Here is a 72,089-nt window from a genome sequence, read left to right as displayed (position 1 = left end):
CCAAAGGGTTAGGTCTACATATAGGAAGAGGATTTATCACTTGGAATCCCTAGAACTCATTGCAATTCTGTACGAGTGCGATGTTGAGAGATTGTTCAATTTCACCTCCGTAACATGTATAGGATTAGGCATGGTTGACCTTTGATTTGGGACCATGTATTAAGGGATCTCCATGACTCATTAATGCATTAGTTAGGAAGCATAATAGAGGGTTTTTGGACTTGAAACGATTGTCCTAGGTGGATCAATATCCGAGCACTCCATTTATATCGATTTCCTTACCTTTTCTTTACTTGTGCTCTCTCTTGTCTCTTTTACTTTTGTTTGCATTACATCTTACCACACAAATCACTATTTATATTTCGCTTAGTTAAGAAACAACTTAAGTATATTTACTCCCTATTCCTGTTGATACAATACCCACGCACCTGGGATTTTATTACTTCGACAAACCCGTGCACTTGCGGGACATGCGCAAGGGGCGTTGCAGATTCCCCAGCTGGCCGGGATATCAATAGTGCATCATACTTGGGAGTTTGAGTGAATTCCGTGTCGTAAAGCCCAATCCGAAAGGGGAAGTCAGTGAGACTCATCCGCTGCATTGTGTCATACACTTGGAACTAAATTAAATTGGCACGATGGAATGAATCCTCCCCCAGGGATAATTCTAAAGTGGCCAACACCTCAAGTGCCAACTGTTCGTAAGTGTTGTCGGTAATCAGGAAAAGCTACCACCATGCTCTAGCACTCAACAATTGCAAAAGTTTTGCTTCTAGACCAACCTCACAAAGGACATTGACAAGATCCCCTTGCTTATATCCCGCAAGTGCACGGGCTTGTCGAAGTAATAATCCCGGGTGAGCGGGGTCGAATCCACAGGGAGTAGGGAGTGAAAATACTTAATTTGATTCTTAGGTATGTGGAAGATCAATTGTGACAGGTGTGAAATTGATTCAATTCTCAACAATAAAATCAACAAGTGAAAGAGCAAAAGTAAGAAGAGGGTAAGGCAATCGATAAAGATGGGGTACTCGGATAATGCTTCACCTAGGATAATCGCTTCAAGTGCAAGAACTCTCTATTATGCTTCCTAATCAATGCAATGGTGAGTCATGGAAATCCTTACATACATAGTCCCAAATCTAAGGTCAACTATGCCTAACTCTATACATGTCCCGGAGGAGAAATCGAACATTCTCAATACCTCGCACTCGCATAGAGTTGCAATGAACTCTAGGGATTCCAAGTGATAAATCTCTTCCTAAATATAGACCTAACCCTTTGGTCCAGGCGGAAGGTCCCTAGCCACAATTAAGCCCTAGATACTAAGATCCTCTCAACGCTTCACTCCATTGCACGCGCAACTAGGCCCCAGCGGAGGTTCATCCCTTAGACCACTCACTCTATTATGGCCGCAAAGAACTCAATTAACGGAGGTAGAATCTATCACGCCGGAGGGGAAAGGGGACGCTCCTGTATCTCTCGACTCACCCTCTCAACCCTCTCCAACCTAGCTTTGTCTAACGCTCGTGGTGTGTCACTCACTCACAAGGTTACCAACAAGAACTCTCAACCCTAGTGTCACTCTAGGGGAAATGTTCATACAATCAAGCATTCAAGGTTGGAACTCACAGTAAACATCAATTTATTGAAAGCATAATAAAGAAGTTCAATGAAACGAATACATCCTAGGGTTCACAATCATCCAAGTACCCACTAGGGGTTTAGCTCTCCATGGAGCTTAATACAATCAAAGAAATTGAATGTAAAAGCAATGAATCCATAAAGAAACCCCCTCGATGGTCGTGTCGATGGTCTTGTGGAGAGTCCTCTAGTCGTCGTCCAAAGATTCCTTCGTCCGGTACAGGATACGCCTCGATCGAAGCTCTCCTACCAACCTTCTTCCTAATGGAATCAGGATGTCAGAGCTATAGAACTTCTCCAAAACCTTGGCCAATACCCCTCAAAACCCTAGCCGAAGTCCTCTCACAAGTTGGGGAAAAGATGGAGAAAAGAATACCAAAATCGGGGCTGAAATCGGCTTTGAATAGGGCTGGAATCGGGCGACTGTACGGGCGTGTATGATGTCACACGCCCCTGTGGAATTTCCACACATGCGTGGATAATTTCCACACGCCCGTGTGGATTCTCTGTTTCTCTGATTTCTCGGCCGGGCTGCTACAGTGGTTTGCTACAGTAACATGCTACAGTACTGTCCCGGAAATACTCCCGAATTCCATACTTTCATTGGGGTAACGTAAACAGGCACACATTTACGTCGTGAATCACTTGCCTCTTCAATGATGTGCAAGTTGGTGGATCTCTTGTTCTTATATGCATAAATCAGAATGTTTGAGTGTGACTGCCTTTGTGCCCCTCCAAATGAATGTGCTCATTCGAATACGAGGAGGTTGGCACACACTCTAGCATCTCACACCTGACCTATGTATTTGCGTTTGAACCTTAGCACGATCTCCTCCAAAATCGGTGCATTATGATCCACATTGGCCTATTTCCTTCATACTCGGCCTCACAACCCTACCTGCATAAAAGTAACATAAAAACACACATATTAAAGTAAAAACCTGAGAAAAGTAATTCTCAACATAAGGAATGAACGCTTCGCATTCATATCGCACAAGCACTTATCAAACTCCCCCACACTTAAGCTTTTGCTTGTCCTCAAGCAAACATTAAAACATTCTGTGCATTGATGAAGAAAATATTGAAAGTGCTTGGCCTTAGGTTCACCAAGGTATACAAAGAAAGTATTCTACAAGTAAGGAAAATTTCAACACTAAATACGAAAGATCAATGCTCTAGCTAAAAACTTGAATAAAAAAGGATAACAAACCCGAATTTCGTGTATGTGTGTGAACTCACTCAAAACAACTTAAGGTATACTCCTCAAAGTTCTAAGTACAAGGGACTTATTTATCTACAACAAGAAAACAACGAACATTTCAAAAACGGTAGTAGCTTCACACATCCTCTAAGGTAGCCCTTTCCCAAGAGGCCGCTAAGGTGGCTTTCACACTTTTGAGGTGGTAGCTCTTTCTACCGGGGTGGTAGCTTTCACTCATCCCATGAGATACCTCTTTCTCTCATTAGGGCATAACTAGTATCCGACTTATGAGAGTAGTTTCATACTTCATAGGTGGTAGCTCTTTCCACCCAATAGCACAACTAAACAATAAAACTATTTTGTTCTTTCTTTTCATTTTCTCATTTTATTTTTTTTTATTTATTTTTTTTTAATTTAACACAAGAAACAACTATAACTAGTCCCTTTAACATCGAACATGAGTTTCCAATAGAGTTCAAAGAGTGAGTAGTGCACTAAGTGTAAATCGGGCTACAGTAACTGCTACAGTGACTTACCACAGTGATTTGCTACAGTGTCTGCTACAGTACCATGCCAAAAATACTCCCGAATCCACTTTTCATCGAGGTAACATAAATGGGCACACGTTTATGCCGTGGATCGCTTTGCTTCTTCAATGACGGATAAGATGATGGAGATCTTGTTCTATGTGCATAAGTCGGAATGCTTGAGTGTGACTGCCCTTGTGCCCCTCCAAATGGTTGTGTAAACTCAAATACGGGGAGGTTGGCACACACTCTAGCATCTCGCACCCGACTTATATCTTCGTGTTTGAACTTTAGCAAGATTTCGTCCAAAATCGGTGCATTGTGATCCACATTGGCTTCTTTCCTTCATAATTGGTTTCACAACCCTACATGCACGAAAGTAACATAAAAATACACATATTAGTGTAGAAACCCAAGGAAAGTAATACTCAACATAAGGAAATAATGCTTCGCATTCATATCGCACAAGCGCTTATCAGACATCCCAATTAATTTCTCTCAACATGCCAAACTGGGGACGAGAGAGTCGTTCAAAGTGCTCTTAGTGCACCTGAGTATGGAAAGTAGGCACGGAGTTGGTGCGAGGAGTCAGTGCCTCAGTTCTAGGCCTCTTGGAGATAATCTATTTCCTAAGCATGGTCTGCAACGGATAATACACACAATTAGTATAAAGAGGCCAAGGAAATAGGGGGGAACACAATCGTGCAAATTACACTCAAACTGTGCTCGATTCGAGGTGCACGATCATGCATCTAGCGGCCATCTTTCCCACTGAGCCTCACTCGTCTTGCAAGAAATCTCAATGATTTTGAAGATAAAATAAACCTTAAGAGGGGTTGAAACAAGTTTTAATTAAAGATGATGGACAATTGCAACCCTAAATCAAAACCATGAAATGAAATGGTAGCTTACCAAGATTAAGAGAGAACGTGTGAAAAATGGTGATTAAATGTGACAAAGTCTTGCAAGAAACAAAGTAGAACTCGTGAAAATTTATAGCCGAAGAAAAGAAGGTGAAAAGGCGAGAAATGAAGTGGAAGGACGCAACTGGCGGCAAGGTTTTGAAATGGAAGGATGGAAGCTGAACAGTCATGACTGAGCAAGCACAGAGCATGTGCGTGCCATGGGCATCAAGATTAGAGTATGTGAACGATGGAGAAGCATGATCGTGCTCAAGGCGTGTTCCTCCCTCTATTACCTTAGGAGAACTCTCCAAAGTCTAAAGGGGTTAGACACGATCGTGTAAAGCACACGATGACAATGCTGACCCCCCTGGCATGCCCGTGCTAACCCCATTCTGGACTTGGTATGTTTTAAAAACTGGAACCAGTGAAAACCAATAGGACAAGCATGGGTGTGCTCTGCTTGTCCTTGGCCTTAGAAATTCCCTCATCAAGGGTTTTCCTTCTCAAAAGTAAGTGATAAGTGCTTGAGTAAACATATTTTTATATATGTTTTACATGCATTGAGCATCATCTTTACCATGGTTTATGTCTCATATTGTGCATTTGGTGTTGTTTTATGCATATAGGTTGTGAATGCCTTGAAGAGTGAAAAGGAAGCAAAGATAGGCTATGAAGACACAATGTTGGGAGTTCTTGTTCAATTTAAGGGCCAAGACATGAGAGGAGTTCATAAACATGGAGATCTGTGCCAACTTCCAAGAAGATTCAAGTTAATTCACTAGTTGGAAGGGCACAAAGGCAGTCACATCTTCATGTTCCTTCCCTTTATGAAGTTTGCAAGACCTCTCAAAGATATGTCAACGAAGAAAAATTTTATAGTCTACCACATGGACGTGTGCCCGACTGTAGCAAATTCCTGCAGCCCATGCGGCCGCATGGAAAATCCACACAGGCACATGAGGGCACGTGACAGACGCGATTTTGGGCTTTAAATAGGCCATTTACCTTATTTGGAGGAGGTCTTTGGCGATATTGGGGGGCGTTCATCACCAACTTTGATCGATCTTCTCTCCGTCATAGCAAAGAGGGAGCCTTCGGTGACCTAGCTTCGGAGAAGGATTCTTCAAGACGTTGGGCGACCCATCAAGGTCATCATCACGAATTTAAGGGGGTTTTACTTCATGGTTTTCATTGCTTTTCATTGTAATAATCATTGTTTTGTAACTTGCTCCATGGAGGGCTAAACCTTAGTAGGTATTTGGGCATGTGACCCTAGGATTTATGTTTTTGTAATGATTTGCTTTATGTTTCTATTAATTCGAGTTGATTTGAGTTTTAACCTTGTATTCCCATTGCTTTCTTGTTTAATTAATCCTTGAGGTTGATTGGATTTGCATGATTTGTTACTTTGATGTGAGAGAGGTCTCCATTAGAGTTATAACATCAAGGTTAAAGAGCATTGAGAGGGTCAGTCATGAGATAGTGGAGTGTCCCCTCTCCGTTCCGATTGAGTGTTTCCTATCTCCGTATTCCCTAAACTGTATGCAACCATATTTGGTGTGAGGCGTGAGATTGAGAGATTTCTCCGCCGGGACCTTGTAGGGGGTTAGAGATCCTTCACTGGGAATTAGGGTTGGATCTATCCTTAGGAATCAGTTTCACTCTTAGGTGTCCCTAGAGCGTATTGCTGTCATATGGGGTGTGAGGTGTTGAGATTGAGTGATTTCTCCGCTGGGACCTTGTAGGGGACTAGTACCGGTGGCTTGGAGGCAAGAACCGGTTGTTCTTGGATTACCTCGACTCATTAGACTCGGTTTAGAAGCATTTAGTGAATCGTGAGCTTCATGTTAGATCCTAGGGGGAGCATTGCCTGGATACCTCATCTTTATTGACTGAGATCTCCTTTACTTGTTTTCTTGCTCGTTTGCTTGCTTATTAATTCTCTTGCAATTAGTTCATTTCATCATATCCATTGATTTCGACAAGATAACTAAGAATTGGTTAATACTAATACTTCCGTTCCCTGTGGATTCGACTACCCACTAACCGGGGTAATTATTACTTCGACACATGTGCACTTGCGGTACATACACGCATATTCGGACGTGTCAGTAAGCGATAAAAATACACAAGAACAAACATGATAAAACAAACTCACTGAATGACTTTAATAATACACTGAAAGCCCCAAGTTAAAGCAAACCATAGCAATAAAAGATGACAAAGAGAAAAATGAATAAAACAACAACACACAAACAATGAAAAAACACAATGATTTGGGTTACCTCCTAAGAAGTGCTTGTTTAACATCACTAGCTTGATGTACCTGTTCTATGCTCAAGGAGGTTTGTGAAATCGAGACCTTTCAGAACAACCTGAAAAACAACTTCATGAATAGGGCAATAAAGAATTAATCCGAATGATCTCACCGAAAATCCACGAATTTGAGTGGTTGGAAGTGTCCGAAATAGATGGTGAGATGGTTGTTTTTTTCTATTGATGGTCACCTTTCTCCACCATTTCTTTACATGGGAGATTTTTGTCTTTGGTGGTTCCGGTGGTGCAGTAACTTTGACGGACGCCAATTGTAGACAATAAGATTCTTCAATCACTCTTTCCCCAGCTTCATCATCAAAAGGATCATCTTATAATAGCTCAGAGAGCTCATATTTTAAGAAGGTATCCTGCAAGAAGTTAGAAATAACTCCATCAATAATATCAACACAATATCATGTGTCGTCAAAATCCATAGCATGCCTCATTAAATCCCGGAGTTTGAAAATAACTTCCTCTTCTCCAACTTGGAGTGTCATTCGACCATCCTTAACATCAATGAGAACCTTTGAGGTTGCTAAAAACGGCCTTCCCAGAATGAATGGTGCCTCAACCATGTCATCAACATCGAGAATAATGAAATCCATAGGAAAAATTACCTTGTCCACTTTAACCAAAACATCTTCAATTATCCCTCTTGGTTGCCTGAGGTTGATGCTTGCACCAAGATCAATAAGAGCTTTCTCATTTACTAACCCTCCTATTGTGCAAGGAGCAAGGAATCCTCTGGCATCTTTCTTTTTCTTGGGGAGTTTATTAGTGATCAATGCCAAACATTCTTCACTAAGTGTCACTAAAGACACTTCCTGTAATTTCCTCTTGTTCGTAAGCAATTCCTTAAAAAATTTAGAATATCTCAGCTTTGTACAAGAGCTTCTACAAATGGGACATTAATGTGTAGGTTCATGAACATGTTGAGGAATTTCTTGTACTGCTCTTCCTGTTGATCCTTCTTCACCTTCACAGGGTAAGGGAGTTTTAGTTGATAAGCAGGTAGTGTACTCTTCTCATTACTCTATTTTGGTGCTTTCTTCTCCACAATAGATGGGTCCTCAAGGTCAACAATGATAGCTGGCTTAACCTTCTTTTTCTCGTCCTTTTTCTTGATGGGGGTTGGGAGTTGCTTTCCACTCCTCAATGAAATACCTTTTAAGGATTCCTTCAGGTTAACTTTGCTATTGCTAGGGAGTGACCCCAGAAGCCTCTCCTTAATTAGTTTGGACATCTGACCTATATGGTGCTCTAGATTCCTCACAGTAGCATTAGTGTTCCTCATCATTTCTTCATGATTCAAGAAATGACTTTCAGTGCTCTTGATTACCTTCGGTAAGTTCACTAATAGAATCTGAGGATGACGAGGATGACGGTTATTGTGTACTATATTGAGGAGGTCTATTTTGTTGTTGTATCCCTTGTCTTTGTCCTAGTTGGCTCCATGAGAAATTCGGGTGATTTCTCCACGTTACATTATAGGTCCCCAACTACTATTAGAAGATCTCCCCACTAGGCTGAATGACGTCAATAAATCCAACCTCTTTGTAATGGCTTCAACCTGTGCAGCCAAAGTGGTGACTACGTCCACTTGGTAAATTTTGGCTGCTTCACCAGCTTACTTCTCTCAGAACTCCACTGATAGCTATTGTTTGCTATCTTTTCGATCAATGTATATGCGACTCTTGGTTGCTCGTTACACAATGGACCCCTTGAGGCAGCATCAAGCATTTGTTTAGTATCATTGTTCAGTCTTTTATAAAAGATTTAGATCTGCATCCATTCCACTATTCTGTGTTGTGTGCACTTCCTCAACATTTCCTTGTATCTCTCCCAAGTGTCATACAAGGACTCTGATTCTAATTGCACAAAGGATGAAATATCACTCCTCATCATAGTGATTTTTGCCTGAGCGAAGTATCTTGTGATAAATAATTTTGAAACTTGCTTCCATGTTGTTAAAGACCCTTGCAGCATGGAATTTAGCCACTGTTAAAGACCCTTGCGAACAACATCCTCAAACACATTGTTCACCTTGAAGGTATCACAAATTCCCAAGAAACTCCTATTATAGTGGTATTCCGTGAGGGGTAGGATTGTCAAACCACAGGGGTTGGACTTAAAGTACTTACTCTTCCTCTGATATCTAGTGAAACAAGAATTGGATTGGTTTAAAGGATAAAAACAAACAAACAAAGGAGAGAATAGTTGGAGATAAAGGTGTATTAGGAATAAGGTTTTCAGCAACAAGAGAGCAATGCCCCGGGATGATTCCTACGAGCTATAGCATGCTGACTTGCTTCTAAAGCCTACCAGGTACACTCTAAAGTTCAAGTGTGTGCTCACAAGAAAAGTTGAATCTATGGTTCTCAAATACACCAAGTTTTACCAAGATAACAATGCATTTTAAACACATCAATTTTTGCTATCACACAAGCAATCACAACTATGGTTATCCATACACCAAGTTTTACGAAGGCAATTCTACACAATCTAATACATCAAGTTATGCAACTCAAGATTAAACACAAGAATTTAAAAGAGCTCCATAGACATTAAAAATAAGTAGTCAAAGCATACAAAGCATCATAGTTCATGTCCCAGGGCAGCATAGACGGTTAGCCCCTCATGGACGGGTACAACAAGAAAGAGAAAGATAATGAGCTAAAGGAAGTAGATATGACTCGCTCTTTCTCAAGTTGGTCTTCCTAATTGAGCTCTAATATGCTGACCCTACTTCCCTCGTACCTCCAACTCATCCTTGATCCCCTTAGAAGGTGTGGTAAAGCCTGATCTTCACTCTCATCAAACTCCTCTCGATGGAGAGAAGAGTCCGCAAACAAAGATGAGAGTGAAACCCTAGAATCTTTAGTTAAAAAGGGTAGTTTCAGACTCAAAAAGGCTAAGCATGGTTATGCTTCAATCGTGCTTCTTTGGTTGGGATTTTGAGTTAATAGGCTAAGTGCTCATCTGAATTTTCTAGTGGGAGGGAGCACGATTGTGCGTGGACCATATTTCACTTTAGCGTGATCATGCTATGAGAAAGAGAAGCGTGCTTCCCCTGTTAAGTAGAAAATGCCTTATACCTGAAATATTTAGTGGGAGAAAAACACTCATGCCTGAGAGCATCTTCTTACTTGAATTTTCGCTAGGCACCTCTCCAAGAAGAGTTAATCAGTGGGACAGAGCAAGATTGTGCTCTACCCATGTTCAGCTTGAGCACTTAGCAAATATCTTTGTTCTTTTATTGTTTCATCCCCTAATTCACTCCAAATTGCTTCAAACCCCAAAATCCTGCTCATGGAACAATCATACCTAGAATAGCACCAAATATACATAAAAGTAGGCTAAAGGTTCAGTAAAATTATGCTAAATGCACTCGTTGACAAGGTCCCCTTGCGTATATCCTGCAAGTGCACGGGTTTGTCGAAGTAATAATCCCGGATGAGAGGGTATCGAATCTATAGGGAGTAGGGGATAAAAACACTTAATTCGATTCTTAGCTATGTGAAAGATCAATAGTGATAAGTGTGACAATGATTCAATTCACGACAATAAAAACAACAAGTAAGAGAGCAAAAGTAAAGTAGGAGGTAAGGCAATGGATAAAGATGGGGTACCCGGATAATGCTCCACCTAGGATAATCATTTCAAGTGCAAGAACCGTCTATTATGCTTTCTAATCAATGCAATAGTGAGTCGTGGAAATCCTTAAATACATAGTCCCAAATCTAAGGTCAACTATGCCTAACTCTATACATGTCCCGGAGGAGAAATTAGATAACTTCTCAACCTCGCACTCGCATAGAGTTGCAATGAGCTCTAGGGATTCCAAAGTATAAATCTCTTCCTAATTATAGACCTAACCCTTTGGTCTAGGTGGAAGGTCCCTAACCACGATTAAGCCCTAGATACTAAGATCACCTCAACGCTTCACTTCATTGCACGCGCAACTAAGCCCCAGCGAAAGATCATCCCTTAGACCATTCACTCTATTATGGCCGCAAAGAACTCGAGGAACGGAGGTAGAATCTATCACATCGGAGAAGGGGACGCCTCGCACTCTCGACTCACCCTTCTCAACCCTCTCAAACCCTAGCTTTGTCAAACGCCCGTGGTGTGTCACTCACTCACAAGGTTACCAACAAGAACTCTCAACCCTAGTGTCACTCTAGGGGAAATGTTCATACAATCAAGCATTCAAGGTTGGAACTCACAATAAACATTAATTTATTGAAAGCATAATAAAGAGATTCAATTAAACGAATACATCCTAGGGTTCACAAATACCCAAGTACCCACTAGGGGTTTAGCTCTCCATCCCCTAGTCGGTACTTGGGTGATTGTGAACCCTAGGATGTACTCGTTTCATTGAACTTCTTTATTATGCTTTCATTAAATTGATGTTTATTATGAGTTCCAACCTTGAATGCTTTATTGTATGAACATTTCCCCTAGAATGACACTAGGGTTGAGAGTTCTTGTTGGTAACCTTGTGAGTGAGTGACACATCACGAGCGTTAGACAAAGCTAGGTTGGAGAGGGTTAAGAGGGTGAGTCGAGAGGTATAGGAGCGTCCCCTTTCCCCTCTGACGTGATAACTTCTACCTCCGTTCCTTGAGTTCTTTGCGGCCATAATAGAGTGAATGGTCTAAGGGATGAACCTCCGCTAGGGCCTAGTTGCCCTTGCAATGGAGTGAAGCGTTCAGGGGATCTTAGTATCTAGGGCTTAATTGTGGCTAGGGACCTTCCGCCTGGACCAAAGGGTTAGGTCTATAATTAGGAAGCGATTTATCACTTGGAATCCCTAGAGCCCATTGCAACTTTATTCGAGTGCGAGGTTGAGAGGTTACTTAATATCTCCTCTGGGACATGAATAGAGTTAGGCATAGTTGACCTTAGAATTGGGACTATGTATGTAAGGATTTCCACGACTCACCATTGCATCGATTAGGAAGCATAATAGAGAGTTCTTGCACTTGAAACGATTTTTCTAGGTGAAGCATCATCCGAGTACCCCATCTTTATCGATTGCCTTACCGTTTTCTTTATTCTTGTTCTCTCACTTGTTTCTTTTATTATTGAGAATTGAATCAATTTCACACCAATCATTATTGATCTTTCACATAGCCAAGAACCAAATTAAGTATTTTCATTCCCTACTCCCTGTGGATTCAACCCCGCTCACCCGGGATTATTACTTCGATAAACATGTGCACTTGCGGGATATAAGCAAGGGGACTTTGTGAACGACCCATCAAGGCCATCATCACAAATTCAAGTGGGTTTTATTATATGGTTTTCATTGCTTTTAATTGCATTATTCTTTGCATTGTAACTTGCCCCATGGAAGGCTAAACCCTAGTAGGTATTTGGGCATGGTGAGAGAGAGATCTCCATTATGGTTAGAACTCCAAGATTAAAGAGGGATAAGAGGATGAGTCATGAGATAGTGGAGGGCCCCCTTTCCCTTCTGATGAGTGCTTCCTATCTCCGCATCCCTAGACTTTATGCAGCTATATTTGGTGTGAGGCATAATATTAAGAGATTTCTCCACTGGGACCTTGTAGGGGTTAGGGATCTTTTGCCTAGAAGTAGGGTTAGATATATCTTTAAGAATCGGTTAAACTCCTAGGTATCCCTAGAGTTTATTGCGGTCATATGTGGTGTGAGATGTTGAGATTGATAGATTTTTCCATCATGACGTCGTATGGGACTAGTATTGGTGGCCTGAAGGGAAGGACCAATTGTTCTTGGATTACCTCAACTCATCTAACTTGGCTTAGAAACATTTAGTAAGTCTTATGTTTCATGTTAGATCCTTGGGGGAGCATTGCCTGGATACCTCATTTTTATTGAAAAAGATCTCCCTTATTTTCTACTTTCCCTTTGCTTGCTTATTCATAATCTTGAAATTAAGTTCATTTCATCACAATCTTGGTTCTGACTAGATAATTGAGAAGTGGTTACTACTAATACTTTTATTCCCTATGGATTCAACTACGCAACTCTGTGGGTATTGTATTACTTCGACACCCATGTACATATGGTACACACACGAAAATTGGACGTACCACTCTCTAATAGATCTTTTTAGTGGTCCATGATCTTTAATTTTCCTTTGTTTAGTATTATTATTATTTGCTTGCATTGGCTGCATGTGTAGATTTCACTACTTTTATGATCACTTTTTATAGTGAAGCATGATAACTACAACTGTAAAGAATTAGAATATTAGTTTTTCATTAATTATAAGCATGTGAAAACCATTTTTGTCTCAAGTACCAATACATGTATAAATAATTAAACTAAAATCCAATCCCAAGCTTTACATTATAACTAAAAGATGGCAATCATTTACCAATGAAGGATGCAGTAATTTGGAAACAGAGATTAGTGTGGCAACCCCTTATCTTTCATATATATATGTATATATATATATATTTCAAGCTAATAATTTTGTTTCCTTTTTCTCATTTTCTTTTGTTGTTTAGTGACACGTTTGAATTGCGTGTGTGTACCGTAAGTGTAAGGGTGTCGAAGTAATAAAGTACCCCGGTGAGTGGGTAGTCGAATCCACAGGGACTGAAAGTATTAGTAATAACCAGTTCCTAGTTATTCTATTCAAAATCAATGGTTGTGATGAAATGAGCTAATTACAAGAATATAAATAAGCAAGAAAAGGAAGGATAAAAAGTAAGGAAGATCTCAATCAATAAAGATGAGGTACTCGGGCAATGCCCTAGAATCTAACATGAAGCTTGAGACTTGCTAAATGTTTCTAAACCGAGTTTAATTAGTCGAGATAATCCAAGAACAACTAGCTTTTGTATCCAAGCCACCGATACTAGTCCCCTACAAGGTCCTAGTGGAGAAATCGCTCAATCTTAACACCTCACACCTCATATGACCGCAATAAGCTCTAGGGATACCTAAGAGTGAAATCGATTCCTAAAGATAGATCTAACCCTACTTCTAGGTGAAAGATCCCTAACCTCCTACAAGGTCTCGGCGGAGAAATCTCTCAATCTCATGCCTCACACCAAATATAATTGCATAGAGTCTAGGGAATATGGAGATAGGAAACACTCATTGGAAGGGAAAGGGGACACTCCACTATCCCTTTACTCACCCTCTCGACCCTCTTTAACCTAGGAGTTATAACTATAATGGAGACCTCTCTCTCATCAAAGTATTAAATCATGCATAGATAATTAACCACAAGGATCAAATAAATACGCAAGCCAGGGAAACACAAGATTAAAACTCAAATCAAGTCAGATTTAATAGAAAACATAAAGCAAATCAATATAAAAGGTACAAAGAAAAGATTAATACAATGAATAGCAACGCAAACCATAGAGAAAACCTCCCTTGAATTCGTGATGATGGCCTTGATGGGTCGCTCAACGTCTTGAAAAATCCTTCTCCGAAGCTGGGTTGGCGAAGGTCCCCTCAATGCTATGATGGAGGAACGATCGATCAAAGTTGGTGGAGAATGACCCCCAACCTTGCCAAAGATCTCGTCTAGAACCCTTGCCGCTTTACCCTTTGAATGATCGCAAAAAGTCTCCAAAGAATAGGGCAAACAACCTATTTATAGTCATAAACCGCGGCTGTCACGTGCCTTCACGCGCCCGCGTGAGTTGCAGGAATTTCCACACGGTCATGTGGAAATTTCACACGGTCGTATTAATAGTGTTTCTTGACACACCCCTTGTGTGTGTGTGTATGGTAAGTGCACGGGTTGTCAAAGTAATAAAGTACCCTGGTGAGTGGGTAGTCGTATCCATAGGGAATAGTCATTAAAACACAAGAATTGCTATTTAACTATGGTGAAGATGATTCAAAGTGGTGTGAACAATATCGATGCAAATAGAAATAAAAAGAGCAAGAAGGAGACACAATAAAATGATAGGAGAGGCAATCGATCAAAAGTGGGGCACCTGGACATTGCTCACCCTAGGACTATTGCTTCAAGTGCAATACCGATCATTATATCTCCTAAATAATGTTTAATTAGTCATGGAAATCCTTAAACACACGGTCCCAAACCTAAGGTCAATCATGACTAACCCTGCACTATGCCCCGGCGGAAAGGAATGCTCTCGACGCCTCACACTATGTAAGGTTAGATAAAGCTCTAGGGACTCCAAGTAATAAACCCTATTCCCTAATTTAGATCTAACCCTTTGGTCCAGGCGAAAGACCCCTAGTCACAATTAAGCCCCAGCACTAAGGATTACTTCATTGCTGCACTCTGTTGCTTGCGCAACTAAGGCCCAACACCCAATAAGCATTCAAGATTGGAACTCAATTAAAAACATCAATTAAACAAACATAATAAAAGGTAAATTAAACAATATCATCCTAGGGTTTACATGTCCAAGCACCCACTAGGGGTTTAGCTCTCCATGGAGCAAGATACAGTCAATAATGAAACTAAATGGAAAAGCATGCAATCCATAAGTAAAACCCCATTGTTGTTTGTATCAATGGTCTTGTGGTAGCCTCGTCTTCTCCAAAGGTTCCCTCATCAAGCCTAAGGCACACCTCGCCGAATCGATGCCGACGAAAGCTTCCCCGATAACTCTTTTCTGAAGGAACATGATGTTGAAGGTCGTAGAACCACTCCCAAAACATTGCCAAAGCTTCTCCAAACCCTAGCCGCGAGAGCCTCCAAATATGGGTAAAAGATAGGAAAAGGATCCTTTAAAATGGCCGAAATCGTGACTTAAATAAGACTGGATCGGGCATCCACACAAGTGTGTGAAATTTCCACATGCCCGTGTGAATCTCCTGGAATCAAAATTTCAGCGCACTATGAACAGTAAATGCTATAGTAATTTGCTGCAATACTTTACTACAGTAGGCTGCTACAATACTTTACCAAAAAATGCTCCCAAATCCACACTTCTCATCGAGCCACATGAATGGACACTCATCCATACAGTAGATCGCGTTGCGTCTTCAATAAAATCACATTTGTGAAGATCTTGATAGTGTTACACAAGTTAGAACATATGAGCATGACTGCCTTTATGCCTCTCCAACTTGCATGTTCACTCGAGCACAATAGAGGTTGGTACACACAAATATGTCTTTGACCACAACTTGTGTCTCCTGGTTTGTTCACTCCAAGATTTCATCAACAAATTGCATCCACGATCTACTTTTGGTTTTTTTCTTTCATACTTGTCTCCACAACCCTACATGCGCAAAAGAACACAAATACACATGCATAAGGGATAAAACTTGAGAGAAGAAATTCTCAATGTAAGAAAAGAATACTTCATATTACTGTTACACAAGCACCTATCATTTTCTGCTACAATACTGGTACAGTATTTTACTCCATCAGTTTTCATAAATGCGGTTTAAACACTCTTCTCTTGAGGCCACATGGTCGGGCACATGTCCATGTAGTAGGCTATAAGATTTTTATTCATCCACTCAACATTTGACAGGTCTTTAATTCTTCACAAAGAGTAGGAGCATGTAGATTTGACTGCCTTTGTGCCCTTCCAACTAGCAAATTGGCTTGAATCCTCTTGGAAGTTGGCACACACCTCCATGTTCATGAGCTCCTCTTGTGTCTTGATCCTTGGATTGAACAAGAACTCCCAAAATGTGTCTTTATAGCCTATCTTTGCTTCTTTTCCTGCCTTTAAGGCATTCACAATCTAATTGCACAAAAAAACACCAAATACACTATATTAGACATAAACCATGGTAAAAATGATGCTCAATGCATGTAAAACACATAGAAAAAATGTCTACTCAAGCACTTATCAATTCATATGGATGCAGATTCACAATCTAGGGGTATGAGTCAAAGTAAATACTATTGGAGTGTAGATAAAGATAAAGCCCTGATTGATGCTTTAGTTGAGCTAAAAACAAATCCAATCTCGCGGGCTGAGAAATGGATTCAGAAATGGGTACCTTGATCAATTAGAAAGAATGGCAAAGGAAAATATTCCAACAAGCACATTAAAGGTTGTTCCTAAAATAGAGTCTTGGATTAAATTTTATAGAAGCAAAACTACTGCAAAAGCCGATATACTTCAAATAAGTGGATTTGTTTAGATCTACGAGATGTGCACTATTGAATGTAAAAAAAAGTGCATATGATGAGTATGTGAAGGCATGAACAATTTTAATTTTATTTCGTAACATCTTATTATCTATGGTATTAGGATTTTAATTTTATTGTTCATGCAATGCAGAATCATAAGGAGTCAGTTGGTCTTTATGAAAAAGCATTTCTTTTCTTCAATGATCTTGTCGTGGTTTTTACAAGAGATAGAGTACATGGAAGTGCAAGAGGCGATATTGGTGATGATGCTCAGCAGTATTTACATGAGAATGTCACATTGGATGTCAACATGGTCTTCTTTTAATTTACAAGTGATGATGTTTACAAGCCTACATAGGAACCTATTCCGATTCAATCACCCATAGGATCATAAACAAGTACCTCAAGAGCACATCGAAAGAGGAAAAGTGTTGTGAATCAATTAGTAGAGAAAATTTCACAAAATTTACATAATTTCATTGAAGTTGTTGGTCTAGGATTTAAAATACTAGCCGATGCCTCTGCATTGAAGTAGCTCATGATGAGGGCCATGAAGGGCGTTAGAAGGCAAGTGAGGATGCTCTTGCTGAAATTATGCAAATGAAAAACCTGTTGCCACTAGTAATTTTTGAGATTGATGGTCTTTTGAATGATGATATAATTGACACACCCCTTTGCGTGTGTACCGCAAGTGCACGAGTTGTCGAAGTAATAATTACCCTAGTGAGTAGGTAGTCATATCCACAAGGAATAGTGATCAAAAACACTAGAATTGCTATTTAACTAGAATGACGATGATTCCAAGATGGTGTGAACAATATCAATGTGAAAAGAAATAAAGAAAACAAGAAAGAGAGATGCAATAAAATGAGAGAAAAGGCAATTGGTAGAAAGTGGGGGACCCAGATATTGCTCACCTAAGACTATTGCTTTAAGTGTAAGACCAACCATTATGTCTCCCAACTAATGTCTAATGAGTCATGGAAATTATTAAACACATGGTCCCAAACCTAAGGTCAACTATGACTAACACTATACTATGCCCCAACGGAGAAATCGCTTAATCTCAACACCCCTCACTGTGCAAGGCTGCTTAAAGCTCTAGTAGACTCCAAGTGATAAATTATATTCCCTAATCTAGATCTAACCCTTTGGTCTAGGCAAAAGACCCCTAGTCTCAATTAAGCGCAAGCACTAAGGATTACTGCAACGCTTCACTATGTCGCTTGCGCAACTAAGCCCCAGTGGAGTTCCTCTCTTAGCATTTCACTCTGTTGTGACTGCAAAGAACTCTTGGAACACGGAGATAGGATAAATCACATCGGAAGAAAAAGGGGATGTTCTGCTATATCTCGACTCACCCTCTCAACCCTCTCCAATCTAGCTTTATCTAACCCTCATGGTGTGTCACTCATCCACAAGGATTATCAAGATGGATTCCCAACCTTAGTGTCACTTTAAGGGAAAATCACTTCAACAAGCATTTAAGATTGGAACTCAATTAAAACATCAATTAAAGAAAACATAATAAAAGGTCAACGAAAGAAAATAATACAAGGATTTATAAGTCCAAGCACCGACTAGGGGTTTAGCCCTCCATGGAGCAAGATACAATCAATAATAAAATCAAATGTAAAACCATGCAATCCATAAGTAAAACCCCTTTGTAGTTCGTATCGATGGTCTTGTGGAGTAGCCTCGTCTTCTTCAAAGGTTCCCTCGTCGAGCTTACTGCACACCTCGCCGAATCGATGGCTACGAAAGCTGCCACAAGAACTATCTTTCAAAGGAACGTGATGTTGAAGGCCGTAGAACCACTCCCAAAACCTTGCCAAAGCCTCTCCAAACCCTAGCTGTGAGGGCCTCCAATGATGGGGAAAAGATGGAAAAAAGATCCTTCAAAATGGTCGAAATCGTGACTTAAATAGGGCTAGAATCTGGCATCCACACGGGCTTGTGAAATTCCACACGCCCGTGTGAATTTCCAAGAAACTTATTTTTTGAGGTCCGTGAACAGTAACTACTACAATAATTTGGTACAGTACTCGGCCAGAATACTCCCGAACCCACGCTTTTCATCGAGGCCACATGAACGGGCACACATCCATGCGGTAGATCACGTTGTGTCTTGATAAGTGCTTGTGTATTAGTAATACGAAGTATTCTTTCTTACAATGTGCATTAACTTTTCTCAAATTTTATCGCTTATACATGTGTATTTGTGTTACTTTTGTGCATGTAGGGTTGTGGAGATAAGAATGAAAGAAAGAAGCCAAAGTAGATCGTGAGTGTACTTTGCTGATGGGATCTTGGAGTGAACAAACATGAAGACACAAGTTGTGATCTAAGACACAAGAGTGTATACTAACCTCCGTTATGGTCAAGCAAATATATGGGTTGGAGGGGCACAAGGGCAGTCATATTTGCGTGTCCCAACTTGTGTAAGGCTAGCAAGATCATTGTCAAATGGGCTTCTATTTGAAGATGCAACGCGATCTATAGCATAGACGTGTGCCCGTTTATGTTGCCTCGATGAAAAAAGTTTATTTGGGAGTATTTTGGCGGAGTACTATAGTAGTTAATATTTATAGACCGCTGAAAATCAAATTTCCAGAAATCCACACAGGCGTGTGGAAATTACCTACACCCGTGTGGATTCCCGATTCCAGCCGTATTTACGTCGCGAATCAGCCCGATTTCAGTATCTTTTCCCCATTTTTTCCCCATCCTTTTTTCCATCTTTTGTCCATCTTTGGAGAGTCCTGCTGCTAGTGTTTGAGGGGCTTTGAAACGGTTTTTGGAGTGGTTCTACCGCCTCTGACAGCGCATTACTTTGGAAGAGAGTTATTGGGGGAGCTTTCGTCGCCACCGATCCGGCGAAGTGTGCCCTAGGCTTAACAATGGAACCTTTGAAGAGGACTAGTCTACTCCATAAGACCATTAACATGAATACTGAGGGAGTTTTACTCATGGATTGCATGTTTTACTTTCAATTTCATTATTCATTGTATCTTGCTCCATGGAGAGATAAACCCTTAGTGGGTACTTGGACTTGTAAACCCTAGGATGTTATTATTTCATTGACATTTTGTTATGTTTCTTTAATTTATGTCTTTAATTGAGTTACAATCTTGAATGCTTGTTGAATGATTTCTCCCTTAGAGTGATACTAGGGTTAAGAGTCTACATTCGTAATCCTTGTGAGTGAGTGACACACCATGAGGGTTTGTCAAAGCAAAATTGGAGAGGGTCGAGAGGGTGAGTCGAGAGGTAGCAGAACGTTTCTTTTCCTCGTCGGTGTGATTTATCCTACATCCGTGTTGCAAGGGTTCTTTGCAGTCACAATAGAGTGAAGTGCCTAGAGCTTGGAATCCCTAGAGCTTCTTCAACTGTATACAGTGTAAGGTGTTGAGACTGAGTGATTTCTTTACCAGGCATAGTGTAAAGTTAGTCACGGTTGACCTTAGGTTTGGGACTGTGTATCTTAGGATTTCCATGACTCATTAAGCATCAGTCAGGAGCTTAATAGTTGGTTTAGCACTTGAATCAATAGTCTTAGGGGGAGCAATGTCCGGGTGCCCCACTTTCTATCGATTTCCTTTCTCCTCATTTTATTGCGCCTCTCATTCTTACTTTCTTTATTCCTTTGCATATTGATTTTGTTCACACTACTATCATTCAGCTTCACTTTAGTTAAGTAGCAATCTTTATGTTTCTGATCACTATTCCCTATAAATTTGACTACCCACTCACCGGGGTTATTATTACTTCGACAAAACCCATGCACTTGCGGGTCACACGCAAGGGTTGTGTCATGTCTTCAATAATCATTACATTGATGAAGGTCTTGCTAGTGTTGCACAAGTCAAAACATGCAAATGTGACTGCCTTTGTGCCCCTTCAAAGCATGTATTTTTTTGAGCACGATGGAGGCTGGCACATAATCACGTTTCTTTGAGCACAACTTGTGTCTCTGCGATTGCTCACTCCAAGAATCCATCAACAAAATGCATCCACGATCTACTTTTGTCTCCTTTCTTCCACTATTGTCTCCATAACACTATATGCACAAAAAAACACAAATACACATGTATAAGTGATAAAATCTAAGTAACGTAAAGCTCAATGTAAGAAAAGAATATTTCGTATTACTAATGCACAAGCACATATCAAACTCCCCAACACTTAAGGTTTTGCTTGTCCTCAAGCAAAAATAACACATTAAAGCATAGAAGAAGGAAAAATTGAAATTTCTTAGCCTTAGGTTCACCAAAAGCATGCAACGGAAGCATTCTACAAGTAAGGGAAAATTTTAACACCGAATAAGAAAAATCAATGCTCTAGCTAAAAACTCAAATACAAAAGGACAACAAACCCAATATCGTGCAAGTGTATCTAAACTCACTCAAGTCAACCCAATGTGTACTCCTCAAAGTTTTAAGTACAAGGGACTTATTTATGTAGAAAAAGAAAGGAGAAAGCAATAGCTTCACACATCCTCTAAGGTAGCCCTTTTCTAAGCGGCCGCAAAGATAGCTTTCATATTTTTGAGGTGGTAGCTCTTTCTATCGGGGTGGGGTGATAGCTTTCACTCATTCCATGAGATAGCTTTTTCTCTCATTAGGGCATAGCTAGTATCCAACTTATGAGAGTAGCTCCATACTTCATAGGTGGTAGCTCTTTCCACCCCCAATGCACAAACAAAACAAACCTCACTTTTTCTTTTTTTTTTCTTTTCATTCAACCATTTTTTTCAAAAAAAATTAAAACAAGAAACAACTAAACTAGTCCCTTAAACATCAAATTTGAGTTTCCACAAGGTTTAATGAGCGAGTAGTGCAAAAAGTGTCAATCGGGCAAAAGTTCCTAAAAAACTCAAGTAGAAACTAGAGCATGAGAATATTGAATCTTAAAAACTGTCCTAAACTTAAGAATACAACCATTGCAACTAAGGTGAACTGCCATTGGCTATATGAGCATGCACAAACAACGCATAAGTATAGAACATGTGTAATGTGAACTCCCCCCACACTTAAGTTGTACATTGCCCTCAATGTACGCATGTAAGCACAGTAAAATATAAAGCAATCAAAAACATAAGTGAAGGTGGGATATTGAAACAAAACTCCCCTGAACTCCTAATGGTATATTTGATAGAGCTACGTTCCTTGAGAGTTGAGTTCCAGTAGATTGTGGAGCACACACAGCCATGTGAATATCACATTGACCGTGTCCATGACTAGTCCTCAAATTCCATACTCACAAGACCATTTGCACGTATACACAAGGGGGTTCAGTGAAGCTCAACAAAAATAAAATAAACTCGAGTATACAAAGATATAAAAATGAAATGCAACTCGAGACAACTGAAAATAAAAGATAAACTCATAAGGAGGATCATTTTTTAGGGCAATTTTTTATTCTTTTCTTGGAGGCGAGGCTAGGGAAGAAGGAAGGTGAATTTCCAGTGTTTTAGATACTATTTTTGAGGGAATTCCATTCCATCATCAAGGAGAAGAAGATCATTGTCGTTGATGTATTCTTTGCAAGTACACAGGTCACACACAAGTAATACAGTGGTACAATGTGAGGGGTAGGGTTGTCGAACCACAGAGACTGGACACAAAGTACTAGTTGATCTTCTAATGTCTAACCAGATCACAAATTCATGTTAAAGATGATAACTAATAATCTTAAAGGTGGGAGGAAAGACAGGTAATGGCTGAAACTGAACCAGGTGAGAAACACAGAGATAGAGCAGATGGAACTATCTGGTGGATTAAGATTGAGTATTTCAACAAGAAGAGTGCAATGCCCCGGGACGATTCCTATGAGTTATAGTATGCTGACTTGATTCTAATGTTTACCTGGTACATTCTATGGTTCAAGTGTGTGCCCTAAAGCAATGTTATAACTATGGTTCTCAAATACACCAAGTTATACCAAGATAACTAGATTACCAAAGGAGATGTGCAATTCAAACCATCAAGATATGTAAACATAAGATTAAACACAAGAAACCAAAAGAACTCTGTAATCATTAACAATCAAGTAGTCAAAGTATACAAAACATCATACTTTAATATGCAGAGGCACCGTGGACGGTTAGCCCCTGAAGGATGGGTACAACATGGAAGAAACTAATAAAGATCTAAGGGAAGAAGACATGACTCCCCTTCTCAAGATACTCTTCCTAGTCGAGCTCCGTATGCTAGCCCCACTTCCCTTGTGCCTCCGACTCTAGTCACGCTCTAGCACCAAAGTTCAGTCTAGCCCCAGAAATGTGAAGGGGAAGAGCTAGGCAGCTGCCCCCAAAGAGGAGAAGAGTGGATAAAGAGAAGATACCCAAAATAATACCCTAGATCTAACTTAAAAAGCAGATTCCAGGCTCTACACGCCCAAAGCACGGGGTTGCTCCTCCTACTGAATATCTCTGGATTGTCTAAACAATTGAATAATAGAATTCCAGCATAGACATGCCCTTACTTTGCCTCCTAGCATGATTATGCTAGGAGCACACAAACCGTGCTTCTTTTCTCGACTTGTGCTATAGTGATTTGCTACAGTACATCGACTGCAGTGATTTTACTACAGTACCATTTTTTGCCTGCTACAATAATCACTTGGAATAATCAGGCGAAGAAACACAGTTGTGCTCAGACCGTGCTTCACTTGGAACACTATAATTTCATCTTTTTAGCACTATAATTGCACCGAATCATGTTCTTTTATATAGGAACCTATTTTCCTACACAAATACACAATAATACCCATAGTAGCACCGAATCACAATTAATAAATACTTAAATACAAGATAAATACATGAAAAGGGTATGGAAATAAATATATGAAATGCACTTATCAACCGTCAAGCTCACCTTTGCAACGTTCACGGAAGGTTGCTTGGAGTTTTTCGGTGATCTACTTCCAACACGATTGAGAAGGGGATTTTTATGTTCATGTTCACTCTCTTTGTATCTTATAATTTGAATGCTTTCCCTACATTAATGGATTGTTAATTTCTTAGATATTTGGGCATAGTTGAACTCTAGGGTTTTATCTTTTAATCTTGGTTGTGGATATTTGAGATTTAATTGTTTTCCTAATTGTGATCCTTTATTTTTAATCTAGTTGGGTGTTGTAATGCTGGATTGCTACCATTGTGAAAGCCCTAGTTTTCATACTTGATGTGCTTTATGATGACTAAAAATACCCACCTAGCATAGACATAGCGTGATTAGAGGGAATTGTGAGTAAGCATAACAATAAGGTACTTTGGAGAATTCTTATCCTTCAATCTTCCCAAGTGAGTTAATTAGTATTTCCATACTCTTTCAATAATGTGGAATAGATTTTTGGAGAAACCATATTTGTATTCTGTATTCGGATTAGGGGTAATCTCTTCGTAAGAAGGATTACCTGCTCATGAAATTCTAGTCAACTCACATCGAGATTTCATTGACTGGTAATGCGATTGTGTGGTGACTATATCAGCACTGCACCGATTTTGTTACTCTTCACCAGGAAAGTGGGGTTATGTATGATTTAGGAAATCTCTCATTTCAAATAGGGTTGAACTTTTGTCTTGCATTTTACAAAAACCTAGTTAATGCTATGCCCGAATATCGTTTCTTCTCTTGACTTGTCCTCCTCTTTCTTATTCTTTTCTTCTATTCTTTGTTTCTTTTATTCACACACATCACTATTTCATTTAGGCTAGTTTTAGAAACAATTGTTACTACAAGTAATATTATTCTTCCTTGTGGACTAATATCCCGCTTTTTAGCACTTTATTACATCATTGACATGTACACTTGTGCTCTTATCAAGTTTTTGACGTCATTTGAGATATTAGGATCATTATGTATTTCTATCATTTTAGACATTTGTTTCTCTTCATATTCTTTCTCTCTTTCTTTGTTTTTTTTTTTTGTTCATTCTAATTTCTTTCCTTTTGTTTGATTATATTGCATGCTACCTAGAGGCAAAATGACATGTCTGGTGGAAGGTTAAGGTACTGTAGAGAGAGTTATTGGGAACTAGACTGAGAACAACATTATTGTTAGAATAGGGGAGACTCTGCTCAAATTTGCAAGACTACCTACAGGCAACTTACACCCATAAGATAGGCCGTAATACCTTAATAAAGAGCTTTACGGGCATCTTTAAACCTGTAAGCCAACCTGTAAAGGGTTTCCATAGAGTCTTACGAGTGCACTTATGGTTAGTAAGCCCTGAAGGGCATAGTTCAGAGGTACCATACGGGTGGCTTACGCCTATAAAGAGAGCCATAAGGGTCATCTAGAGCACTTAAATGGCACACCCAGAAAACCTTATGGCCTCTAACCTCCAAGGTATCTAACCTAGGCACCTTACAAGTTACCTACGCCTGTAAGATAGACTATAAGAGCAATTTAGCAAACTTTACATGCTACAGTGTAATGGGTCTTACGATAGTAACCTAAGTTATAAACGAGATGTAACCCTTATGGGTAGGCTTTATGGCAATAAGCACCCCATAAATGTTCATACCAAGAGACTTACTATTACCACTTATGCCAATAAGCCACCCATAAGCACCTGTGGTTTAAGCACCACCAATGACCTTTGATCTTTATTTCTAATTGTTTCTTGCAGAATCTTGGTCAACAGCACCTTTGTCTTTGATAAGTGCTTGAGTGAACATATTTCTTTATATGTTTTACATGCATCGAGCATCATTTTTATCATGTTTTATGTGTCATAAATTGTATTTGGTGTTTCTTTGCATAAATAAGGTTGTGATGTCTTTTAGAGAGAAAAGGAAGCAAAGATAGGTTGATGAGTGCATTTTATATCATATTTTGCATACCTCAAATGCTCTCTTTAGCTTGTCTTTTAGCGCATTTTTTCTATGATTGATGCTATTCTAGGTATGTTTATCTCCATTGTTGGTTTTTAGGGCTCGTAACACATATGGAGTGAAATCATCGATAAAACCAACCAAAGAAGATAATTCTTCTGAGTGTCGAATGCAAGCACGAGCAGAGCACTGGCGTGCCATCTCCCATTGGTCTTCTCTGTCTAGAACTCCTCTAATTGTCAGCAAAAGCATGGGTGAAGCACAGGGGTGCTATCTCCCCATGATTATTTCGGGATATGAGTACCTAATACTTTCATGAGAAACACGGTCTGCGTGCTCCATTCAAGGATGTGCTTAAGCTAAGCACAGATGGAGCACGACTATGCTTAGACCTTTTCACTCAGAAGCCTCAAGAAAAGCACAGTCTAATCACAACCATGCTTAGACTGTGTCAAGCCTGGAAAGTCCTTTTTATTATCCAGATCTAGGGTTTATGTTCATCTTTGGTTCGGGAGTTTTCTTCTCCAGCGCGGGAACTTCGAAGAGAATGATGATCAGCCTCCACCACTCAAGCTAAGAAGGCTAGGGGTGAGTTAGAGATGCCACAAAAGTGGAGTTGCCCATTCCATGGAGCCTTTTAAGTACATTTGAAGAGATTTTGTAAAAAGGGGGAAGTCTAGATGTCTTTCTTCCTTCTGTGTATCTTCCTCTCTCATTTGTATGAATTCATTAGGGGCTAACCATTCCATGGTTTCCCGGGATTGTTAATTATGTTGTCTTTGATACTTTGACTACTTGAGTTTTAATACCTATGGAGTTCTATTGCTTTCTTGTGTTTATTCATGTGTTGCATAACTTGGTGTGCTTGATTTTCATAGATGGTTGTATAAAACTTGGCGAATACGGATTACCATAGTTGTGATTACCTAGTGTAGTTACAAAACTTGGCATGTATGAAGTCACTAGTTATACTTGCAAAACTTGGTGTATTTGATAGCCATCATTACAACATTGCTTTTGAGCACCCATAAGGTTCATAGAATGTACCTTGGTAGGCATTAGACTTAAGTCAGTATCTAGACCACGTAGGAATCATCCCAGGGTATTGCTCTCTTCTTATCGACACTCAACCATAGTCTACTTAGTTCTTCCACCCCTTTGCCTTTATTCCTGTAGTAGTTAATCTCTTTATCAACGTTTTAATTGACTAGATATTAAAGGATCAACTAGTACTAGAAGTTCAGTCCCTAAGGTTTGACAACCTTACCCCCTGTGGGGTACCATTTTATTACTAGTAACGATCTGTTCACTTACAGAGAGTTCATCATAGGTCATGAATGCATGATTTCGGAGAATTTTGCATGACATAAGGATCAAGACACAAGTGGTGCTCATTCACATGGGGATGTGCGCCAACTTCCAAAAGAGTTCAAGTTAATTTATGAGTTGGAAGGGCACAAAGGTAGTCACATCTTCATATCCCGACTTGTGTAAAGAATTCAAGAGTCCTACAGATGGCGTTTAGTCGACAAGAAGCCACATGATCTACCACATGGGCGTGTGCTACTATAGCAGTTACTGTTCAGAGCATGTGGAATTTACACATGGACAGGTTGAAAAATTTGCAAACCAGACGGGCGTGTGGCAGTTCATATGGGCGTGTGGTGGCAAGTGGCAGGGACAGGTTTCAAATTATAAAAGGCAGGTGTGCTGGATTTTTGGGGGCTTTTCCATGGCTTTTGAGAGGCAAGGTGGCTAGGGATTGGAGAGGAGATCTTTGCGACTTTGGGGAAATTTCTTCACCAACTTTGATTGATTTCTCCTCCGTCATAGCATTAAGGAAGCCATCAGTAACCCTATCTTTGGAGAGGAATCTATCAAGAAGTTGAAAATGCCCATCAATGCCATCACCATGAATTCAAGGAGGCTTATTTCAATGGCTTCAATAGATTTTCACATTATTATATGTTTTGTAACTTTCTCCATGAAGAGATAAACCTTAGAGGGTATTTGGGCATGTGAACCCTCGGAATCTATTATTTGTATTGATTTACAATGTGTTTTCCTTTTAATCCAAGTTTAGTTAAGTTTTAATCTTGTGTTCTTAATGCTTTCTTGCTTTCTTGCTTTATTGATCTATTGATTCATTGGTTTGCATTGATTCATTCATTTTAGTGAGAGAGAGGTCTCTATTAGGGTTAGAACCTTAAGATTCAAGAGGGTTGAGAGGGTGAGTTAAGAGATAGTGGAGTGTCCCCTTTCCTCTTCGATTGGTGTATTCTATCTCTGTATTCCATAGGCTCTAAGTAACCATATATGGTGTGAGGTGTTGAGAGAGTTTTTGACCAAGACCTCGTATGGGGTTAGGAATCTTTCACCTAGAAGTTAGGCTAGGTATATTTTTAGAAATCAAATACACCTTTTGGAATCCCTAGACTGTTATGTGGTCATATGTGGTGTGAGATGTTGAGACTAAGAGATTTTTCAACCCAGACCTCTGAGGGACTAGTATCTGTTTAAGAACACTCTGTGAATCTTGTACTTAATGTTTGAATCCAAGGGGGAGCACTACTCGAATACCTTATCTTCATTGATTGGGACTTCTCCTCAATTTACTTTTTCTTACTTGATCATGGCATTCATCTTTTCTTGAATTAGTTCATCACACCACATTCTTGATCATTCGACTAGATAACTTAGAAGTGGCTATTACTAATAGTCCTATTCCCTGTGGATTTAACTACCTAACCGACTGGGTACACTTCATTACTTGAGTGACCGGTTCACTTTCTTACATAAGTAAGGGGTGTGTGATATGCTTTCCACAAGTGAAAGAATCGTAATAAGTAATAAAGTGGTACCCCACGAGGGGTAAGATTGTCAAACCACAGAGACTGGACTTCTAGTACTAATCGCTACTTTAATGTCTAGTAGAACAAGAATTTGTTGGTAAAACAATCACTAAACAAGAATAAAAAGATAACGGTGAAATGATCAAGCAGACTAGGATTGATTTTTCAACAAAAAGAGAGCAATGCCCTGGGATGATTCCTATGTGCTATAGTGTACTAAATTGCTTCTATTGTCTACCAGGCACATCCTAAGATTCTTGCGTGTGCTCTAAAGCAATGCTGTAACTACGGTTATCAAATATGCCAAGTTCTGCAAGTGTAACTATTGCTTCATACACGCCAGATTTTGCAACTACACTAGGTAATCACAATTACGATAATTCGCACACGGCAATTTTTACACAAGTATCTACACAAATCAAGTAAACCAAGTTATGCAAACACATATATGAACACAAGAATGCATCAGGACCATATAGACATTAAAGTCAAGTAGTTAAAGTACAAAAAGCAACATAATTCAACATCCTAGGGCACTGTCGAATGGTTAGCCCCTCATGATTTCATACAACTGAGAAGAGAACTGAATGTACCTAGGTAAGAAAACATGACTCTCCCTTTTACAAATTCCTCTTAGTTGTGCTTTAAAAGCTTTTTGGATGAGCTATCTCCACTTCTCTTGTGCCTCCAACTCGACCTTGATCCCCTTAGATGGTGTGGTGAAGCTTGATCATGGTCTTCTTTAGAGTTTTCCTCTCTATAGAAGAAGACCCCAAACAAAAAGATAAGGAGAAACCCTAAATCTGGGAGTTAAAATGGAACATTCGAGCTTGACACACTTGAGCACGATCATGCTCAGACTGTGCTCTTCTGTGGGACTTCTGAGTGAATAAGCTAAGTGTCTGCCAAAGATAATCATGAGGTGAGCATGATCATGCTCTGCCTATGCCTTTCTTTAGCAAGACCATGAATGGATCACGCTGGTCATGCTTCCCTTATGTAGAGAGGGTGCTTCAATTTAGAGAAAATCACTGGAAGGGAGCACGATTGTGCATAGCTTGGAAGCATCCACCTGCTAGGCTAGCTACTCAGGCATCTTTAGATAGTGATAATCATGGGGAAAGAGCAAGCCCTTGCTCTACCTGTGCTTGGCTTGGACACTTAGAAAATTTTACATTATTTGCTTGTTTTGTCTTCGATTTCACTCTTAATTGCATTGGACCCTAAATTCCTGTACCATGAACAATTATACCCAGAATTTATCCAGAATGTTCTAAAAGACAAGCAAACAAATGAATTGGGAGTAAAAAAAACAAGATATAAATTGCACTCATCAAATACCCCCACACTTGAATCATTGCTTGTCCTCAATTAATCTCGCATCACTCAATCAAAAGGAAAGATGAGTGCATTACTTTTGATCTCAAGAGAGTAGAAAATTCTTAAGCATATAAGGAGCAATGGGAGATAGAAAAAAACATGAATGCTAAATATACGGCTACATTCATTAGTTTGATGACCTTCTGTGTGTGTGTGTGTAATCCTAATTTGAGTACGCCATGCTTATAAGGACTCAACCAAACAACAATGGACCTTAATTAGATAACACATGGTGGGTAGTAGCTTCATACACCCTAAAGGTAGCCTTCTCTTTCGTTAGGTCATCAAATGTACACTTGTAATGACCAAAATTTAACTACGCAAGAGTGGCTTTCACTCTTCCATGGTGATAGCTCTTTTTACCATCTTTTTACACAAAAAATATCAAAAATGACCAGTAGGGCATTCCAAAAAGAATCCGACTTCCCAATTTTTTTTTTTTTTACACATTAAAAACAAGATAACCTAGTCAACAAGAGGTAGGATGCCATCCTAAATCAAGTGGCTCCACACTTAGGATGATGTGATGAAATTACATAGGTCCTCAAAACAAGAGTGAGTCTATAATTTAGCTCCAAATAAGTCACTAACATACACATGTCCCCCTAGGCACAAGAATTTCTAACAAAAAAAAACAATCATAGATAATCCTTAGTTAAGCACTCATTACAATAGGCATACAAAGTAAAACAAATCCTCCCCCACACTTGAATAGTGCATTATCCTCAATGTACAACCATAAGCAATGGAATCAAGTAATTGAGAACAAAAAGTATTAAAGGAGAGTTTATCCAACTTTTATGAAAACGGAGAGTGATGTTGCTGCTCTCAACATGTTTTCCAAACTCCAATCAAGTACATGATTCTTGAACACAGAGAGTGATGTTGCCTTTTTCAACATGCTTTCCAAACTCCAATCAACCACACACAATCCCTAAGATGAGATAGTAGGTGACTCCCCTTGCTAACTGAATTAAATAAGTCTACTAATACTGAAACGAAATAAAGAACAAGTCCAAAATAGTAAACATAAAAACTGAAAAATGCAATTATCAAGAGGGAGTACTCTCTATCAAAGCCTTGCCACCATGAGAAGTAGAGTCGGCCATGAACTCTCCCAAACCTGCTGTATTAGTCACTATATCACGAGTGGCTTGGACAAGGAAAACAGGCTCTGTAGCTAACTGAATACCAAGGTGCTCGGCAATCCTTGCCACACTTATCTATAGCCACCTGAATTCTAAAGAAGAATATGTAACATGCTCTAGCTTGGCTAGAGGACATATGAAGGGTGTGGGGTGATCAAGATGGAGAACAAGTAGAAATAGTTATAGGAGAAGTAGAGGAAGAGTTACGGGTGTCAGCAATATCGGTAGGCCAACCTACTCGGAACTTGATCCCTAGAGAAGTGTGTATGCACTACAACATCCCCATCAACCTTAGGGTCTCAAGGGTCATGGAAGCGATGCCGCCCACCACTCTCATCCAATCGGTCCCCTCAAAGATGCACATGCCTATGACAAGTCAAGTAATGTAGGTGCCGGCAAATACAAAAACAACATGAAGGTTAGTCTCCTAACGTGCAACAGAAATGGCAACCTCATAGCCCAAATGTAGCTCAAACCCGTCGAGCATGGATAGTAAGAAATCAAAGTCGGCTAACGATGCCGGTGGTGTCACCGTGACATGTCAGGGTGTGACTGAGAAGGAAATGAATGTACCTCAGGGCTGGGAAATGTAGAGTAGTAGCCTTTGACCGATGAGGGTCACAGTCGGGATCGATGCTGACCTCCTTCATGCATCCTTGAGACGCTCTCCAATCCGCCAGGAGATCAATAAGGAATCATATGCAGGAGTTTGAGTGAACTCTACATCATAGAGTCCTGGCCAAATGGAGAACACTATGAGGCTCATAAGGTGTAGTGTGTTGAACACCTCGAGCGGTGGAAGCTTACCATCCCACGGGATAGCTCAAAGTTAGCTAACACCTCTAGTGCTAGCTGCTCATAGGTGTTCTCAGTGATGCGGAAAAGCTATCACCAAGCTCTAGTGCTCAGCATTTGCTACACCTCTTATGCCAACCCAACCTCATGAAGGACATCCCAATCAATCTCTCTCGACCTGCCAAAGTGATGACGAGAGAATTGTGTATAGAAGACAGGTGTTAAATTAATGGACTAGGCCAGCTCATCGTGTCTGGGCCCAAACGATGTATGGTTCCTCGGTATGGTCTGCAAAAGAAAATAAATCAGTTTAGTTCATGGATTGAAAATTTTAGGGGGAGAACAGTCATGGTAGGAGTGCACAGACCATGCTCAACATGACTACAGGAGCGTGCTTCCCCCTTAAGGCTCTAAACAACACAAGAGCATGATCGTTCTTCAGGGGTGACTATCTTCCCCTAACTCCCCAAGAGCTAACATGCGCACGATATAACCAAGATCAATAATATTCATCAAATAGAAGCAAAAATAATACATGGTAAGCATTTCAAGCATGATAAGCATGATTTTGACAGAAAAATCAGAATAAATCAAAGAAACAAGGTTTATCGGAGTCGAGAAAAAAGGCTGATAAGCAAGGAGGAAGCTAGCAATGGATTGGCAAACAAATAGCAAACTCTAGAAAATCTTGGTTGCAATCGAAGCACTAGAAAAGAAAATGAGCAATGGTGAATCATGATTAGTGCGTGCTCAAATTAGGGTATTTGCAATAGGGAAAGCACGGTCATGCTATCCCTGTGCTCCCTAGCCGTGATTCTCTCGGGATAATGCTACAAAGCTCAAGCAGTGAAGCACTATCATGTAAGAAGCCACAAACCGTGTTTCCTGGAAAGGACGCTCATGCAACAGTCTCATAGACCGTGCTCAACCTTGAATTTTCTTAAAGAACAAAACAGATAGAATCATGACTTGAGCACAGGTGTGATCTGCTCTTTCTCAGCCTGAATTACACCAGAACTTAAGTTTTCTCAGCACCACTTAATGGTACAAATTACTCTCTCGAGTTACCAAAAATCAAAACACACACAAAGCCGACATATCGAAATAAACAGATAGAACTAACAATAACGAGAACATATGCATCAATCTATTCAAAATAAGAATAAACTAAAAATAAAACTAAGACAACAACTAAAATAGCAAATTAACACTATGACGCCTTAGGTTACCTTCCAAGAAGCGCTTGTTTAACGTCACTAGCTTCACGTACCTATTCCGCTCATTCAAGGAGGTTCATGGAAGCAAGCCTTCTCATTGCCATCTAAAAAACAATTACAAGAATATGGTGCTAAGGTGTCAATTAAATTGATCTTAGTAAAAGTCCAAAAGTTAGATTATGTTGGGGTTGGTGATGGAATGGGTGGTATTCTTTTTCTTGGGATCACTTGTTTCCACCACCTATTGGCACGAGAAGATTTTCTCTTCGGTAATACCAGAGGCGAATGAACTTCTGTCCCCACCACTTCTTGGTAACACACTTCCTCTACCAATTTACTCGATGCATCATCTTCAAAGATGTCATCTTCTAAGAGTTCTGATAGTTTATCCTTCATGAATGTGTCTTACACATATTCAGAAACAAACTCATCAACTATATTGACATAAGAGTGCCTCATATAGTCTCAGAGATTGAAAGTGATCTCATACTCTCCTACATAATGTACCATCCAACCATCCTTCACATCAATTAAGGCTTTTGACGTTACTAAGAATGGTCATCCCAAAATGAGAGGTACTTCTACCTTGTCTACCACATCTAGGATCACAAAGTCCATTAGAAAAGTGAACTTGTCCAACTTCATCCACCAGTTGTAATGTCATTATGGTGGCCTTTGGTTCTCCTAGCCGGAGTTTTAGGAAAATTTGGTAAGGCATAAGGATTTTGTAATTCAATTCAAGAAACTTCATCAAGAATCATGTCCACGATCTACTTTTGCTTCCTTTCTTTCGAAATTGTCTCCACAACCCAACATACACTAAAGAATACAAATACACACAAATAAGTGATAGAATCTGATGAAAGTGATGCCTAACATAAGAAAAGAATACTTTGTATTACATATTCACAAGCCCTTATCATCCTACTATCATCATACCTCGAGCTCGCTTAGTCAGTTACAAACCACGAATCAACCTAGTAATATAGAGACCGACAAAGATGGCTTCTAATCGAGTACAATGTCCCTAGTGTAAGAATGCCTTAGCAACGAGGTATAAAAAGATGGATAGGGAACTGTTTGAAAATGTCAAACATAGCATACAAGTCTGACTATGTGACCACCCTTATACTATCCTTATGCACCCTAATAGAATGACTGATAAGAGCATGAAGATATCTGTGTAATTGGTTCTTTAGGCGGGTGGCTTTTTAGGAATGTTCACTATTACTAACTGCTGGGGTGGTCGAATACTAGCCCGCATTCATGTGTGGTGAAAACTCTATTTTCAAAATGAACAAATGGAACATTCACAATGAACTCTCTATCATAGATTCCCGGGAACCCCGCAAACGCCATGTGATTCATCTTATGAAACCTTCCAAAGGCCTAAAAGTGAATGGCTCCTGGCCTTTGTGCTTTGATAGTCTTATGGTATTGGTGTGCTTTGAAAGTGCTCAATAACTCCAAAGTCAATTATTTTGAATCTCATAAGTGTACGGGGTTACCAAGTAATACCTTGTGTTAAACACAAGGATTGTATTCTTCGGGGTTAAGGATCCACTAGCAGTCCTTCGCCACCTACATTCTAATCTAAGTCTTAAGTGAAGGCTACAAAGTGAAGGCTAAATCAATAGGCTACAAACACATCAATGATAAGAAAAAAGCCACGGATATGGAACCCTTTAAAGGGGTCATCATGAAACAAGTATGAAAAATAAAAGTGCAAAGGTGGCTTGTGATAAGTGCTTGAGTAAATATATTTCTTTATATGTTTTACATGCATTGAGCATCATTTTTATCATGTTTTATGTCTCATAAATTGTATTTGGTATTCCTTTGTGTAAATAGGTTTATGAAGGCCTTGAGAGAAGAAAAGGAAGCAAAGATAGGTTATAAAGGCACATTTTGGTAGTTTTTGCGCGACATAAGGATCAAGACACAAGTGGAGCTCATACACATAGGGGTGTGTGCTAACTTCCAAGAGAATTCAAGTTAAATTGTCAGTTGAAAGGGCACAAAGGCAGCCATATTCTCATGTTTCTACTTGTGTGAAGACTTTAAGAGCCTTCCCAATGCTGATTAGATGACAACAAGCCTCATAGCCTATCACGCGGATGTGTTCCTATCCATATGGTTTCAAGAGAAGTTTTAGAGGCTTGTTTACCTGACAGGGTCAGAATTCCATGTGGCCCCAAGTGAAATACTGTAGCAAAACATTGTTCACCCGAACGGGTCAAAATTCCACCCGGGCAGGTGGATAAATCTGCAGCCCACCCGGGCGGGTCAAGGCATGTGATAGACATGTGTTACTAGTTTAAAAGGCAGATTTGCCCTATTCTTTGGGGGACTTTTCACAGCTTTTGAGAAGCAAAGCGGCTAGGATTTGGAGAGGAGGTCTTTGCAAATTTGAAGGTTGATCTTCACTAACTTTGATAGATTCTTTCTTCATCATAGCATTGAGGAAGCCATCGGTGACCTAGCTTCGAAGAGCAATCCTTCAAGATGTCAGATGACCCATCAAGGCCATCATCATGAATTCAAGTTTTATTCCATGGTTTTCATTTATTTACATTACATAATTTGTTTTGTAACATGCACCATGGAGGCCTAAACCCTAGTAGGTATTTGGGTATGCGAACCCTAGGATTTTATTCTTGTATTGATTTACTTTGTGTTTTCTATTAAATCCAAGTTTAATTATAATTTAATCTTGCTTTCTTATTACTTGCTTGCCTTATTAATCTTATGGTTGATTGGATTGCATGATTTGTTTGACTTGGTGAGAGAGGGGTCTCCATTAGGGCTAGAACCTCAAGATTGAAGAGGATTGAGAGGGTGAGTCATGAGATAGTGGAGTATCCCTTTCCCTTCCGATTAGTACATCTTATCTCTGTGTTCCCTAGGCTTTATTCAACCATATTTGGTGTGAGATGTGAGATTGAGAGATTTCTCCACTAGGACCTCCTAGGGGGTTAGGGATCTTTCTCCTAGAAGTAGGGTTAGGTCTATGCTTAGGAATAGGATGTACTCTTAGAAATCCCTTGTGTCTATTGTGGTCATATGTATTGTGAGGTATTAAGATTGAGCGATTTCTCCACTAGGACTTTGTAGGGGACTAGTATCAGTAATCTGGAGGTAGGGACCAATTATTCTTGGATTTCCTTGACTTGATTAACTCTGTTTAGAAGCACTTTGTAAATCTTGTACTTAATGTCAAATCCTTTGTGGAAGCATTACCCGGGTACCTCATTTTCAATGATTGAGACTTCCCTCATTTTTAGTCTTACTTGTTTGCTTGTGGCATTCATATTTCCCGTGATTAAGTTCATTTCAACATATTCATTATTCCAAATAGATAACTTAGAAGTAGTTATTACTAATACTTTCGATCTATGTGGATTCAACTACCCGACCCATTGGGTACTTTATTACTTTGACACTCATGCACTTGCGGTACACTCACACAAGAGTTGTGTCTGTTTGGACCGAGGGATTTCTAAATCAGTTCAATATTAATATCTTTGTGATTGAACCCTAATCATATATCAGTGTTGATCGGAATCTCTTCTGGATCCACCATCCTATGATTTCATTAAGAATGAGGAAATCCCAAAATTAGAGTAAACCCAACCTAGGTTTAAACTTAAAGGTCAGAGGGCTACCGGCACCCGATATCTCAGTGTGTCTGGACAAGTAACCCTTCTAATCCATTCAAGATCTAGTGCACATAAGCAAGTTACATCAATGTGAACAACTCATGAAAGAACTACGGATCTCTCCACATGTAATTCTAGCATTAAAGCACAATGGATTAAATAACAAACCAAACCAATGCAATAGAATTAAATACCAATCATCGAAATTTCATGATGAACCCACATCCCCCTCCCTAAGGTTCACCGACATCAGGTGACTTTGTGGGTCTAGTGTGCCATCAAAAAAGTATAAATAGCGATGTAAACCTAAACACAAAAAGAAGTCATAAGTGACACTCCCTCGATGTAATGATGATCAAGATGGGGTAGATCGGGCTGAATGATGCCTCCGTCTTCCAAGGATCGCCGAATGACGCTCCCCTTAGCAGAGGCTACTTCCCGGTCCTAAGAACTAATATATTTTCAAGGTAGTAGATCTCCCCTTTAAAATGTAGTGCTTTGGAATCTCAAAAGCCCTTTAAATTTTCTCAAAAAGATCGCTACAATTGCTAGGTTTCCTTCCTTCTTCCGGTGGCCAACAACTTCTCTTTCAACCATAGAAGACATCTTAAATTCCCCTGATAAGTGCTTGTCCGATATGAATGCGAAGCGTTCATTCCTTATGTTGAGCATTACTTTTCTCAGGTTTTTACATTAATATGTGTGTTTTTATGTTACTTTTATGCAGGTAGGGTTGTGAGGCTGAGTATGAAGGAAATAGGCCAATGTGGATCATAATGCACCTATTTTGGATAAGATCTTGCTAAGGTTCAAATGCGAAGACATAGGACAGGTGTGAGATGCTAGAGTGTGTGCCAACCTCCTCGCATTCGAGTGAGCACATCCATTTGGAGGGGCACAAAGGCAGTCACACTCGAGCATTCTGACTTATGCATATAAGAACAAGAGCTCCACCAACATGTATATCATTGAAGAAGCAAGTGATTCATGACGTGAACGTGTGCCCGTTTGCGTTACCCCGATGAAAGTATGGAATTGGGAAGTTATTCAGGTTGAAGACTGTAGCAGAGCATTGTAGCACACTCTAGCAGCACTGTTCACAGCCGCCCGAGAAATCAGAGAAACAGAGAATCCACACGGGCATGTGGAAATTATCCACGCCCATGTGGAAATTCTGCACGGGCGCGTGTAGTTTCCACGCCCGTGGAGTTGCCCGATTCGAGCCCTATTTAAAGCCGATTCAGCCCCGATTTTAGTATTCTTTTCTCCATCTTTTCCCCAACTTGAGAGAGGGCTTTGACTAGGGTTTTGAGGGGTATTGGCTAGGCTTTTGGAGAGGTTATATGGCTCCGACATCGCACATCGTTTGGAAGAAGGTTATTGGGAGAGCTTTCGTCGGCATCGATCCGGCGAGGTGTATCCTAGGCCGGACAAAGGATCCCTTGCGATGAGTAGAGGACTCTCCACAAGACCATCGACACGACCATCGAGGGGGTTTCTTTATGGATTCATTGCTTTTACATTCTATTTCTTTGATTGTACTTAGCTCCATGGAGAGCTAAACCCCTAGTGGGTACTTGGGTGATTGTGAACCCTAGGATGTATTCATTTCTTTGAACTTCTTTATTATGCTTTCAATAAATTGATGTTTATTATGAGTTCCAACCTTGAATGCTTGATTGTATGAACATTTCCCCTAGAGTGACACTAGGGTTGAGAGTTCTTGTTGGTAACCTTGTGAGTGAGTGGCACACCACGAGCATTAGACAAAGCTGGGTTGGAGAGGGTTGAGAGGGTGAATCGAGAGGTACAGGAGTGTCCCCTTTCCCCTCCGACGTGATAGGTTCTACCTCCGTTCCTCGAGTTCTTTGCGGCCATAATAGAGTGAATGGTCTAAGGGATGATTCTCCGCTGGGGCTTAGTTGCGCGTGCAATGGAGTGAAGCATTGAGGGGATCTTAGTATCAAGGGCTTAATTGTGGTTAGGGACCTTCCGCCTGGACCAAAGGGTTAGGTCGATAATTAGGAAGAGATTTATCACCTGGAATCCCTAGAGCTCATTGCAACTTTATTCGAGTGCGAGGTTGAGAGGTTATTTAATCTCTCCTCCGGGACATGAATAGAGTTAGGCATAGTTGACCTTAGATTTGGGACTATGTATGTAAGGATTTTCACGACTCACCATTGCATTGATTAGGAAGCATAATAGAGAGTTTTTGCACTTGAAGCAATTATCCTAGGTGAAGCATCATCCGAGTACCCCATCTTTATCAATTGCCTTACCTCCTCCTTACTTTTGCTCTCTTACTTGTTGCTTTTAATTGTTGAGAATTGAATAATTATCACACTCCTTATCATTGATCTTTCACATAGCTAAGAATTGAATTAAGTGTCTTTACTCCCTACTCCCTGTGGATTCGACCCCGCTCACCCAGGATTATTACTTCGACAAACCCGTGCACTTGCGGGATATACGCATGGGACCTTGTCAACCCCCCCTCCCAGTCTGCCCCGTGGACCATACGGGTCATATAGAGGCCATATGGAGACTGTACGGAGCTAAAATGATCAAATCCCCACATATACTATGGCCTATGCTGGGAGCATACAGGTCTAACTGAAGTATGACTTAGGCCAAAGCCCTATCTATAAAAATCTCCATGTGATGCAGTAGTCTGCTATAGTGAACCTGCTATAGTAATAAGCGATTCAAGCTTCTTTGTTTGCTCTAATTGTGTCTTCATGTTCCTCATGGCTTCTTTATGCCTTACAAAGCAAATAACAAGTGATTAAGCACAAAACATGCACCAATTTTTATTAGAATACATGATAAGTATAAAAATTAAGTACAAGAAAAAATATACATTTAAACACATATCACTACCCATAAAGACCATCTAGAGGAGCTTACGACTAGACCTTACGCCTCTAAGGATTGTCTCAAGGGCAGCACTATGAAGCTTATGGTCTAACGCTTACGGCCGTAAACTGGACCATAACACAAACAAAAGACCTTACAGATGGGATTTACAGTCGTAAGTTTTCCCGTAAGGCTTGCAACCCACCATCTCCAGCTCTTTATGGCCATGTCCTTACAGTTGTAACAAGTTGTGCTCAAAGAATGATGGAAGAAAAAGAAAGTGTGGAATAGACAAAACAATGAAAAAGATAAATGGCTAGTGCAACAAAGTCCTAGCATTCCTAGTATCCTGCTCCCTGGCAACGGCGCCAAAAACTGGACACGCGTCTGAATTGCGTGTGAACTGCAAGTGCATAGGTGTTGAAGTAATAAATACCTCGTTGAGTGGGTAGTCTAATCCACAGGGAACGGGGTTACTAGTACTAACTGCTTTTCTGCTTTCTAGCCTAATAATAAATGGAATGGTGTGATGATCTAATGTGTGAAGAAATGAATGTTGGAGACGAATATGAAAGTGTACAATGGAGGAAGATCTCAATCGTTAAAGATGAGGTACTCGGGCAATTCTCCCCCTAGGATCTAACATGAAGTTTAAGACTTGCTAAATACTTCTAAACCGAGTTCAATGAGTTGAGATAATCCAAGAACAATCGGTCCTTATCTCCAAACAACCGACACTAGTCCCCTACAAGGTCCTGGTGGAGAAATCTCTCAATCTCATGCCTCACACCAAATATGGTTGCATAGAGTCTAGGAAATACGGAGAAAGGAAACACTCATCGGAGAAGAAATGGGGCACTTCACTATCTTATGACTCATCCTCTCAACCCTCTTTATCCTTGGAGTTCTAACTCTAATGTAGACCTCTCTCATCAAAGTAATAAATCATGCATAGAGAATCAACCACAAGGATCAATAAAACATGCAAGCAATAGGGACACAAGATTAAAACTCAAATCAACTCAGATTAATTAGAAATATAAAGCAAATCAATACAAAAGACAAGATCCTAGGGTTCACATGCTCAAATACCTACTAGGGTTTAGCCCTCCACGGAGCAAGTTACAAAACAAAGATAAATACAATAAATAGCAATGTAAACCAAATAGAAAAACCCCTTTGAATTCATGATGATTGGCCTTGATGGGTAGTTCAACATCTTGAAGGATTCCTCTCCGAAGATAGGTCACCGGTGGCTTCCCAAGTGCTATGACGTCGAAGGAAACTATCAAAGTTTGTGAAGAACACGCTCCAAATTGGCAAAGACCTCCTCTCCAAACCATAGCCATCTTACCCCTTAAGAGCTGCACAAAAGATGTCAATGAATAGGGCAAAACAGCCTATTTATAGCCCAAAACCGTGCCTGTCACATGCCCCATGTGCCCATGTGGATTTTCCATGCGCCTGCGTGAGCTGTAGGAATTTCTACGCGGGTGCATGAACAGTAACTCTGATATAGTACTACTGTAGTAAATTGTTACAGTGTTTTGTTGTAGTATTTTCACAAAGGCAGCCCAAACACTCTTCTCTTGAGGCCACATGGCTGGGCACACATCCATGTGGTAGGCCATAAGACTTTTCTTCATTGATGCATCTTTGAAAGTTCTTGCAAATCTTCACAAAGAGAAGGACCATGAAGATGTGATTGCCTTTGTGCCCTTCCAACTAGGGAATTGACTTGAATCTCCGTGGAAGTCGGCACACATTTCTACATTCATGAACTCCTCTCGTATCTTGGTCCTTGAATTGAACAAAAACCCCCAACATTGTATCTTTATAGCCTATCTTTACTTCCTTTGACTCTTCAAGTCATTCATAACCTAATTACACAAAAGAACACCCAATACACAGTATGAGACATAAACCATGGTAAAAATGATGCTCAATTCATGTAAAACATATATAAAAATATGTCTATTCAAGCACTTATCAAAAAGTCTCGGTCATCTACTCTTCCGGTAAGAAGTCTAGCCATTGCTTAGCCCTTCCTTACACAGAGAATGGAAAAGTCTAAGATGAGCAGCATCCTCAGACACGTTGTTCGCTTTGAAAGTGTCACAAATTTTCAAGAAGTTCCTCAAATGTTCGTATGGGTCCTCATCTTGAAACCCATCAAACTAGCGCATTTGTTGCACCATCTGTATAAAATTAGCCTTCAAGTCAAAATTGTTTGCCATAATAGGAGGACGGACGATGCTGACTCAACTTCTTCTAAGTTCAGTCCAGCAAAATCTAAAATGCTTTGTTACTGATTCCCAGCCATTTCTTCCTCTTGATTCACCTCAATACTAACTTCCATAGACCCGGCTTTATTTAGATTGACTTGTGAAAAAAGCTTAAATGTATGTATTTTACACGTATTTGTTGTGCGTTATTTGTGTATTTTCATGTTACATGCATAAAAAAAGACTAGGTAAGCTCAATAATGCAATTCAAGAAGAGATCGACACCAAAAATGGCGTTTTAGAGCCCCGGGCACTATAGCGGCTTAATGCACGAAGACTTGAAGAAATTGCTAAGTGTAGAATTCCTTACGGGAAACCATATGGTTGTGAAGACAACCGCATCCTGACTGAAGAAGTAGTTCTACTATAGCAGACACTATTACAACTTACAAGAAATTCAACAAAATGATTGAGGACCTCACAGCCCTTTTGCTGACCGTAAGCCAGGCCACATGCTATCCCGAGATTAGTTATAAAAGGGGTTTTAGGGCATATTTTAAGGGGAGGAAGGCTTTGTTCTTGGATCTCACCACCACCATTCTTGATCCAAGGTAGAAGAAGGCAAGATAGGGCATCTCTGAGGTGGAAATTGACTGGGAGAGCGAAATTTGACAAGATCTACACCTAGGGCACATTCTAGAGGGTTGAAGACAACAAGGAAGCCTTTCTATGGGGGATTCCAAGAGTCATTCGGCCTTTGATATCTGAAGGAGTTTGATGTTGCTTTATTTAGTTGTTTTCATGGATTTTATCTTGTATGTTTCTATTATGAATAACTAAACTCCCAAGGGCACCGGATGTAGGTGAACCTTGGGGGTGAACTTGTGTAGATTGGATGCTAAGACTTGTTTTATTACATTTGGTGTGTTTGTGATCAATGCTTGCTGTACTTTATGGTATTGGTCCAGGCGAAAGACCCCTAGTTATGATTAAGCCCCAACACTAAGGATTACTGCAACACTTCACTCTGTTGCTTGTGTAACTAAGCCCCAATGGAGTTTGTTTCTTAGCACTTCAGTCTATCATGACCTCAAAGAACTCCTGGAATGTGGAGGTTGGATAAATCACAACGTAAGAGAAAGGGGATGTTCTGCTACCTCTCGACTCACCCTCTCGACCTTCTCTAACCTAGATTTGTCTAATCCTAATGAAGTTCCCCTCATTCACAAGGAGTACCAATATAGATTCTCAACTCTAGTGTCACTCTAAGGGAAAATCAATTCAACAAGCATTCAAGGTTGGAACTCAATTAAAACATCAATTAAAGAAACATAATAAAGCTCAAAGAAACAAAATAATCCTAGGGTTTAAAAGGCTAAGCGCCGACTAGGGGTTTAGCTCTCCCTGAAGCAATATACAATCAACAATAAAATCTAATGTAAAAGCATTCAATCCTTAAGTAAAACCCCATCGTAGTTCATATCGATGGTCTTGTGGAGTCACCTCATCTTCTCCAAGGGTTCTCTCATCAAGCGTAGGGCATACCTCGATAAATCGATGTTGATGAAAGATCCCCCAATAACTCTCTTCCGAAGGAAAGTGATGTCGAATGCCGAACCATTCCAAAGACCTAGCCAAAGTCTCTCCAAACCCTAGCCTCGAGCGCCTCCAAAGATGAGGAAAAGATAAGAAAAGGATTCTAGAAAACATCTCAAATCACGGTATTTATAAGGGCTTGAATCGAGCATCCACATGAGCATGTAGAATTCCCACATGACCATGTGGATTTTCGGAAATTATTTCCTGCGAGCTGTGAACATTAACTACTATAGTAATTTTCCTACAGTGATTCGCTATAGGCTTCATCATTCCGTGTAACAATGGCAATTTGGGCGAAGAGAAGGCATTGCCACACTCAGGGGTTGGTATCAATGTCATGCCTTACACATTCTTCCAAAAACTAGGCTTTGGAGAGCCTAGGCCCACTCGGATGACACTTTAGTTGGTGGACCGAACGGTTAGACATCCGAGGGGCATCATAGAAGACGTAATTGTGAAGGTTGACAAGTACATATTTCCTGTGGACTTTATAGTGCTGGATGGTGATGAGGATGTTGATGTCCCAGTGATACTTGGGAGGTCGTTCTTGCGTACTTCCAAGATTGTTATAGATATGGATGACGGGGAATTAACTTTACAAGTTGAAGATGACAAGCTTACATATCGCCTCACCAAAGCCATGAGGCATTCTCTAGACTTTGATGATACTCTTTACTTTCTTGACACTATCGATGAAGTAATAGATGAGTATGTGCATGAAATGATGTGTCCGGACTCAGACGAGGGGTTACTAGACCAAGAGGTAGAGAATGAAGAAGTTTTGATACTTGGTTTAGAGGACAAGGTGCAGCCTACCCCGGGGATCATGAAGAAGATGATCCAGAAGATGAAGCGAGCAAGGAGACATCACAAGAAATGCCCCAAGGCTAATAGTGATGTACAAAAATGGAGTAAGGGTGACGTACCCTCATGTGGTAACATACTCGACAACTCCCCCTCTACCTTGAAAATATTATGTTCATCATACTTTCAAGTTATGGGTAAGAGGAAAACCTTCATCTATGAGTCCCCATGATGTAAGAAGAGGTACGTCAAGCTTAGCGACGTTAATCAAGCGCTTCTTGAGAGGCAACCCAAGTCTTTACTGTTTTCTAGGTTTTAGTTTAGTGCTTGCATGAATAAGAGTTTGAGTGTTGGTGTCTTAATCTTTTACATGATTTTGTTGTGGTTTTCTCATGGATTATTGGTGTATTCTTATGTCTAATTGTGATTGCTGATGTTTCTTGGTCATTTGAGTGTATTTTGTATGATTCTCTGGTCAGATTTTTCCAATAATAAGCAGGCTCTGTATGTATATAAGTGTGCAGAAATTTTTTGCAGTTTGTAAATTTTTCTAAGTTATCCAGCGAAGACACACGGCCATGTGTAATTTCCACACGGGCGTGTGTCTCCGTTCAAAGCTCATCCCGAGAGGACACAAGGGCATGTGTTTACCCTTGTGAATGACCTTATGATGGCCACACGCCCGTGGGTAATTTCTACACGGGCGTGTGTTTCTCTGTAGATTTCAGAGTGCTATCCCGAGAGCACACAGGGGCGTGTGTCTGCCCCTGTGGATAACCCTATGAAATATACACGGGCGTCGGTAATTTTCACACACCCATGTGAATCTCTGCCGAGAGTTCTCTGCCATCCCGAGAAAACACAGGGGCATGTGAATGCCTCTATGAGTACCCTTGTGGGTCGAGCACACGAGCATGGGGAATTTCCACACACCCATGTCAGTGCGTTCAGAGGCAAAGTGTGCTATCCCAAGAGCACATAGGGGCGTGTGACTGGCCCTGTAAAGCTCACCTATGGAGTCACTCGGGCATGGGTAATTTCCACACGCCTGTGTGGATGTATAGAACTCAAAAGGCCACAATTTTTCTTTATAAATCTATTATGCCATTTCATTTTTGCACTCCCAAACACTCAGAGAACACACCCTTGCACTCGTCCGACTTCTCATTATCGATTTAGAGGGGTTTCATTCGATTTTTTTGGCCGTTTTTGAGTTTTTCATCTTCATCTTGAAGGTAAACCCTCATTCCCTCTTTTCTTTCACCATACTTGATTAAATTCGATTGAACTGGTGATTGTTGACTTGTTTGCATGCTAAATGGTTGGTTCGTGTTTTAGAGTGAGTTTTGAGTGAATTTTTTGATGTATTTTTGGATTTTTGCATAGTGGTCGTGTGCTTTTCATGCCCCGTGGATCTACAGGAGCATGTGAATTTCCACACGATCGTGTGGATTTCTACAATATTGAATCATTGAGTTTATTTGATCAATTTATTTTCAATTCTTGCAAGTATGTCACCCAGATCAAAGATGCAAGCCGGCAAGCGTCTAAGAGAGCATTCTCCAGAGCCAGAATAGATGGAGTTTTCTATTCCCGAGCATGAAGCTCGGTTTGAGCGACTGGAGAAGCTTAAGTTTGGTAATACATGATTCCCGGACTTCAGTGCAATTAGAAAGATTTAGTTGGCAAAGGACATGGTGGATGAGGTTGAGTAATTGCTTGCCTGGGGAGTTGGCGCCGCTTGTTACTAATTTGTGAACCGGCCATCCGAATGTTGACACTGGAGGTACTTGCATCATCCGAGTTTGACAGATAATACTCCAGTTTCAACAGCATAGACGTAATTTAGTTCAGAGCATTTTACAATTCTCCATCAGATTGGGTTTATATGATGAGGCATTCAAGGATACTAAGGAATATGATCGACTACCGACCGATTATCCGTTGAGCTTGACCCCTTAGAGAGCATACAGGACACTTTGTGGTCAGGGTCAGTATGAGTTGAGAGTGTCCAAGGCCACTTGCCTTTCTCGGCCAATGTATAGGTACATCCGCACTGTTTTCAGCTATCGATGAACTTGTGTGGTAATAGTACAGGGATATTGAGCTGACTGGAGCTATTATACCTGTACTCCATGGTGTAGAGCGAGCTGATTCATTTGGAGCACATCTTGGCTGAGTACTTGCGCCACTATGGCCAATACGCCACAATTAGGGTCATTTTCTCAGGCCCGTATATTACGAGACTCATCATGGGTATGGGTCTCCTGGACCTGACTAGGGGACTGACAAGATTGTAGTACCCGCACCCCTCGGCTTGGAGACTATGCTAATAATGGGTATGATCACGAGATATCGAGATAGGGTATATGTTATGAACATGCCCCCACCAGAGCCAGTCAAGACCGAGGGTGACATAGTAGAGGGGGCACAGCCAATGCCTGAGCCACATACAGACCAGGTTCAGGCAGAAACACCTTCCACAGCACAAAAGCCACCACCTGTGCATATATTCTCTCCCACTTCACCCCATGATTATTTTGAGAGGCTCGAGAATACTGTGGGGGTGTTATAGGTAGATTTGGCCAAGGTTCGCTCTATCTTGGTCGCTAACCACACTGAGGTGATGGCGCGTCTTGATATATTATAGCAGCTACTAGAGCAAGACACGACTTCTCCGTTCGTGATGAGACCCCGTACCCCTCAGGAATCACCGGCACCACCATCACTAGTTCCAGTAGCGCCGACAGATCCACTAGCATCATCTTTATCACCAACAGTAGGAGTCTAGATAGCACCAGATACCGACGCTTGAGGCGTCTTTACTTTTCTTTATTCCTACTTTTTGTATTTCATTTCAACATTATATTTTGGACTTGTGCTAATCAGAAAGGATTTTCCGTCTGAGTTTATCTTTTATTTTCGTTGTCTCGAGTTGTATTTCATTGCTTTATCTTTATATACTCGAGTTTTATTTTGTTTTTGATTGAGCTTCACTAAACCCCCTTGTGTGTACATGCATATAGATGGTCTTGTAAGTATGGATTTTGAGGAATAGTCATAGACATGTTCATTATGATTTTTCCATGGCCGTGTGTGCTCCACAACCCATTGTGACTCAACTGTCAAGGAACATAGCTCCATCAAATATACCATTAGGAGTTCAGGGGAGTATTGTTTCAATTGCCAAGCTTCACATATGCTTTTGAGTGTTCTACTTTTTATTGTGCTTGCATGCATACATTTAGGGCAATGTACATCTTAAGTGTGGCGGGAAGATCACTTTACACATGTTCTATGCGTATGCTTTTACTATATATGCTCATGTAGCAAATGGTGGTTCACCTTAGTTGCAATGGTTGTATTCTTAAGTTTAGGAAAATTTTTAACATTGAAATTTTTCATGCTCTAGTTTTTACTTGGTTTTTTTTACGATTTTTTGCCCGATTAACACTTGTTGCACTACTCACTCATTAAACCTTTTGGAAACTCAAGTTCAATGTTTAAAGGACTAGTTTAGTTGCTCTTTGTTTTAAGTTTCTTCAAAAAAAATTGAAATGGTTGAATGAAAAGAAAAAAAAAATATATGCTTGTCTTGTTTGCGCATTGGGGATGGAAAGAGCTACCACCCATGAAGTATGAAGCTACTTTCATAAGTTGGATACTAGTTATGCCCTAATGAGAGAAAGAGCTATCTCATGGGATAAGCAAAAGCTACTACCCCGGAAGAAAGAGCTACCACCTCGAAAGTGTGAAAGCCACCATAGCGGCAGCTTCTGAAAGGGCTACCTTAGAGGATGTGTGAACCTACTACCACCTTTTTTTCTTTCTTTTTGTACATAAATAAGTCTCTCTTACTTAGATCTTTGAGGAGTATACGGTGGGTTGACTTGAGTGAATCTACACACACTTACACGTTATCGGGTTTGTTGTCCTATTTTATTCGAGTTTTTAGCTAGAGCACTGATTTTTCTTATTCGGTGTTAAAATTTTCCTTAGTTGTAGAATGTTTCCCTTGCATGCTTTGGTGAACCTAATGGCAAGCACTTTCAAGATTTCCTCCTTTTATGCTTCAATGTTTTAGTTTTGCTTGAGGACAAGCAAAAGCTTATGTGTGGAGGTGTTTGATAAGTGGTTATGTATTAGTAATACAAAGTATTCTTTTCTTTTAATGATCATTACTTTTCTCAAATTTTATCCCTTATATATGTGGTATTCGTCTTCTTTTGTGAATGTAGGGTTGTAGAAACAAGTATGGAAAAGAGAAGCCTAAGTAGATCATGAATGCACTTTGTTGATGAAATCTTAGAGTGAACAAACGTGAAAACATAAATTGTGCTCAAAGACATATGAGTGTGTGCCAACCTCCGTTTTACTCGTGTGAACATGCAAATTGGAGGGGCACAAAGGCAGTCTTACTCATGTGTTCTGACTTGTGCAATGCTAGCAAGATTGTCGTTAAATGTGATTTTATTAAAGATGCAACGTGATCTACGGCATGGATGTGTGCCTGTTCATGTGGTCGTGATGAAAGTGTGAATTTAGGAGTGTTTTGATAGAGTACTGTAGCAGGTTACTATAGTAGTTATTGTTCACAGGCCGCTAAAAAATCAATTCCTGCAGATTCACATGGACGTATGGAAATTCCACACGCCCGTGTGGATGCCCGATTCCAGCCTATTTAAATCGCGACTTCAGCCCATTTTGAGAATCTTTTTCCCATCTTTTGCCCATCTCTTCACCATCTATGGAGGCACTCAGGCTAGGGTTTGGAGAGGCATTGGCTAGGTTTTAGGAGCGGTTCTACGGCCTTCAACATCACATTCCTTCAGAAGATAGTTATTGGGGAAGCTTTCATCAGCATCAATTCGATGAGTTGTGCCCTAGGCTTGACGAGAGAACCTTTGGAGAGGACGCGGATACTTCACACAACCATCGACACGGACACCAAGTGGGTTTTATGCATGGATTGCATATCTTTACTTTTGATTTCATTATTGATTGTATTTTGCTTTATGGAGAGCTAAATTCCTAATGGGTACTTGGACTTGTAAACCCTAGGATGATATTGTTTCATTGACCTTTTATTATGCTTTCTTTAATTGATGTTTCAATCGAGTTCAAATCTTGAATTCTTGTTGAGTTGATTTTCCCTAAGAGTGACACTAGGGTTGAGAATCAATCATGGTAATCTTTGTTGATGAGTGACACACCATGAGGATTAGACAATGCTAGATTGGAGAGGGTTGAGAGGATGAGTGAAGAGGTAGTGGAACGTCCTCTTTCCCCTTCGGTGTGATTTATCCTACCTCCACGTTCCAAGAGTTCTTTACAGTCACAATAGAGTGAAGTGCTAATTGACAAACTCTGCTGGGGCTTAGTTTTGCAAGCAACAAAGTGACCTGTTGAAGTAATTCTTAGTATCAGGGGCTTAATTGTGACTAAAGGTCTTTCGCCTAGACCAAAGGGTAAGATCTTTATTAGGGAATAGGGGTCATCACTTTGAGTCCTTAGAGCTTTAAGCAACTTTACACAGTGTGAAACGTCGAGACTGAGTGATTTCTCAGCTGCGGCATAGTGTAGGGTTAGTCACGGTTGACCTTAGGTTTGGGACCGTGTATTTTAAGATTTCCACGACTCATTAAGCATCAGTTGAGAAACATAATGGTTGGTCTTGCACTTGGAACAATAGTCCTAGGGTGAGCAATGCCCAGGTGCCCTAATTTTTGTTGTTTGCCTCTCATATCTTTTATTTGTGCCTCCTTCTTCTTTTCTTATTTCTATTTTCATTGATTTTGTTCACACCACTATCGATTCATCTTCATTCTAGTTAAACAGCAATTTTTGTGTTTCTGATCACTATTCCCTATGGATAATACTACCCACCCACCAGGGTATTATTACTTCGACAAACCCGTGCACTTGCGGTTCACACGCAAAAGGGTGTGTCAAGAACTTCATAGCTTGAAAGAATGACAGATATGAATTGTAGTTCTCTTCTATGCTTGAATGAAGTCTTGTTTTGTCTTTAGTTCACCTCCATGCTCTATCACGAAAATTTCCACCTTATACATTCCAACCAACCCATCACAATAATATTAACACTATAATGTTAAATTCTATCTTCAATACTCTTTTAAAAGCTTTTAGTTCCTTCATTGTTCTCTTTAGCTTTAAGTGAAGTTTTATAGTAGGTTTTATCCCAGGAAACACGAGATACAATGTGTACATATAAAAATAAAAATAGGAAAAAAAGAGAGTCTATGACAGTATTCCTCAGCTAATTTACCACGAATGCGTCCATGTAGACTGTAATCTAGTTAGTTGGGTGGCTCTTATCCCCAATCAGCATATGCATCCTTTAGAAAGATTTTATTTTTGTGTGGTCTATGATAGTCAGACTTAGAGAAAGAAAGAAAAAAAAATGTATATATGCGTAAAATAAAATAAAATAAAATAAAACATCTATACTAATCTACTAGAACCTTTTGCGTAGTCACTTGAAGGCTAGAGTTTTATCAAGGAACCAAGGGACTCTTAAATGATTATTGAGGATGGTTTTAACACTTTTAATGCCAATTTCATTCTGTGTGGGGTGAATGGACATCCTGGGGTAACCTAAGGTGTGGAGGTTAAGGTAGGTAGTTAACACACACTCATAGGAGCACTTTAGATGAAATAGGAGTACCACTATTGGATCACTTATAGAACAACTCATTATCTTGATTTCTTTTCACTTGTGCTTGTGGAGTTCTTTACACTTGAGGTTGAGGTCGTACATTTAGCCATTTATCTTCTTGCCCCTGTACTTCATGTTTGTTTGCTTCGGGACAAACAAACGTGTAGGTGTGGGGATATGATAAGTGCTTGTGTGATATGAATGCGAAGCATTCTTTCCTTATGTTGAGCCTTACTTTTCTCGGGTTTCTAGACTAATATGTGCGTTTTTATGTTACTTTCGTGCAGGTAGGGTTGTGAGGCAGAGTATGAAGGAAAAAAACCAATGTGGATCATAATGCACCGATTTTGGAGGAAATCTTGCTAAGGTTCAAACGCGAAGACATAGGTCGGGCGTGAGATGCTAGAGTGTGTGCCAACCTCCTCATATTTGAGTTAGCACAACCATTTGGAGGAGCACAAGGGCAGTTACACTCAAGCATTCCGACTTATGCACATAGAACAAGATCTCCACCAACTTGTTCGTCATTAAAGAAGCAAAGCGATCCATGACGTGAACGTGTGCCCATTTGCGTCACCTCGATGAAAGTATGGACTCGGGAAGTATTTTAGGCCAGGTACTGTAGCAGCATTGTTTACAGCCGGCCGAAAATCATAATTCCAGAGAATCCACACGGGCGTGTGGAAATTAGCCACGCCCTTGTGGAAATTCCACATGGGCGTGTGAAATATCCACAGGACCATGTGGATGACCGATTCTAGCCCTATTTAAAGCCGATTTCAGCATTCTTTTCTCCATCTTTTCCCCAACTTGAGAGAGGGTTTCAGTTAGGGTTTTGGGAGGTATTTGCTATGGTTTTGGAGAGGTTCTATGGCTCCAACATCGTCATTTCTTTGGAAGAAGGTTGGTAAGGGAGCTTCCGTCGAGGCGTATCCTATACCTGACGAGGGAATCCTTGGACGACGAGTAGAGGACTTTCCACAAGACCATCGACATGAATATCGAGGGGGTTTCTCCATGGATTCATTGCTTTTACATTCTATTTCTTTGATTGTACTTAGCTCCATGGAGTGACAAACCCCTAGTGGGTACTTGGGTATTTGTGAACCCTAGGATGTATTTGTTTCATTGAATCTCTTTAAATTATGCTTTCAATTAATTGATGTTTGTTGTGAGTTCCAACGTTGAATGTTTGATTGTATGTACATTTTCCCTAGAGTGACACTAGGGTTGAGAGTTCTTGTTGGTAACATTGTGAGTGAGTGACACACCACGAGCGTTAGACAAAGCTAGGTTGGAGAGGGTTGAGAGGGTGAGTCTAGAGGTACAGGAGCGTCCCCTTTCCCCTCCGACGTGATAGATTCTACCTCCGTTCCTCGAGTTCTTTACGGCCATAATAGAGTGAATGGTCTTAGGGATGGCCCTCCGCTGGGGCTTAGTTGCGCGTGCAACGGAGTGAAGCGTTGAGGCGATCTTAGTATCTAGGGCTTAATCGTGGTTTGGGACCTTCCACCTGGACCAAAGGGTAGGTCTATAATTAAGAAGAGATTTATCACTTGGAATCCCTAGAGCTCATTGCAACTCTATTCGAATGCGAGGTTGAGAGGTTATCTAATCTCTCCTCCGGGACATGTATAGAGTTAGGCATAGTTGACCTTAGATTTAGGACTATGTAATTAAGGATTTCCATGACTCACCATTGCATTGTTTAGGAGGAATAATAGAGGGTTCTTGCACTTGAAACAATTGTCCTAGGCGGTGCATTATCCGAGTACCCCATCTTTATCGATTGCCTTACCTCCTCCTTTACTCGTTCTCTCTTACTTGTTGCTTTTACTTTTGAGAATTGAATCATTGTCACACTTATCACTACTGATCTTTCACATAGCGAAGAAGCGGATTAAGTGTTTTTATTCCCTACTCCCTGTGGATTCGATACCCGCTCATCCGGGATTATTACTTCGACAAAGCCGTGCACTCGCGGAATATACGCAAGGGGACCTTGTCAAGTTTTTGGCGCCGTTGCAGGGGAGTAGGCGTTTAGAGATACTTTGCAATTTGTTTTCTTAGCTATTTCACCATACATTTTATTTCATATCTTCTTATTCTATCATCGTTCTGATTTCTTTTTCTTTTTGTTTGGGTGCAGCTCCAGGTTATGACCTGAGGGAATCCCTCAATATTGATTGAAGGAGATCCTGAGATTGAACGTACACTTAGAAGAAAAGGGAAAGTGCCTGTGCAAGAACAGTCTAATTTAGCTGATTTGGAAGTGGAAGAATCTGAAAACATGGCAGAACAGAATGAGCAACAGCGAACATTATCCGATTATGCCAGACCTTCAGTGTTGGGGACACAGTCGAGTATTGTGCGTCCCCCGATACAGCTCAGAACTTTGAAATGAAGCCGACATTCATCCACATGTTACAACAATCCGCACAATTCAATGGTTTGGCCGATGAAGATCCAAACAGTCATATAGAGAGCTTTCTTGAGGTGTGCGATATGCTAAAGATAAATGGGGTGACGGATGATGCAATCAAGTTGCGAGCCTTCCCATTTTCCTTAAAGGGGAGAGCGAAGCAGTGGCTACACTTATTACCTAGGGCGTCAATTACCACGTGGGAGGAGATGGTAGAAGCTTTTCTGGCCCGTTATTTTCCTCCCAGAAAATCAGCAAAGCTTAGGCATGAGATCTCATCCTTTGTTCAGTTGGAATTGGAGTCTCTGTTCGAGACATGGGAAAGGTTCAAGGAGCTCCTGAGAAAGTGCCTACAACACAGATTCCCGGATTGGATGATTGTTCAGACCTTTTATAATGGTTTGAACCCGAGTACAAGGCAACTTTTGGATACGGCAGCAGGAGGTACCGTAGGTATCAAGACCCCTGATGAGGCTCCTCAGTTAATTGAAGAAATAGGGTTAAACAGCTACCAATGGAATGCTAGGGAGAAGAAAAAAGTGGCCGGTCTCCATGAAATAGCTGCGGTAACTTCATTGGCGTCTCAAGTGGAAAATTTGAGTAAGAAGTTAGATCTTCTAACTTCAAATAGAGTGGCGGCCGTGACTAACTGCACCGGGTGTGGTGGAGGACATGCTCCCTTCGATTGCCCGATCTCTATCGGTGGAGAACGTTGATTTTGTAGGTAATGGCATGAGACCTCAAGGAAACCCATATAGCAATACCTACAATCCGGGTTGGAAGAATCATCCCAATTTCTCATGGAGTAATCAGGGTCCACAAAAGGCCATGGGGCCACCGGGTTTCCAACAACAACAACAAGACCCTCAGGTGGAAAACAGAGTATCAGGTTTGGAAACCCGAATGAATGACTTAGAGAAGCACTTGATTAGATTTATGCAATCTGCAAATACAAGGTTTGAATCAATCGAGGCTACACTTCGCAACCACACCGCCTCTTTGCATAACCTTGAAAATCAGGTGGGGCAAATTGCGAAGTTTCTCTCTGAAAGGCCACATGGAAGCTTGTCGAGCAATCCAGAGACCAACCCTAGAGAGCACGTGAAGGCGATCACTTTGAGAAGTGGTCGTGAGGTTGAAGGTAGGCTTCAGAGTGAGAAGCCAAAAGAACATGCACCCGAGGTTATAGAGGTAGAAGAGGGAACAAGCAAAGGGAAAGAGGTGGCACCCCCACCATTCAAGCCAAGAATCCCTTATCCCTCTAGATTGAAAAATGACCAATGGGATGAATAGTATAAGAAGTTCCTGAGTTTGTTCAAGCAACTCCACATCAATATTCCTTTTGTTGAGGCATTGGCCCAAATGCCTAAGTATGCGAAGTTCTTAAAAGACTTGTTGACTAACAAGAGGAAGTTGGAGGAAAGTGCTTCAGTGATTTTAGATGCTTCATGCTCGGCGGTATTGCAAAAGAACATGCTGAACAAGAAGAAAGACCCGGGAAGCTTCATCATTCCATGTAATATTGGCAATCTAGGTGAGGAAATGGCATTGGCGAACTCAGGGGCCAATATCAACGTTATGCCATACATCTTCTTTTAAAAGCTAGGCTTGGGCGAGCCTAGGCCTACTCGGATGACTTTGCAACTAGCGGATCGAACAATGCGACATCCGAGAGGCATCATTGAAGACGTGCTTGTCAAGATGGACAAGTACATTTTTCCGGTTGACTTTGTAGTGCTAGACATCGATGAGAATGTGGATGTACCTTTGATACTTGGGAGACCGTTCTTGCAGACTTCCAAGGCATTGATTGACATGGACGATGGAGAGCTAACTTTGAGGGTTGGAGATGATAAGCTCACATACCGCCTTGATGAAGCCATGCAGCATTCTCTTGATTTTGATGATACTTTATACTTTCTAGACACTACTGATGAGATTGTTGATGAATACATGCAGGAAATGTTCAATCCGGACCAGTACGAGGGTTTGTTCGACCAAGAGGAGGATTATGAAGAAGTAATGATGCTTGGTTCGACGGAAGAAGTACCATCTACCCCAGGGATCTTGAAGAAGGTGCTCCAAAAAATGAAGAGGGCTAGGAAACGCCATCAGAAACACTCCAAGGCTATTCGAGACGCCCGTAAACCGAAGGAGTTGGATGAACCATCGCTAGGTGGTCCGAAGCCCGATAATTCACCCTCTATCCTCAAGAGACTTTGCACATCATGCTTTCAAGTCATGGGTAAGAGGGCAACCTTCATTTATGAACCCCCATGAGGTAAGACAAGGTACGTCAAGCTTAGTGACATTAAACAAGCGCTTCTTGGGAGGCAACCCAAATGTTTACTGTTTTCAACCCTAGTGTCACTCCAAGGGAAAATCAAATCAATAAAACACACGAGATTGGAACTCAGTTAAAACATTAATTAAAGGAAACATAATAGAAGTCAATGAAACAAAATCATCCTAGGGTTTACAAGTCCAAGCACCCACTAGGGGTTTAGCTCTCCATGGAGCAATACAAAATAAAAGATGAAATAACAAATAAGTACAAGGAATACATAGAGGTAACCCCCTTGTTGTCCATGTCAATAGTCTTCAAGATACACCTCGTCTTCTCCAAAGACTTCTCCTTGGAGCCTAGAGCACACCTCGCCGAATCGATGCCGATAAAAGCTCCCCCAATAAATCGCCTTTAGAAGAAATCGTTGTCGAAAGCTGTAGAAACACCCAAAAATTCCAACAAAAGCCTCTCCAAAACATAGCCACACTCTCTCCGAAAGATAGATAAAAGATCCCCAAAATAAACTCTCAAAGCAATATTTAAAAGGCTAAAATCAGGATTTCGCAAGCCCATGTGGAAATTCCACACGGGTGTGTGAATTTCGAGGATCTTCATTTCCTGTGCAATGTGAACAGTACCTAATATAGTGCTTTACTATAGTAAACTGCTACAATACTCCTGAAATCTTCTTCCCCCTTTGAGACCGCATGGTTGGCCACATATCCATGTGGTAAATCATGTCGCATCTTCACTTTTAAACATATTGATGAAGCTCTTGACAATGTTAAACAAGTTGGAACATATGAGTGTGACTGCCTTTGTGCCCCTCTAATTTATAGATTTATTTGCATATTTTGGAGGTTGGCACACCCATATACCTATGATCACAGCTGGTACCTTGATCCTTGTTCGGTACAAGAGATTCCTCAAAAATCACGTTCATGATCTATTTTTGCTTCTTTTCTTCCAAACTTATATCCACAACCTTGAATGCACAAAAGAACACAAATATACATGAATGAACAATAAAATCTAATAAAAGTGATGCTCAATGTAAGAAAAGTACACATATTAATACTTATACACAAGCACTTATCAGTTCATCACCACCATTCTTGATCTGAGGTAGAAGAAGGCAAGAGAGGGCATCTCCGAGGTCGAAATCGATGGGGAGAGTGTGATTTGACAAGATCTACTCCTAGGGCACATTATAGAGGATTGAAGACGACAAGGGAATCCTTTCTAAGGGGGATTCCAAGCGTCATTCAGCCTTTGATCTTTGAAGGAGTTTGATGTTGCTTTATTTAATTGTTTTCATAGATTTTATCTTGTATCTTGCTAGTATGAACAACTAAACCACCAAAGTCACTGGATATAGGTGAACCTTGGGGGTAAACTTGTGTAGATTGGATGCAATGACTTGTTTTATTACATTTGGTGTGTTTGTCATCCATGCTTCGTGTACTTTATGGCATTGATATACATGAGAACTTTGTGTATCAATTTCTTAGTTATACGAGGTTTTGTGACCATCACCCTTGTACTAGACAAGCCTAGCTTAGAAGGGATACATGTACGAATATATCGGATCATCGAGTATTTTGTACCCCTCCAACATTAGGGTTGTACCTAGTTTGTGTTTCGACCCTAACTTGGGAAGTCCCTTATCCTCATTATAATCATAGAAGAATTTGGTCAGAAAAAATTCCCTATTAATACTCGTACCTTAGGACTTTCTCAATCCAAAGCACCATTTGCATGATAGTTGTAGCTTCCTTCGTACTTTAGTAGCCCCATGGTGATTCTCATCCATGACCACTTCTCATTCTTGATTCTTACCCGCGATTTGGCTTCACTGTAGACATCACAGTAGAGTTTTTCTTATTATTTTTTTAGTTTCAACACATCACTTGAATTTGTTGGTTAAACAACATGCGAAGAGGAAGTAAGAGTAGCTTCTCGGGCCCTGGGAATACAACCCTCTCGTGCTTGCGCGAAAGGTATTAATTAACGACTCGTGCACTTTCATGATCGAACATACAATCTACTTGCCTCAATCTTCATTGAAAACTTCTTTCCAGTTCTAGAACGGGGCTTGCCAAGAGAGATGAAGTGCTCCGTCAGGTCATACAATTGCTCCTTCACAAGTTATGCAAAAATATAATGAGCTCAAGATTCAAAATTAAAATATGAAAAGAAAGATGAACGAATGATCAAAAAAAAAGAAAATAAATATTCACAAATATGAACAATATAAACAAACTAGATCACCAGAATCCTAATTTTCCTGAATTTTGCCAGTCCCCGGAAACTGATGCACTCTCCATAAGTATACGTGCCAAGTTTTGCAACTACACTAGGTAATCACAACTACAATAATCCACACACGCCAAGTTTTACACAAGCATGCCAAGTTATGCAAACACATGAATAAACACAAGAATGCTTCAGGACTCCGTAGACATTAAAATCAATTAGTCAAAGTACAAAAAACAACATAGTTCAACATCCTGGGCACTGTGGAATGGTTAACCCCTCAACATTTCATACAACTGAGAAGACAAATTGAATGTACTAAGGTAAGAAAACATCATTCTCCCTTTTACAAATTCCTCTTAGTTGTGCTTCAAAAGCTTCATAGATGAGCCAACTCCACTTCTCTTGTGCCTCCAACTAGATCTTGATCCCCTTAGACGGTGTGGTGAAGCTTGATTATGGTCCTCTTAATAGTTCCCCTATTTGTAGAAGAAGATCCTGAACAAAAAGATGAGGAGAAACCCTAAATCTGGGAGTTAAAAAGAAACTTTCGGGCTTGACACGGTCTTAGCACGGTCATGCTCAGACCATGATCTTTCTATAGGGCTTCTGAGTGAATTGGATAAGTGTTTGCCAGAGATAATCATTGGGTAAGCATGACTATGCTCTGCCCATGCTTTACTTAAGTGGGATCGTGCATGGATCACGCTAATCATGCTTTCCTTGTGAGTAAAAGATGCTTCAATCCAGAGAAAATCACCGAGAGGGAGCACACCGTGCTTTGACCATGCTTAGCTTGGAAGCACCCCCTACTTAGTCAGCTAGTTAGACATCTTCAAACAGTGATAATCACAATGATAGATCATGCCCATGCTCTGCCCATGCTTGGCTTGGACAATAAGAAAAGTCAAGATTCTTTGCTTGTTTTATCTTCAATTTCACTCCTAATTACATTGGGCCCTAAATTCCTACACCATAAACAATTATACCTAGAATAGCATCAAATATATCCAAATGTGCTAAAATACAAGCAAACAAATGAATTGGGAGTAAGAAAACAAGATATGAATTGCACTTATCAATGTGTCACTCCTCTTATTTTACTCCCCTTATTCTCCTCCATAATTTTTTATGTGTTTTGTATGAGTTTTGATAAGTGCTTGTGAATAAATGTTATTAAGTATGATTTTCTTACATTGAGCATCACTTTTATTAGGTTTTATGGCTCATTCATGTGTATTTTTATTCTTTTGTGCATTTAGGGTTGTGGAGATAAGTTTGGAAGAAAAGAACAAAAATAGATCATGGATGTGATTTTTGAAGAATCTCTTGTACTAAACAAAGATCAAGGCACAAGTTTTGATCACCGGCATATGGGTGTGTGCCAACCTCCAAAAATGTGCAAGTGAATTTACACATTGGAGGGGCACAAAGGCAATCACGCACATATGCTCCAACTTGTGTAATATTATCAAGAGCTTCGCTAATGTGTTTGAAAGTGAAGAAAATAAAGAGCCTAGAAGTTCACACGCCCGTGTGGAATTTCCACAGGGGCATGTGGAATCATGATTTCAGCCCTTTAAATACCGCTTCGAGGTATCATTTTGGGGACTTTTTCCTATCTTTTGTCCTATCTTTTAGAGAGAGTGCGGCTAGGGTTTGGAGAGGTTTTCACTAGGATTTTAGAGCATTTCTACAACATTTGACATCGATTTCCTTCTGAGGAGAGTTATTGGAGGAGCTTTCGATGGCATTGATTCGGCGAGGTGTGCCCTAGGCTCGACGGAGGAATTTATGGAGAAGTAGAAGCGGCTCTTCAAGACCATCACCATGGAAAGAAAGGGGGTTGTCTTTAAGGAGTTTTTGCATTCACTTTTGATTTCATCTTTGATTTTCTATTGCTTCATGGAGGAGGGCTAAACCCCTAGTGGGTGCTTGGATTTCTAAACACTAGGATGATTATGTTTCATTAACTTCTATTATGTTTCCTTTAATTGATGTTTGAATTGAGTTTCAATCTTGTTTACTTTTTGGTTTAATTTTCGCCTAGAGTGACACTGGGTTTGAGAATTCATCTAGGTAATCTCTTGAATGAGCGACACTTCATTAGGTTAGACTTAGCTAGATTAAAGAGGGTTGAAAGGGTGAGTAATGAGGTAGCGGAATATTCCCTTTCCCCTCTGACACTATTTATCCTACCTCCATGTTCCATGTTCCATGGCTACACACATGCAAGGGGTGTGTCAAGTTTGGACATGGTTTTCTTACATTTCATATGCTTGATTTTCCTATTTGATCTTCTTGTTCAAAAATATGAACTTTTCTTTATTTTCTTAGTGAACTTGTGATTTGATGCATGGAAATAGTTGCCTATATGTTTAAGTGTCAATTTTGTTAACTTGGGTGTTTAATTTGTAAATTTTAGAGTTCCTATATATAGGAGGGTTCCTTCTGGTTTGAGCCTGAGGCTTACAGACATAATGCTTGTATAAAGGTGAGTTTCACCGAGGCTTACGACCGTAAGCCTCTACCTGTAAGAAGGCTGTTAGTGCTCCTAGTTTAAGTAAAATTTCATATTTTAAAGCTAAAACTTCATATTCTCTTGTGTAGGATGACTCAAGCTAAGAAGAAAGTGTCTGAACCGGCCAAGAAATCAAGGCCCGAGGCACTTACCTCGGTCCCAGCCGTCGAGAAGGTGACATAGACAACCCCGACCCCCTCAGCCCAGACATTATCGTGACCTTGCTTCCTAAAGTGGTTCACCCACTTGAGGAGGAAGCAGTTTGACCAGTCCTGCTTAGTGGACTATCAGTCCTCGTGCAGTTAGGGCTCAAGAAGGAGGTCCAAGGAATGATGCAGTCGGGTAGTTGGAGCCAACTTTTCTCAGACGAGGAGTAGATATACTAAGACACTATCCTCGAGATCCTGAGCACATTTGTGTGGGACTGATTGCTAGTGGGCTTTGATCAGGCTAGTACATTAGCTTTTAGCTTTTTGATGAGCAAGACCTAGAGCTACATCAAATTCTCATTAATGTTGGGGTCCTATAACACAGACCTCACCAGCACTCCACAGTACGACTAGTTGCTGATTGATTTCACCCCAAGCATCACTGCCAAGGGAGTTTGGTAGCATTTGAGTCAAGGATGGAGCCATCAGTCAACCTCACTAAGGCATGATTCCTTTCCTAGGCAACTCACAGCTATGTCCATGCTATCAAAGCTTTCTCTTTTGCAGGATGAGTGGATAACACAAGGGTGGTGAGGTAGTAAGAGTTGTAATTTCTAAACAGCTTGGTCGAGCTCTATTCCATCCACCTAGGCTATACATTGGTAGACTTTATCACTCATTAGAGTCGGTACATATGTCTAGGTGTGATCTTCACCGGACCCTACGTCACAAGACTTTTTTCAGAGTAATGGGGCTAGTAGCACTATTCCCTGATAAGTGCGTATGCGATATGAATGTGAAGCGTTCTTTCCTTATGTTGAGCATTACTTTTCTAGAGTTTTTACAATAATATGTGTGTTTTTATGTTACTTTTATGCAGGTAGGGTTGTGACACCAATTATGAAGGAAAGAAGCCAATGTGGATCACAATGCACCGATTTTGGAGGAACTCTTGCGAAAGTTCAAACGCGAAGATATAAGTCCGGTGCGAGATGTTAGAGTGTGTGCCAACCTCCCCGTATTTGAGTTTGCACAACCATTTAGAGGGTTACAAGGGCAGTCACACTCACGCATTCTGACTTATGCACATAGAACAAGATCTCCATCAACTTATCCGTCATTGAAGAAGCAAAGCGATCCATGGCATAAACGTGTGCCCGTTTATGTCATTGAAGAAGCAAACCGATCACTATAGAAAGTACTGTTCATAGCCGGCCAAAAATCACAATTCCAGAGAATCCACATGAGCGTGTGGAAATTCCATAGGGGCGTGTGAAAAATCCACAGAACCGTGTGGATGCCCGATTCCAGCCCTATTTAAAGCCGATTTCAGCCCCAATTTTAGCATTCTTTTCTCCATCTTTTTCCCAACTTGAGAGAGGGTTTTGGCTAGGGTTTTGAGAGGTATTGGCTAAGGTTTTGGAGAGGTTCTATGGCTCTAACATCGTCATTCCTGAGGAAGAAGGTTAGTAGGGAAGCTTTCGTCGAGGCGTATCCTATACCGGACAAGGGAATCCTTGGACGACGAGTAGAGGACTTTCCACAAGATCATCGGCACGACTATCGAGGATGTTTCTCTATGGATTCATTGCTTTTACATTCTATTTCTTTGATTGTACTTAGCTCTATGGAGATCTAAACCCCTAGTGGGTACTTGGGTATTTGTGAACCCTAGGATGTATTTGTTTCATTGAATCTCTTTATTATGCTTTCAATTAATTGATGTTTGTTGTGAGTTCCAACTTTGAATGCTTGATTGGACGAACATTTCCCCTAGAGTGACACTAGGGTTGAGAGTTCTTGTTGGTAACCTTGTGAGTGAGTGACACACTTAGACAAAGCTAGGTTGGAGAGGGTTGAGAGGGTGAGTCGGGAGGTACAGGAGCGTCCCTTTTCCCCTACTACGTGATAGATTCTACCTCTGTTCCTCGAGTTCTTCGCGGCCATAATAGAGTGAATGGTCTAAGGGATGACCCTCCGCTGGGGCTTAGTTGCGCGTGCAACAGAGTGATGCGTTGAGGTGATCTTAGTATCTAGGGCTTAATCGTGGTTAGGGACCTTCCACCTGGACCAAAGGGTTAGGTCTATAATTAGGAAGAGATTTATCACTTGGAATCCCTAGAGCTCTTTGCAACTCTATTCGAGTGCGAGGTTGAGAGATTATCTAATCTCTCCTCCGGGACTTGTATAGAGTTAGGCATAGTTGACTTTAGATTTGGGACTATGTAATTAAGGATTTCCACGACTCACCATTGCATTGATTAGAAAGCATAATAGAGGGTTCTTGCACTTGAAACAATTATCCTAGCCGGAGCATTATCTGAGTACCCCATCTTTATCGATTGCCTTACCTCCTCCTTTACTCGTGCTCTCTTACTTGTTGCTTTTACTTTTGAGAATTGAATCATTGTCACACTTATCACTACTGATCTTTCACATGACTAAGAAGCGGATTAAGTGTTTTTATTCCCTACTCCCTGTGGATTCGATACCCGCTCATCCGAGATTATTACTTCGACAAAGCCGTGCACTTGCGGGATATACGCAATGGGACCTTGTCAAGTTTTTGGCGCCATTGCCAGGGAGTAGGCATTTACAGATACTTTGCACTTTGTTTTCTTAGCTATTTCACCATACATTCTATTTCACACTTTCTTATTCTTCCATCATTCTCATTTGTTTTCTTTTGTCGTATCTTACTTTTTCTTGCAAGAAGCTTAAATACTCGTTGCTCTATATTTTCAGGTCGAAGCTCTCAGTAAAAAAATTAATAGAATTGTGACTTCATGACAACAAAGCATTCCATGTTACAACGCATAACATCCAATTGAAGTGGGCTACACAAACTTATTATGAAATAATGGTGGACAACATTGGGAGGCACCTCAAGAGGAATGTCACAAGGGTGAGATACTCGGAGAGGATGCACTTCAGTTACAAAGAGTATTAGCTAACTTTATTGAAGCATCCGATGTTTGTACCCAAAATATGGAGACCACACAAAGATGTCATGAAGCCTCCTATAAAAACCTTGAGCATCAATTAGGAGGGATACTTGACACACTCTCCAATGAACTACAAGTATTGAGCAAGCAAGTCAAGTTCCTTATAGAGAAGATGTGGTAGTGAATGACAAGTAAGAAGTGGGGTGGAATGAGTATGATGTTATCGAGATTAAGAGGATACATGAAGAACCGTTCATTCAATATGATGATTGTTGAGTGGACAGTATGTTTGTGAGCAAGAAATGATGCAAGGAGAGTTGGCGAAGACAGATTGCTTCCAAGTTTAAATTGAAGAAGAAGCAACTCCTAAGGTAATGGAACACGCATCTCTCTTTGGGATTGATCAATTCATAAATTGCAAGAAAGAGATTTTGGGTTTGGAAGAAGACACGGGTAGGAGATTGAAGCCATCCAATGACCCACCTGTGCTAAGCTTGGACAATTCCCAACCCAAATTGTTTCCTTGAAGGCCAAAGGTAAGATGGTTGGACTCTCCAACAAATATTCCACCCCGGCAAGCAAATTTTTGGTTTAAAGGAAGTTGCTATGCAATGTCTAGTCGGGAGGAACATACTCTTTTCAAGCCTCCATGAGGTAAAGAAGAGGTATGTCAAGCTTAGTGACATAAAACAAGCGCTTCTTGGGAGGCAACCCAAGTATTTACTGTTTTCTAGTGTCTAGTTTAGTGCTTGCATGAATAAGAGCTTGAGTGTTGCTGTTTTGATTCTTATATGCCATTGCTATGCTTTTCTTGTGCACCGTTGGTGTTATCTTTTGCTTTCATGTGTTTTGGTGAAGTTTTGTTCGTTTGAGCTATTTCTCATTTTTTTCACTGGTAAAACTTGCATATTAGGGCAGGCTCTGAGTGTGTAAACATGTTTAGAAATTTTCTGTAGAGCCTGTAGAATTTTCTAAGGCATCCAGTGAAAACGCACGGGTGTGTGGAATTTCCGCACGCCCGTGGATTTGTATTGCGAGCTTATCTAGATAAGGCACAGGGGCGTGCGGCTGCCCATGTGAATGACCATGCGAATATCGCACGCCCGTGGGTAATTTCCGCACGGGCGTGTGATTTCCTGCAGAATTTGTCAAATTATCCCGAGAGCGCACAGGGGCGTGAACTCGCACCTGTGGGCGACCTTGTGAAAACCGCACGGGTATGGGTAATTTCTTCACGCCCGTGAGAATCTCTGCAGAGGAGTCCTCTCTATCCCGAGAAGACACAGGGGTGTGCGCTTGCCCCCGTGAGTTGAGATTGTGAATGTCCACGCCCGTGCGTAATTTCCGCACGCGCGTATGAAACACTTATGAAATTTTCTCGGATGTCCAGAGTAGTCACAGGGGCGTGCGTCTGCCCCTGTGGGTAGGGCACATGGGCGTGGGTAATTTCCACACGCTCGTGTGGATGTACAGAAATGCTAGAACCGCAGGTTTTCTTTAAAATCTTTCCAGGTTTCTTCATCTTTTCACCCTCAAACGTTTTGAGAACACATCCTTGCTCTCTCCTGACCTCTCACCGTCGTTTTAGAGGGTTGTTAATTGAGTTTTCCGGCTGTTTTCTAGTCTTTCATTCTCATTTTGTCGGTAAGCTTCTCTTTCTCTTTTCTCTGCCAATCTTCATTTATTTTGCAGCACCAGCGTCATCTTCACCAGCAGCGGAAACAGATGTACTAGCTATTGACACCGACACTTGAGGCGTCTTTACCTTCTTTGTTCTTATTTTTCACATTTTATTTTCTGCATTTTATTTTGGATTTGTATACTAAGAAAGGATTTTCCTTCTGAGTTTAATTTTATTTTGTTGTCTCGAGTTGTATTCATTGCTCTATCTTTTGTATACTCGAGTTGTTTTTGTTTTATTGAGCTTCACTAAACCCCCTCATGTATGCGTGCAGATGGTCTTGTCATCATGGGAATTGAGACTCTGTCATGGGCACGGTCAAGGTGCTTCGGCACTTGCCCGTGTGAGCTTCACAATCCGTCGGAACATTACTCCCAAGGACTTAGCTCCATCAAACGCGACACTAGGAGTCAGGGGAGTATTGTTTTGATTGCTTCTCCCACATATATTCTTCATTGATATACATTATGAGTGAGCTTGCATGTGTACATTGGAGACAATGTACAACTTAAGTGTGGGGGGAGTTTCATAGTGCACATATCTTTTATATTAGTTTTGATTGTTATACATGCTCACATAGCCAATGGCGGTTCACCTTAGTTGCAATGATTGTATTCTTGAGTTTAGGAGAATTTTTAACATTGAATGTTTTCATGCTCTAGTTCTTGCTTGAATTTCTAGGAATTTTTACCCAATTGACATTTGTTGCACTACTCACTCTTTAAACTCTTTTGGAAACTCATGTTTGATGTTAAAGGTACTAGTTATAGTTGTGTTTTGTGTAAAAAAAATGGAAAAAATGAAAAGAAAAAAAATGGAAAATGAAAAGAAAGAACAAAATAGTTTTATTGTTTATTTGTGCTTGTTGGGTGGAAAGAGGTACCACCTATGAAGTATGAAGCTACTCTCATAAGTCGGATACTAGCTATGCCCTAATGAGAGAAAGAGCTATCTCATAGGATAAGTGAAAGCTACAACTCCGATAGAAAGAGCTACCACCTCCAAAGTGTGAAAGCCACCTTAGCGGCCGCTTTGGAAAGGGCTACCTTAGAGGATGTGTGAAGCTACTACCATCTTTGAAATTGTTGTCACTTTTGTAGATAAATAAGTCCCTTGTACTTAGAACTTTGAGGAGTATATCTACGGTTTGTTGTCCTTTTTTATTCAAGTTTTTAGCTAGAGCTTTGATTTTTTGTATTTAATGGTGAAATTTCCCTTACTTGTAGAATGCTCTCTTTGTATACTTTGGTGAACCTAAGGCCAAGCACTTTCAATATTTTCTTCATTGATGCACATAATGTTTATTTTTCCTTGAGGACAAGCAAAACCTTAAGTGTGGGGGAGTTTGATAAGTGCTTGTGCGATATGAATGCGAAGCGTTCTTTCCTTATGTTGAGCATTACTTCTCTCGGGTTTTTACACTAATATGTGTGTTTTTATGTTACTTTTATGCAGGTAGGGTTGTGACACCAATTATGAAGGAAAGAAGCCAATGTGGATCACAATGCACCGATTTTGGAGGAAATCTTGCTAAAGTTTAAACGCGAAGATATAAGTCGGGTGTGAGATGCTAGAGTTTGTGCCAACCTCCCCGTATTTGAGTTTGCACAACCATTTGGAGGGGCACAAGGACAGTCACACTCAAGCATTCCAACTTATGCACATAGAACAAGATCTCCATCAACTTATCCGTCATTGAAGAAGCAAAGCGATCCACGGCATAAACGTGTGCTTCCATCGAGGCGTATCCTGTACCGAACAAGGGAATCGTTGAATGACGAGTAGAGGACTTTCCACAAGACCATCGGCATGACTATCGAGTGGGTTTCTCTATAGATTCATTGCTTTTACATTCTATTTCTTTGATTGTACTTAGCTCCATGGAGAGCTAAACCCCTAGTGGGTACTTGGGTATTTGTGAACTCTAGGATGTATTTGTTTCATTGAATCTCTTTATTATGCTTTCAATTAATTGATGTTTGTTGTGAGTTCCAACCTTGAATGCTTGATTGGATGAACATTTCCCCTAGAGTGACACTAGGGTTGAGAGTTCTTGTTGGTAACCTTGTGAGTGAGTGACACACCACGAGCGTTAGGCAAAGCTAGGTTGGAGATGGTTGAGAGGGTGAGTCGAGAGGTACAGGAGCGTCCCCTTTCCCTCCGACGTGATAGATTCTACATCCGTTCCTCGAGTTCTTTGCGGCCATAATAGAGCGAATGGTCTAAGGGATGACCCTCCGCTGGGGCTTAGTTGCACGTGCAACGGAGTGAAGCGTTGAGGTGATCTTAGTATCTAGGGCTTAATCGTGGTTAGGGACCTTCCACCTGGACAAAGGGGTAGGTCTATAATTAGGAAGAGATTTATCACTTGGAATCCCTAGAGCTCTTTGCAACTCTATTCGAATGCGAGGTTGAGAGGTTATCTAATCTCTCGTCCGGGACATGTATAGAGTTAGGCATAGTTGACCTTAGATTTGGGACTATGTAATTAAGGATTTCCATGACTCACCATTGCATTGATTAGGAAGTATAATAGAGGGTTCTTGCACTTGAAACAATTATCCTCGGCGGAGCATTATCCGAGTACCCCATCTTTATCGATTGCCTTACCTCCTCCTTTACTCGTGCTCTCTTACTTGTTGCTTTTACTTTTGAGAATTGAATCATTGTCACACTTATCACTATTGATCTTTCACATAGCTAAGAAGTGGATTAAGTGTTTTTATTCCCTACTCCCTGTGGATTCGATACCCGCTCATCCGGGATTATTACTTTGACAAACCCGTGCATTTACGGGATATACGCAAGGGGACCTTGTCATTCCCCTTGGGATTGACATCCTACGGTTGATGGGGATAGTGTTTTGCCATAGTTGTAGATGGTTCCTTACCCCGGCCCCCACAGAGTAGACATTAAAGAAGGGTTAGGATGTGGATAAGGAGTTGGACGACGAGTCTGATAGTAAGCTATCCCTACCATCATCCACTACACCGTCGGTCACATCCAACCCAGTAGCCTTCCCAAAATGTTGGTTTGAGATTAAGGAGATCAGGGCTAAGGTCTAGAAGCTTAGGGAGGTCCAGTAGGCCATCTTAGCCACCCAAGCTTAGCTGTAGGACGATCTGGGCCAAACACTAGACATTTCTCCTCGATAATCCCTTCCCTAACTCCAGCACCACCGGTATCAACACATCCACTAACTAACTCCGCTTCTTTAGACACCGTTTGACCTTAGATTTTCTCATTATTTGACTTTGTATTTTCATTTTCAGACGTTGTATTAATCATTTATGTCAAGGGTTGGCCCTGCCTAGTTTTGCAATTATTTTACAATATATTAATTGATTTAAGTTTTTGTTTTGCTATTTTTATTGAGCATTAATGTCTTCCCATTATACTCGCAAGAGCTTCTTACACCACCCAACATTCTTAGTTATCTTTTCATGACCTTGAGTGACCCCCATCGCTTTGGCACATCAGTGAACACTCTACGCAGGTTTCAAAATAAATGAACTTTCATATATTAATGTTTCTTATTTTTGTTTACATTGGCTTGCATATTTGCCAAGTTGTGACTTATGACAGTGCATTTGAAATCTAGTGGAAGTTTCATAATATTAGGGTGGACACATGCGTGTTTGTTCGCTTTTGAGTTCTATTTTTTTCCCTTTGCACTCTATTTTAAGTTATTCACCTAATTAGAGGGCAAAACTTCTCTATTGTAACAACTTAGACATTGAATGACTATGTATAGTTTAGTATATTTTACTTCAAGTATAATAAATTGAGAAATTTTTTGCAAATCTGATAGAATTTCTTTGAAAAAGAAGAAATGTAGGAAACATTGCTACACTTAATAGTTGTGTGAAGCTACTCTCAATAAGTTGGATATCTTGTATGCCCTAATGAGAGAGAGAGCTACCTCGTTAGGAGAGTGAAAGCTACCGTGTTCTAGTAAAAGATGTGGAAAGAGTTACCTCTCTTAAACGTTAAAGCCACTTGATGAGGCCTTGTGAGGAAAGGCTACCTTAGGAGTTGTGTGAAGCTAAGACCTTCAAAGAAAGAGTTTTTTGTGAAATTTATGCTATTGAAGTCTTATGGTCAAAAGAAGTGAAATAGAGAGTTGTTGACAATGCCCCTTGCCTGTGACCCGCAAGTGTACGGGTTTATCGAAGTAATAAATCCCAAGTGAGTGGGGGTATTGTACCCACTGGAAGTAAGGAATAAAAATACTAAAATTTCTACTTAGCCAAGCGAAGATGATTAATGATTGTTTTGATAAAGTGTAATGTAAGCAGAAATAAAAGAAATAAGAATGAGAGGCCTAAGTAAGTAAGAGGAAATGCAATCGATAGAAGTGGGGTACTCGGACAATGCTCCCCCTAGGACTAATGTTTAAAGTGCAAGACCTACTAATATGCTTCCTAACTAATGCTTAATGAGTCTTGGAAATCCTAAAGCACACAGTCCTAAACCTAAGGTCAACCGTGACTAGCTCTACACTATTTCCTAGCGGAGAAATCGCTCAGTCTCAACACCTCACACTGTGCAAAGTTTCATGGAGTTCTACGGATTCCAAGTGATAAACCTTATTCCTACATGTAGATCTAACCCTTTGGTCCAGGCGAAAGACTCCTAGTCATAATTAAGCCGCAACTAAGCTTTAGCAGAGTTCATCATTTAGTTCTTCACTCTATTCGCTACTTCTCCACTCACTCTCTCGACCCTCTCCAATCTAGATTTATCTAACCCTCATAGCGTGTCACCCATCCACAAAGGTTACCAAGATGAACTCTCAACCCTAGTGTCACTCCAAAGACTTGCCAAAAGCCTCTCAAAAAGCTAGTCGATGGACTCTCAAAAGACAGAGAAAAGTTGGAGAGAAGGATGAAAGATTCTTCTAAAAATCAGGCTGAACCACGGCTTAAATATGGCTGGAATCGGGCATCCACACGCCCCCGTGGATTTTTCACACAGGCCTGTGGAATTTCCATACGGGCGTGGGGAATTTCCACATGCCAGTGTGAATTCTCTGGAAACCTGATTTTCGGTCGGCTGTAAACAGTAATTGCTACAGTATATTACTGCACTGCTTTGCTACAGTAACCTGCTACAATACTCTGCCAAAACACTCCCAATTCCACACTTTTCATCGAGGCAACATAAACGGGTACATGTTTATGTCGCAGATCGCAACTCTTCTTCAATCAAAGGCCTTATTGGTGAAGATCTTGCTATCAATGCACAAGTCGGGATACACAAATGTGACTACCTTCGTGCCGCTCCAACTCATTGTAATGAGTTGAATATATGGAGGTTGGCACACATTCATATATCATAGAGCCCCACTTGTGTCTTCATGTTTGTTCCTTCCAAGATTCCACCAAATAGTGCGTTCACGATCTACTTTGACTTCTTTTCTTAATACGCAGTGTCAAAACCCTACATGCGCAAAAGAACATAAATACACCTGTATTAGCAGTTAAACTTGATAAAAGTAATCCTCATCGTAAAGAAAGAACACTTCGCATTTTTAACACACAAGCACTTATCAAACTCCCCCACACTTATGCTTTTGCTTGTCCTCAAGCAAAAATAAAACATTGAAGCATAGAAGAATTAAAAATTGAAAATGCTTGACCTTAGCTTTACCGAAGCATGCAAAGAAAGCATTCTACAACAAAAGCAACTTTCAACACTAAATATGAAAAATCAATGCTCTACCTAAAAACTTGAATCAAAAAGGACTTTTTCAACATTTAATTCAACCCAAGGTATGCTCCTCAAAGTTCTAATTACAAGGGACTTATTTTTCTACAAACTGTAACAAAACAAAAAGATGGCAGTAGCTTCACACATCCTCTAAGGTAGCCCTTTCCAAAGCGGTCGCTAAGGTGGCTTTCACACTTCGAGGTGGTAGCTCTTTTTACCGGGGTGGTAGCTTTCACTCATCCCATGAGATAGATCTTTCTCTCATTAGGGCATAACTAGTATCCGACTTATGAGAGTAGCTTCATACTTCATAGGTGGTAGCTCTTTCCATCCCCAATGCACAACTAAACAATCTATTTTTTCAGCAAAATAGAACAAGAAACAAAACTAATTTGTCCCTTAAACATTGAACTTGAGTTTCCAAAAGAGTTTCATGAGTGAGTGGTGCAACAAATATCAATCGGCCAAAAATTCCTAGAAATTCATTAGAAAACTAGAGCATGAGAACATTTAATGTTGGAAATTCTTCTAAATTCAAGAATACAAACATTGCAACTAAGGTGAACCGCCATTGGCTACGTGAGCATGTATGTAAATCAAAATTGTGTAAAGGACATGTGCAAAGTGAACTCCCCCCACACTTAAGATGTACATTGCCCTCAATGTACACATACAAGCACAATAGAAAGTATAGAAATCAAGAAAATATGTAGGAGTGGTAATTGAAACAATACTCCCCTGACTCCTAGTGTTGCATTTGATGGAGCTAAATCCTTGGGAGTATAGTTCTAACGGATTGTGAAGCACACACGGCCCACATTGGCCATGCCCATGACTAGTTCTCAATTCCTATACTGATAAGACGATCTGCACGCATACACAATGGGGTTCAATAAAGCTCAATAAAAACAAAACAACTCGAGTATATAAAGATAAAGTAATAAAATGCAACTCGAGACAAGAATAAAAGATAAACTCAGCAGGAAAATCCTTTCTGAGTATACAAGTCCAAAAGATAGTGCAAAAGATAAAATACGAGAAATAAAAGAAATAAAAGAGAAGACCCGTCAAGCATCAGTGTCATCGGCGGTCGGCTCTGCTAATGTTGGTGGTGGAAATAGCTCAAATGGTGGCGGTGGATCTGGTAATGCTGATGTTGGAGAAGCCGGAGGTGTCCTCGGTCTCACGTTGAAGGGTAAAAACGCTTCGCGCTCGACTAACTGCTGTAAAATATCAAAACACGCCATCACCAACATGTGGTTCGCGGCGTGTGTAGCACGAACCTCAGCCAAGTCTACCTGTAGCACCCATACAGCTCTCTCGAGCCTCTCCAGTCGATCATGGGCTCAAGATGGAGAAAATACCCGAACTGGTGGG

At 40.5% G+C, this 72,089-nt stretch overlaps 1 non-coding gene across 1 annotated transcript; it reads right to left on the bottom strand.

The window, feature by feature from the left end:
- Positions 1-53,418: 53,418 nt before the first annotated feature.
- Positions 53,419-53,525, bottom strand: LOC120268087. Its single transcript, XR_005538756.1, has one exon. It is a non-coding gene; the product is annotated as a small nucleolar RNA R71 (small nucleolar RNA).
- Between the last annotated feature and the right edge of the window lie 18,564 nt (positions 53,526-72,089).

This window comes from Dioscorea cayenensis, chromosome 8 (genome assembly GCF_009730915.1).
Source record: "Dioscorea cayenensis subsp. rotundata cultivar TDr96_F1 chromosome 8, TDr96_F1_v2_PseudoChromosome.rev07_lg8_w22 25.fasta, whole genome shotgun sequence".
Lineage (NCBI taxonomy): Eukaryota > Viridiplantae > Streptophyta > Magnoliopsida > Dioscoreales > Dioscoreaceae > Dioscorea > Dioscorea cayenensis.
Note: the sequence above shows the minus strand (reverse complement) of the source record. Positions and strands in the feature narration are given on the sequence as shown.